The sequence below is a fragment of the Corythoichthys intestinalis genome, chromosome 2, assembly GCF_030265065.1.
Source record: "Corythoichthys intestinalis isolate RoL2023-P3 chromosome 2, ASM3026506v1, whole genome shotgun sequence".
NCBI classification, from domain to species: domain Eukaryota; kingdom Metazoa; phylum Chordata; class Actinopteri; order Syngnathiformes; family Syngnathidae; genus Corythoichthys; species Corythoichthys intestinalis.
The window spans coordinates 40920796-40981743 of NC_080396.1; the positions used below are offsets into that span (position 1 = coordinate 40920796).

At 38.2% G+C, this 60948-nt stretch overlaps 3 protein-coding genes across 5 annotated transcripts; all 3 read right to left on the reverse strand.

The window, feature by feature from the left end:
* Positions 1-22451: 22451 nt before the first annotated feature.
* On the reverse strand, positions 22452-24844 carry sst7 (somatostatin family member 7). Its single transcript, XM_057829666.1, has 2 exons — positions 23641-24844; positions 22452-22947 (listed from the first exon to the last, which is right to left on the reverse strand). Exons 1-2 carry the CDS (start codon positions 23746-23748, stop codon positions 22714-22716), a joined length of 342 nt encoding a protein of 113 aa, XP_057685649.1. The 5' UTR covers positions 23749-24844; the 3' UTR covers positions 22452-22713.
* A 4963-nt stretch (positions 24845-29807) lies between these two features.
* Positions 29808-39738, reverse strand: srm (spermidine synthase). Of its 2 annotated transcripts, XR_009062625.1 has the most exons (9): positions 39507-39738; positions 39092-39212; positions 38854-38946; positions 38235-38388; positions 38079-38162; positions 33985-34130; positions 33772-33894; positions 31552-31619; positions 29808-31438 (listed from the first exon to the last, which is right to left on the reverse strand). XR_009062625.1 is itself a non-coding variant. In XM_057830726.1 (8 exons), exons 1-8 carry the CDS (start codon positions 39635-39637, stop codon positions 31602-31604), a joined length of 870 nt encoding a protein of 289 aa, XP_057686709.1. In that variant the 5' UTR covers positions 39638-39738; the 3' UTR covers positions 29808-31601. The 2 variants fall into 2 exon arrangements, 1 of the variants encoding a protein (XP_057686709.1); XM_057830726.1 differs by having other exon boundaries at positions 29808-31619.
* Positions 39739-42845: 3107 nt separating this feature from the next.
* Positions 42846-58194, reverse strand: exosc10 (exosome component 10). Of its 2 annotated transcripts, none has more exons than XM_057830582.1 (25): positions 57977-58194; positions 56969-57105; positions 56076-56199; positions 55897-56001; positions 55660-55819; positions 55367-55475; positions 55219-55294; positions 53566-53676; positions 53334-53477; positions 53047-53237; positions 52810-52966; positions 52523-52671; positions 52357-52407; positions 52140-52251; positions 52020-52067; positions 51852-51927; positions 51054-51163; positions 50880-50972; positions 50719-50787; positions 50527-50632; positions 49022-49095; positions 45618-45795; positions 45467-45531; positions 43073-43149; positions 42846-42997 (listed from the first exon to the last, which is right to left on the reverse strand). In XM_057830582.1, exons 1-25 carry the CDS (start codon positions 58097-58099, stop codon positions 42967-42969), a joined length of 2676 nt encoding a protein of 891 aa, XP_057686565.1. In that variant the 5' UTR covers positions 58100-58194; the 3' UTR covers positions 42846-42966. The 2 variants fall into 2 exon arrangements, with proteins under 2 accessions (XP_057686565.1, XP_057686564.1); XM_057830581.1 differs by having other exon boundaries at positions 51048-51163.
* Positions 58195-60948: the final 2754 nt, after the last annotated feature.

Below are 60948 nucleotides of genomic sequence, written 5' to 3' on the forward strand. Positions count from 1 at the left end.
GCACACTGAGAGCGAAAAGGCAGAGAAATGCGAGTGGACACAGGCGTTCATTGGACCGCGCCTTTTATTGCCTTAAGCTTTGGCAGCCACTTCTAACAGTTATGGTTGCCCAACTTCCCATCATGCATTTGGGTGGAGCAAAAGACGATCTTTTTCTCAACATACGTAATTGAACACAGCGCAGAACATATTGTATACCATTTGCAGCCACTACTGACAGTCATGGTTGCCCAACTTCCCATCATGCTTTTGGGCGGAGCAGGAGAAGATCTTTTTTTAACACACCTAAATGAACTCAATGCAGAACATATAGTAGACCATTTGCAGCCACCACTGACAGTCATGGTTGCCCAACTGCCCATCATGCATTTGGGCGTAGCAGGAGACATTCTTTTTCTTAAAATACCTAATTGAACACAACGCAGAATATACTGTATAACATTTGTAGCCACCACTGACAGTCATGGTTGCCCAACTTCCCATCATGCATTTGGGCGGAACAGTTAAGTCGCTACAGTATCATTTAGTGAAAGCACAACAAAAATAATATTCCTATCCACAAAAAAAAAATGTTCACAAAAAGAAAAGTGCTCCATGCAAAGAGAACTGGCATTCCCAATCAAAAAAGCTATGCAAAATACACCACTCAGACTTTGCCTTGCCTAGATCTCATTGACATTGCCATTGACACCTTGTGGTGTATTTCATCTTAAGTAGTTAAAGACACTGTGGAAGAACGGCAGGGAGCTAGATGTGCTGTCACCGCTCGACGACGTCAACAATGGTGAGCTATTAGTTTATTTTTTTTGATTGAAAATTTTATAAACTTTATTAAAAAGAAAACATTAAGAGGAGTTTTAATATAAAATTATATAACTTGTACTCAAATTTATCTTTTAAGAACTACAAGTCTTTCTATCCGTGAATCCCTTTAACAGAAAGAATGTTAATGCCATCTTGTGGATGTATTGTTATAATAAACAAATACAGTACTTATATACAGTATGTTGAATGTTTATGTCCATATTGTGTCTTATCTTTCCATTCCAACAATAATTTACAGAAAAATATGGCATATTTTAGAGATGGTTTGAATTGCGATTAATTACGATTCATTAATTTTTAAGCTGTGATTAACTCGATTAAAAATTTTAATCGTATGACAGCCCTAATATATATATGTATACAGCATACTGTGCGTATTTATCCATCTGAACTCCCACATGATTTGAGCAATATAGACCATACCATAAGCATTTTAGTCCAATCGCTTCACTGACGCAGCAACTATGCCATGAGTAGCCTCCAGCAATTTTGGTGGCACTTACGAGGCAAGGAGGAACAATTCCTGCTCATAAAATGTAAGCAGAAGACCTGTGGAATTATATTTGTGCCACAATTCTGAACGAGAAATGATTAATTTTGAGCACAGAAAAATATATTGAGCGAGCAATTAAATATTTTGAGCAAGAAATGATAGATTTTGAGAAAAATATAATGAGCCCAAAAAAATTTAATAAATCCACTCTTGTGTTTATATGTTAGTTCCCACCTCAGGAGCAAGTAATAGCAGCATCATTAAATCAAAGGTCTTTCAAGCTCACGGTTTCAAAACGAAACATCACTAAAATGATCACATAAGAAGAAACGAAATACCATAACTAGCAATTGATTCAAGAACTGGAACTGGTACTGAAGAAATAATTAGCACAGAACATGAACTGTAATTTTATTTCCAGCCGTTGTGCCGCATTGCATGAAAGGAGGCATGCGGCAATATTGAATTTGTTGTGTCAGAACAGTGTTGACAGCAAGCGGCAGCAGAGGCTATCCGTGTCTCCCAAGGTGAGTGAGAGATTACATTGAGCAGTGATGGCCAAATGAAGCTTCTTGAAGCAATGAAGCTTTGCATACAACTGGTTCAAAGTTTCATGGGGCTTTATTTTTCCCCTTTGTAGCTCTGATAGATGGCTGTGTTGCCTTTATCTTGGCCTTTAACTGTTTCAAAGGGCAGACTGGCTTAAGGCAAGGCAAAGCAAATGTATTTATATAGCACAATGCAACACAAGGCAATTCAAAGTGCTTTTTTTTAAATGGAATTTTATTGTCATCATCATCGGTATCATTGACAATCATTGACAATTACAAAATGGGATATGATTTGCCCGAAGAAACCGAAGAAGACGACAAAGGCGAACGAGATGAAGCATATGCTTATCAGTTTCCCGTCCCCCATACAACTAAAGACGCACATTCAGGCATGGAACATACATCAAAACTGTAGAATAACACAGTCAAGAATCTGGGTTTAGTGACTAAGCGTCCAGTCAAGCAGCTCGATTAATTGTAGGGCGTACAAGGTTATGACTGTCATGTCCCTGACATTTTTGCATCTGTTTGCTGTGGAACATTTTGTTGTGGCTATGCGTGTGACATGTTATCACAGCTGGTGTGAGTAGCGAATCAAAATGCTTTTCTTATAAGTCTCTTAAAATGATACATTGCTAAGGTGTACATGGTGGCAACAATTGGCGCACACAAGGTCGCTGTAACAGTTTCATCAGACATGAATGTATGAGAAAATCAAACAACATGCTGTACATATTTTGTCCCAAGATTAATGTCTCCACCATGAAAACATGCTTGTTATTGGTTTTATACAGTATCTTTTCCATATACTCAGTAAACTAGACATTTGAATCAGGAGCTCGGTAGACACAGCAGATAATTATGTTTTTACAATTGGGGATTAGGAGTTCAATGGCGTACCGCACGCAGGCTATTTTTAGACCGTGACGTCGCATCATAAAGCGGAAGTAAAGCCGAAGTGGGACATTATAGACCCGCCCTCGCATAGACTCAACGTAAAAAGTGCTACTTTTCTCTGGTAATCTTTCAAAAATGAACATGCCGATCACGCATTGCTTTTTTGGAACTTGTAGAAACGACTCTAGACATTACGACCATGAAGGATGTTTTCTTCATACGTTCCCGGAAACCAAAAACTCAGGAGGAAAAAATGAGAAGACCGAATCAACTTGCGCGGACTTTAACACCAGCTCGGCGAATCCATTCACATTTCATATGCAGTAAACATTATGTTGGGTTGACATGGTCTTTCAGAGGACAAAGAGGTAAGCCATTTTTATATTTTTAACTTATTTTTTTAGCGTAATGTTGTGCCGTACTGCTTCTGTCTGACAATGAATGACCTCAAAAGAATTACAATGGTATCTGACTGCCACTATTACCGTTTCTGTTGTGTGTATATATATAAAAAACAACTTTAGTAAGGGGGAAGTGTAAATAAATTATAGGAATAAGATGTGTTATCAATGAAAAAATTAAAAGTGTTCGTTGGCTGTCACTGAGTAGCATTTGCGATCGCTACACAAAGCTAACTAAATTACCCCCAAGAACGATAAGAGACGTAGGACAACCAGAGGATATATAAGAAAGACAGGGCTGATGGTAAAGGATAGCTTGTTGAAACAGGAGAATGTCATTGTCAGTCGCGTCGATAAAAAAAGCTAAAGCTATGCTTAGGTCGGCTCGTTTTTTTCTTCTTTTTCAGCCTTCGACACTAAAGCCATCTCTTTAACTGAACATTTTTATATTCTTCCACATCTATGCCAGTCAATTTGGCACCAGGCACATCATTTTCGGAGAGAATTGGTAGGATTAGCTCTGTAAACATCTCCTTCGTACACGATTTCCATTCATTTCCTATTAGGGACAAAAGTTGGCTTGTCCTTGCTTAGCAACAGTAGCTAATGTCATGAATATTAATGAGTGGAAGTTACGTGTTGCTTGCGGTACGCCATTGTAATACATTCCAGGAGATTGTCAATCATAATTGCAACACCCCCTCCCCCCTTAGATGCCCGATACTTTTGTGTCATGTTATATCCGTGCAAATTAAAGTCAGAGCCTTTGTTGTCTTTAGTAGATAATCCTTAATGTGTTCAAGATTCTTGTAACTCCTGCCGTTGATAAGTTTCAGCAACCGTCCACATCCACGAGTTGTTATACTGGTCGGCTGTGTAGTATATACAGTTATCCAGCTATGGTAGTCAGTTGGTCAAGACTCGTAATAGCTCTAATCTTCATATCCTGCGTCTTGACAAGGATCCTGCAATCTGAGACCCAGGTGTTGGCTATTTTCCCAGTTCTCTTGAGTTGACGTGCTTTTCTTGCAATTTCGGCATTTCGGCGAGTTAAGTTGTCATTCAAAAAAATCTTCGACCCTTTCAGGTGGTGGCGCTGGTTAAGCAGGGCAGTCTTGGTCTTGTGGTCTGCCAGCTTCATGAGCACCGTCGCCGGTCCTCTCCCCCCAGATGGGAGCAGAAGGCAGCGACGGATGTCCAGTGGTTCCATGTTTATTCCATACTCTTTCAGCTTAGCAATTGCCAGTTGCACCACTGTGTCCCCTGGGCCAGGCGTCAGTTGTAATCCAGAAATGATGAGCTCATTTGCGCGTCGGCACTGGTCGAGCTCGTTAGCCAAAATTTCCAGCTTCTTGATGCGAACATCTCTCTCCTCGACCGCCTGCTTGAGTTTCTCGTTTTCAGCGCGAATTAAATGGAGCTCTCTGACGATTTCTTGATTCTGGTGTTGAATCAAGCCAGTCAAGGAGACCTCCAACTTCTGTATGGAGGATTTTATTTCATCCAATTCTCCAGGTTTCAAATTCTTTGGAGCCATACTGGGAGTCGAGCTTGCTGGCCCTGAGCGCTTATCGGTTAAGATAAGAGAGTGCTTCAGAGTGCGTCTGTACGCGGCGAAGGCTGAGCAGCTTTACATCACATGAAGATCCACAAGCAGATGATGATTCAAAATGAGTCATAAAAATCACATTAACTCAAAACAAAGTTAATACAAAGAAAATTGAAACAGAAAATAATAAATTAATAATTATTTATTTTTAATTTATTTTAATAAGTAAATTAATAATAAAATAAATTATGCATACAATGAATAACAAGCAAATAGCTTGGAATTTGAACTATATAGACAGTTATTGATATGCTGTGATAAACAAAAGCGTTTTTAACCCTGATTTAAAGGAGCTAACAGTTTGAGCCCACTTCAGACCTTTAGGTAACTTGTTCCAGAGGTGAGGAGCATAATAACTAAATGCTGCCTCACTCTGTTGGTTCTTATTCTTGGAACATACAGGAGACCAGTTCCAGATGACCTTAGGGGTCTAGATGCTAAATAGGGATCCAACAAATAAACCATGTATTTTGGTCCAAGGCAATTAAGTGTTTTGTAGATGAGCAGTAGTATTTTATAGTCTATCCTTTGACTTACTGAAAGCCAGTGTAACGATTTTAAAAACGGGTGTAATGTGGTCCTGTTTCCTTGTATTTGTAAGGACTCTGGCAGCAGCATTCTGCACTAGCTGCAGCTTCCTGACTGATTTTTTATCAAGACCTGTAAATATACCGTTGCAATAGTCCAATCTACTGAAAATGAATGCATATATATGTTTTTCCATGTCTTGTTTAGTCAGAAGCCCCTTAATTTTGGCTATATTTTTCAGGTGGGAATAAGCAGATTTAGAGCTGGACTTAAGATGGCTGTCAAATTTTAGGTCCGAGTCAATAAGATTTCTGACTTGATTTGTAGCTGGAGGTGACATAGTTCCAAGGAGTGTATCTTTGGCCTTTCCTTTTTTGGCCCAAAAAAAATCACTTCTGTCTTCTCCACATTTTTCGGGAGAAAATTCTGGCACATCCATTCATTGATTTGATGAATGCATTTACTCAGGGAGACTAAGGGACTGTAATCATGCAGGGAAACAGTAGTGTAGAGTTGTATGTCATCTGTATAAGTGTGATACAAGATGTCATACTGTTCCATGATCTGAGTTTGGGGAAGCATATACCGTAATTTTCGGATAACAACCCGCTACTTTTTTCTCTCATTCTGAATCCTGCGGCGTATGCAATGATGCGGCCAATTTATCCATTTTTCTAACGACTGCCAGGAGCGCTCGAGCACAAAATGTAAGAGTAAGACACGTGGAATATATGTGTCAAGGAAGACGCTAGTTTGCACTCTTACCCGTATTTTAACTTTGTGCACGAATAAAAGTAGCAGACCCTCAACTTTGCGCATGAGTAAAATTAGCAGACCCGCATCATGGAAGAAATGGATATGACGTGCCGAGTTGAATTGAAGGCTTGGATGACCAGCGGCGAAAGATCGTTTATCAAAACTGGCCGCATGCAAAGAACAACTTTTGTACAAGTCTGACAGGGTGGAGCAGTGTCCAAAAAATCCATCATCTCCAACGGGTTTCGAAAAGCCGGTCTGCTGCGTGACGAAGAGGACGATACACGCTCAGGAGTGAGCTTGAGGAGTCAACTAAGTGCCTTGTTGCTGTCGCTGTTTGGAAAGAAAAGTTAAGGTATTGTAACGTTGACAAAGAGTCACCCGCTTAGTTAGGTTGCAATTTTTTATTTTGGAAACTCTTTGAACAACACACGACTGCTGTCTGCAGCAGCCGACGCACACACAGACACACCTGCAACAACAACAGGAAGGCATGTCTCTCGCTCTTCCGCACCTCCCTTACCCCCGTAAGTCACGCGCTATATTATAATCCGATTCGTTAAAGTATGTTATTAAAACTTAGAAAACTGTGTATTTCTTTATAAATATCTCATGTTACTATGTGGGCACACGCGGCTTCTAGACAGGAGAGGCTTATGTGGAAAATGGTTTCTCCTTTAAAAATGTACTGGGTGAGGCTTGTAATCAGGGGCGTCCAATAGTCCGGAAATTACAGATGTTCAATAAAAGTGGTCCAAGAATGGACCCTTGAGGGACCCCACATGTGAATTTGGTTCGTTCTGACTGATGGTTTCCGATTGACACAAAGAAATCCTAATCATGTAAATAAGATGTGAACCACTTAAGAACAGTGTCAGTGAGCCCTACCCATTGTTCCAATCTGGTGAGTAGTATTTTGTGATCAAACGTGTCGAATGTGGCACTGAGATTCAATAGTAGCACAACAGATGATTTGCCTGCATCAGTATTCCGACGAATATCGTTTAGGACTTTGGTAAGCACGGTCTCGGTGGTGTGTTGATGCCGAAATCCAGATTGAAATGAGTTGAAAAGATTGTTTTGCATCATAAAAAAATGGATCTGTTCAAAAACAACCCTCTCTATAATTTTCCCTAGGAATGTCAGATTTGATACTGGCCTATAATTACTAACGGTTGAGGCATCCAGATGAGTTTTTTTTAGAAGAGGTTTTATTACTGCAGTTTTTAAAGTCTGGGTGAACTCTCCTGTTTCAAATGAAGTATTTATAAGGGGATTCCGGGGATTTCCCCGGTGGGCCAGTGTTGGGAGAAATAAGTAGGGTTGTAATTTTTACAACAAGTTGGGTTTGGTGTCACCACACATGCTCAAACTGCGACCATACATATTTTACACATACACAGGAAAAATAAGTACTGGGTGAAAAATATGTAGTTATTTGGTGACTGCGGTCAAGCCAGCGAACGTTCGTGCTCCCGTGGTCAAATGAGCGGACCCTAAAATTAGCGCACCCGTGTAATTCAAGCATTAGGGTAAATGCATTCAAACCGAGTGGCAAGGCAGTTGACTTCCGTGTGCTCGCATTGTTCCCAACTCTTAAAAACACTCTCAACATTCTGAAACATGTAACTCCAACATTGTCATCAGTTAATATAAGAAATAAAGTCGCCTGATCTTAAAACCGCTCCATTGACATGTGCGTTTTGTGTGCTGTCACATCAGTACAATATTATGTGATTCCCATTAGCAACGTGTTGTTTTAGTAGATGGTAGGTTACAGTTCTCATTTTTGTGGCACTGTAAATCCACAAAACTTAATAGGTTCTGGCCAAGGTTGGTCAATATTAGTACTGGACCTCTCTGACTACTCTCATACTCAAAACTATGCATTTTTTGCTGTACCAATATTATAATAGAAAAATACATTAAAAGTCCTTCATGTATACTTCGATCAGGTTACAGTTACATGGAGTCCGTTGGAATCTAACCCTCATGTAGTGATTGATTAGTGTATCAAACCTATGTCAGGAATTTTGTTGTCTCGCTCTTTCTTTTTTTTATTTTTATTTTTTTTTTATTTTTAACAAAGTAGAAAACAGCAAGTTGTGCATGTACAGAAGCATTGTGCATTCAGAGATTTAGAGAAAGTCAATTTAAGTTCACGTGCAACAGTTATAGTTTAGTAATAGTTCACAGGTACATTCTAAAATTGAATAGACTGTACCTCTTAATTATTATTATTATTATTATTTTTTGTTTTAATCTACTAATGAACTATTTAACTATAACAAAGGACAGTAATTGTTTCGAAAACCTCACTGAGCTGACTGTGTGATGCACACCATGTTTCAGGACCATCTTCGGTGTTATTGATCAAAATTGATCCTCGGATGAATTAATGTACGACTGTGTTGGATTCCATTCCTGACGTCAGACCCATTATGCTTTCAATTTAGTCCACCATGGGTACCTTTTGCCACACATAACAAATACTGTCATTTCCCCGCTAATTCAAATCCAGCCCCAGGTTGAGCAATTCAGGTGGGCCTCCTTGAGATTCCAAAGCTACACACCGTGACATTGGTGCGAGAAAGCAATGATGAAAAGTGGCACACAGGTGCTGCGCTTGTTGCTGATTCCTTCATTATGTTGCTCTACACCAATTCTGCCTCAAAGTGCTTACAGTTTGAGATGATGCAAGACTTTTAATGCCTAATACCACAAACAACTGGTACTGGAAAAACCTGTGAAAGATTGACATATAAAGCAGTTTTCACTGCTATAAAATCATATACTATAACAATGCTGATGGACTACGACTCAATAACTCTGGTGGGGGTTTGGGTAATGGTTTATTTCGGGTATAATTGATAGGACATTTTCTGGTCTGGTAAGCTGGAGAAAAATGGTAACATGAAACATGGATTTCCAATATGAGCAATAGTGTTGATGGCAGTGAGGAACTCGCATGCCATTAATGCACATCAGGCATCACTGCCACAGCAATGACATTTAGGATCTCAGCGGCCACACTTGTGTTTAATACGAGTGTAATGCTTGTACATTCTTAAATGTGTGTCTGTCTAGAAACCTGACCATTTGACATGATGCTGTGTGCTATGTGTTGTTACAGCAACTGCAATTAGGTGTACTGCCATGCCATAAGAGTGCAATCGTCCCTTGTGAAAACAGTCTTGAGCAGACCATTGTGGGACACTCATCTATCTGCTACTGTGGCAACAAATCTATTATAGGAGCAAAGACAGCACAAGACAAGTACTGTTCTGGTAACTAACCATAGAAAGGTGTGATTAGATGGACAAATTATTGTACAAATTGCACCGGACTTAGCACGTTCTTCAAAAGCAGATTATATGGCATCTCTTTGCACTCTGATTTAATGACTCGGTTAACATGAGTATCTCCCAGTCATGGCAACAGTGCTAAATGCAAAACACGCATTGCTCATATAATGTATAAAGTGGAACTACTCTTATGCTCTAAAATAAAAATTTGACAGCAACACAATGAAATGTTTGTGGGGAAATTACAAAAACCGAAACAGAGAACAGACATTTCAAGTGAAAGTTATCATAAAAGCGATAAAATGTATTGTTAACAGCTTCAAATGCATGTGAGGTAGATAGAAAAAGGTAAAAATGAAAATTAAAAATGAAACCCCCCGTAATAAAAATAGATCTACAAACACAACAAGTCTCTACTATCAATGTTTGGTGTTAGAGTTTTATAAGCAGCTATTCCTGTGATATAAAATGTTTTTGTCAACCCACCTGGTAAAATCCCATCCAAGGTTATAAAAAATAATCTAAAGGAAAAATAAAATTATATATACAGTATATACATATATATATATATATACATATATATATATATATATATATATATATATATATATATATACACAGTGGGGCAAATAAGTATTTAGTCAACCACCAATTGTGCAAGTTCTCCTACTTGAAAAGATTAGAGAGGCCTGTAATTGTCAACATAGGAGAACCTCAACCATGAGAGACAGAATGTGGGAAAAAAACAGAAAATCACATTGTTTGATTTTTAAAGAATTTATTTCCAAATTAGAGTGGAAAATAAGTATTTGGTCACCTACAAACAAGCAAGCTTTCTGGCTGTCAAAGAGGTCCAACTTCTTACGAGGTCTAACGAGGCTCCACTCGTTACCTGTATTAATGGCACCTGTTTTAACTCATTATCGGTATAAAAGACACTTGTCCACAATCAATCACTCACACTCCAAACTCCACTTTGGCCAAGACCAAAGAGCTGTCGAAGGACAAAATTGTAGACCTGCACCAGGCTGGGAAGACGGAATCTGCAATTGGTAAAACGCTTGGTGTAAAGAAATGAATTGTGGGAGCAATTATTAGAAAATGGAAGACATACAAGACCACAGATAATCTCTCTCAATCTGGGGCTCCATGCAAGATCACACCCCGTGGCCTCAAAATGATAACAAGAACGGTGGGCAAAAACCCCAGAACCACACTGGGGGACCTAGTGAATGACATACAGAGAGCTGGGACCACAGTAACAAAGGCTACTCTCAGTAACACAATGCGCCACCAGGGACTCAAATCCTGCACTGCCAGACGTGTCCCTCTGCTGAAGAAAGTACACATCCAGGCCCGTCTGCGGTTCGCTAGAGAGCATTCGGATGATCCAGAAGAGGACTGGGAGAATGTGTTATGATCAGATGAAACCAAAATAGACCTTTTTGGTAGAAACACAGGTTCTCGTGTTTGGAGGAGAAAGAATACTGAATTGCATGTGAAGAACACCATACCCACTGTGAAGCATGGGGGTGGAAACATCATGCTTTGGGGCTGTTTTTCTGCAAAGGGACCAGGATGACTGATCTGTGTAAAGGAAAGAATGAATGGGGCCATGTGTCAAGAGATTTTGAGGGAAAATCTCCTTCCATCAGCATGGGCATTGAAGATGAGACATGGCTGGGTCTTTCAGCATGACAATGATCCCAAACACACAGCCATGGCAACAAAGGAGTGGCGTCGTAAGAAGCATTTCAAGGTCCTGGAGTGGCCTAGCCATTCTCCAGATCTCAACCCCATAGAAAATCTGTGGAGCGAGTTCAAAGTCCGTGTTGCCCAACGGCAGCCCCAAAAATCACTGCTCTGAAGGAGATCTGCATGGAGGAATGGGCCAAAAATACCAGCAACAGTGTGTGAAAAGCTTGTGAAGAGTTACAGAAAACGTTTGGCCTCCGTTATTGCCAACAAAGGGTACATAACAAAGTATTGAGATGAACTTTTGGTATTGACCAAATACTTGTTTTCCACCATGATTTGCAAATAAATTATTTAAAAATCAAACAATGTGATTTTCTGTTTTTTTTCCCACATTCTGTCTCTCATGGTTGAGGTTTACCCATGTTGACAATTACAGGCCTGTCTAATATTTTCAAGTGGGAGAACTTGCACAATTAATGGTTGACTATATACTTATTTGCCCCACTGTAAATATATAATATATATATACACAATAGAAATACAATAGAAATGGAAAATATGCACATAGATCATTATTTGTTTTTTATTGTGTTTTTTACTCTTAATATGCTGTGAAGACACAGGTTCCCCTGACCACACAGGCCCGGAAAAAATATTAAATAGTGCCTAAACATTAGCATGTTACTACATTGCATGAAAAACTCAAATGTTTTTGGGAGCAATATAATGTAAAACTGAATGCACTATGAAAAGAGCAAGAAAATAAGTAATTCACCCCAAAATATTTTGTCTGCAAATGTATTGCACTTTTTAAATGTCATTATTGATAACAATCTTCACAACCTGTATTTAGCCCTCATGCTTAAGGCTGCAGACTTGCATAGTGGCATCCAAATTTTGAACAGGGTCATTATACACGTCCAACGTTTAAGATCCCAACTCCTCATGTGGAAGGCAGTTCATTTTCTGGGACCCGAGCTTTCTTTAGCAGTAAAAGCTAGGACAAAGGACCCTCTAATGACATGCTTAGGTTAGACAGGGCATCGTGCACTTGAATAAGCCATCAACCGTTATTTGGCTGTGCCGAGAAAAACAAGCTCTCCATCTCTACCGACAAGGCCAAACAAGAACAGAACCGTCAAGGAAAAACACTTTAGATAGACCTACTTCAGCATGTGTATCAGATAATGTAGAAAGCTATTCTTGATTATAGTATATGACTAAAATGGTGTCTGCCAAATGGAGGTAGTGAGAGATCAGTGACCAGAAGATACTTATGACTGCCTTGTTGTAAAACAAAAATACACACTCTTGGCGTGCACGGGTGATGGCTCTTTCTCAAACCAAAACAGAAAAACATACCATTTATGTATTGTACTGCCAAATGACTCTGCTGTGCACACAAGCCATTTAAATTGTTGCAACTCTACGTTCATACTACAGGTCTTAATGCAGGAATCCGATTTTTTCGTGTTTTTCTGACTCGAGTGAGGCATTAACTTGACAGTCTGAACGTGACAAGTCGCATAAAAATGGACCATTTCAAATCTGATCCGGGTCACTTTCGTATGTGGTTCAAATCCGATCTGGGCCACATTTTTCAGAACGTGACTGGCGGTCTGAACTGTCAAGACTCCCAAATCGGAATTCATGCAGCAATTATGTCAGCAAAGCGCAAGAGGCACGGAGGACGGCAGCGATGTAGTGTAGGCATTAGCGCCTAGCTTGAACTCTGCCTTTAAGCACGAATCGGGCTTGACCACAGTCATAAAAAAATAAAATAAGGAAAAGGATAAGCCTTACAATTTTCGATTTTCATTCTGTGCGCCGAATGAGCAATATTTCATTATTGCACACATGGCGGAGTCGGGGCAAACTGATGCACCCATGTAATTTCACGCACACATGTCAAGGCTCCTGTGTGCGTGTATGCGTTCTGTCAGTCCATATAAACTTTGAATATCAGACTAAAGGGGGATTATTAATGTCTGTTATGTGTCCTCGTTTTGGAAATCAAAATATGATCACCCTAGAATGACATACAGCTAGCATGTGCAATTTGTTTGTCTTCTGCGCATGCGGGTCTCTTTGCTGATCGCATCTTGGACTGCGAATTAGTGCGCATGCGTGATATTTGAACGGTCTCATAGGACAAAGGCAGTCTGAACGGGCACGCCAAAAAAACATATGGCAAAAAATCGTATTTGTGCTTTAAGACCTGTAGTATGAACCTAGCTTAAGTGACCTGGTTGACATAGTTTGATGACATCGCTCCCACCTAGTGTGGTGGCCTGTTGCCAAGTTGATAAAATCCATGCAACCTTAATATAATTTCCATCTCAATTTTGCAAACAATAATTTTTATGCATTGTACACATTAAATATACTTCATCATTAGTGATATAGTCGTTCACACCCTACAGGTAGTATAAAGCTGCAGGTATGCACTAGTGAAAAAATGTTAAGGAAACTTATTTTCTTTTAATTAGTAAGGAGTGCTTGACACAGACATACAATGGAGGTCGGTGTGTCATTAAATATAGTTAGGCAGTAATATGCTGTGATAAGAGCACAGGAAAAACCCACCGTGCAACAAAAAAACAAGCAGCATGATGGCAAAAAAACAACAATACAGTAATCAGTGGTTAAGATTTTATGTATTTATTTTATTTTAAGCATTTATTGAGTATTTAAGTATTTATTGAGTACATTCAATAGGGTTGGGCATCGAGCATCGATGGCATCCGGGATTAACACTCCGATTTTCCCGGAACACCACGAAGAAGAAGCCACATGAAGTGTGTGTTTGTGCATAACAACTTAATTTTAATTGTAAACTCCGTGCAGCGGCACTCAAAAGTTTGCCTCAACTTCATAAAGAAAAATGACCAGTCAGCTCAGTGCAACATTTGCAACACAGTTATATCATGCAAAGATAGTTGCACGACCAATCTGATTAAATACCTCCGGTTTCATGGAATCCAAGTCCCGAGAAGTGCATAGCTGAGTGCCGCGTATTTGCCACGCAGCGCTGGTCCTCTAACCAGTCAGAACCAGGTAAGTAAAAAATATAAAATGCATCTGTCTTCTGCTGCTCCCGTGACCTGACCCAAGATTAAGTGGTATATGATGGATCGATGGAATAGTACGAGAATAAGTCATATTATTACGTCAGGCTGATGTAGCTATATGAGCAGCTACATACTTTACCTCCGTTAAAATCAACAGTATTAAAAGCATCTTTTGTTTTAGAATCGGTTTTCCAAATTAAGAGGTCCTTATTATTTTGCATCATCTACATCAAATTATAATCAATAGAAGAATTTATCCTAATGCTTCGTCGTAGCTTCCAGCAAAGCAACATGTATATAAAGTGTGAAGCGGCTCCCAGCTACCTTACCCCTACGTAATATTTGCGACTTTTCCTCGTAGCAATAGTACAACTAATGTCTTAGTCCTTTTTTGAAATTTATTAATTTGGCCCTAATATTCCGTCGTATCCACGTGCATCATTAACTTTTTTTCACGTACTTCACTACATTTATACGTGACATTTATTTATCTGCTCTGCTGTGAGCACCAGCCACCAGCTGTTTTGTCTTAGGACCCTGCTGCATGGTGGTGGAAGGAAACAAAGACTGCATTTGCTGTCAGATCTTGCTTTCTCATATTTATGCCTTCAAGCTTCATCTACACCTAGTGAACGTGTGTTATCCACTGCAGGAGACACTATCTGTCCAGAACGCTCATATTTAGTGCCTGAGAAGGCAGATATGATCATTTTCTTCAACAAAAACTGTTTCTGATTTTATACTGTACCCGCTGCTAATCTGGACTGTGTTTTACAAGTTGTTTTGTTTGTTTGTTGCTTTGTGTGTTTGATATTCTGCACCATATTAGCCAATTAGTGGGAGCTCAATAACATGTAAAAATGCCTGCAGCATAAGACACTCTAAAACATAGGAAAAAGAATATGGTAAATGGTAAATGGTGTTATACTTATATAGCGCTTTACCATGTGTAAATGTTTTCTCCCTGAGCTTTTGAAAAACAAATATCTTTGTGAGCGTACACTCCTGTGGAAAGAAACTTCATCATATTCAAATTCAAAGACTGATATTTATATACAAGTTAAACATAGCCCTGTTAGAAATTAATTGCAAATTTAATTAAAAGTCCATATAATTTAAAAAATAAGCAAGAAGTTAAATAATTAAATAATCAATATAAACTATGCATTTTTTTAACCCTGCTCTTATAGAATCGGAATCGTTTGGAACTGAAATCGAAACACGGAATCGGAACCTTTCAAATTCAAACAATGCCCAACCCAAACATTTAAAATGTCTTTATTCCTCCTGTTATAAGAAACAAAAACTGCTTCATAGTAATTCATCCCCCACTGCCACCACCACACATAAACACAAAGACGATAAGAGTTTGAAGGACAATTTTCTAAAATGGCAATGTCTTTTCTTCCTCCTTCAGATCAAAAGGAAGGCAAATAAAATGCTTGGCTTGCAGGCATGTGCTTTGATGTTGGTCCTCTGCATGCATATTTGTGGATTATTGTTGAATAAACTCTGAAGTGACCAGCACCTGAAATTGTGTCATGTTTTTTTATTTATTTTTTTGTATTACTTGTTTTTTTCGTTTTGTTTTTAACATTGCATGACCAGGATGAGTACTGATAGTGGTACAACTTGAATACCAACATTTAGCAAACGTTTTGGGACCAATGATCCCCTAAATGTATTATTTTTTTTTTCAAGGACCAATCTCCCATAATCCTAATATCAGTTACGCATAACTCACTAAGTTGACTGTATGTACTACAAAATATTATGGTAAAGAAAATTCTGTGTTGCACGATGCCACAACAAGGATATAATTTTATCCCCATATCCTTTGCTTACAATCCGATTGCTCTTGCTGGGATGTCATGCCATTAAAGGTGCATATTTGCTGACTTGTTTATCCTGTCATCCCTTTTTCACACTGTCTTGTTGGCAAATTGGCACTTTGAAGGAGTAGTCCAACAGCTAATGCGTTTGCCTTCTTGCCGGTCTAGAGCATGCTTATCTTAGCATCTGCTTCGCACATTCAGATAACTAAATACATGGCAAAGCTCGAACTAGCCTCTGCAAGTGCAGCAATAACGATCAACAGAAAGGCAATTCGTTGATTCCACATCACCATCATGCAGGAAATAAGCAGTGTAAAAGATGGCTAAAATGGGAAGCAACTTGTTTCTCTCAATCCAAGCAGTCCAGACAAATATCTACCGTAATTTTCGGACTATAAGCCGCTACTTTTCTCCCTCATTTTGAATCTTGCGGTTTAAAGTCCTGTGCGGCTTATTTGTTGATTTATTTACGTTCATAAGTAACACTTTATTTGACAGCGGTGTCATATTATTGTCTTATGACCGTCATAATTATGACATGACACTTTCATGGGCATTAAATGAATGCTTATGAAAGATGTCATTAAGTGTCATCAGGCAAATTTTGTCACTAACTCCATTTATGTCCAGCTCGGATGGTTTTGGTTCTTTCTTTGAATATTGTCTCAGATGTCTTTGTATATATCATATTTATGGGAAAAATACTTTTATTTTTTACTTGTAAATTTTAAAAGATGTACTTTTGAACTTTTACTTGAGTAAATCTTTTTTTTTTTTCTTTTTTTTTTTTACATACGTGTACTTTTACTTTTTTTTTTTTTTTTTTACCCTGTATCTGTATTTTACTTAACTTACTTTACTTAGTAAAAAAAAAAGGGAGCACTTCATCCACCACTGGTCTTATGACAGTTTAAATAATGGTAGTGATGTGCTATTGCTTCACGTTTTTAGTCTCCCTGTACTTTGTTTTTTTTTTGGCATGTAAACTCTGCAACATCTCTGAGGATATACAGTGAGGAAAATAAGTATTTGAACAACCTGCGATTTTGCAAGTTCTCTCACTTAGAAATGATGGGCGGGTTTGAAATTTTATGTTAGATATTTATCAATTGTGAGAGACAAGGAAAAATAATCCAGAAGTCACAGTGTATGATTTTTTAAAAACAATTTATTTGTATTATACTGATGCAAATAAGTATTTGAACACCTGTCTATTAGCTAGAATTGTCAGCCTCAAAGACCTGTTAGTCACCTGTAAAAAAGTCCAATGAAAAGGTGGAGTAGAGGTGGACTTTTTGACCTGTTTGAGGTGGTTAGCTGCATAAAAACACCTGTCCACTCCATACAATCAGGAAGAATCCAAATTCCTAACATGGTCAAGAACAAACAGATGTCCAAAGACACCAGAGACAGAATTGTAGACCTCTTCAAGGCTGGACAGGGTTACGGGGAAATTGCCAAGCAGCTTGGTGATTTAAGATCCACCGTTGGAGCAATTATTAGAAAATGGAAGAAGCTAAACATGATCTACCTTGTAGGGTCTCAATGATCCTAAGAATGGTGAGGAATCAGCCAAGAACTACACAGGAAGAGCTGGTCAATGACCTGAAAGGAGCTGGGACCACAATTTCAAAGGTTACTGTTGGTAATAGAGTAAGACTTCATGGTTTAAAATCACGCATGGCACGGACGGTTCCCCTGCTTAAACCAGCTAATGTCAAGGCCCATTTAAGTTTTCCAATGACCATTTGGATGATCCAGAGGATTCATAGAAGAAAGTTATGTGGTCATATGAGATCAAATTTGAACTTTTTAGTCTAAAGTCCACTCATAGTGTTTGGAGGAAGAGGAATGATGAGGACCTTCCTAAGAACACCATCCCTACTGTGAAGTGTGGGGGTGGTAGAATAACGCTTGGGGGTGTTTTTCTGCACATGGGAGTAGACGACTGCACTGTATTAAGGAGAGGATGACCAGGGCCATGTATTGTGAGATTTTGGGGAATAACCTCCTTCCCTCAGTCAGAGCATTGAAAATGGGTCGTGACTGGGTCTTCTAACATGACAGTGACCCAAAGCAGACAGCCAGAATAACCAAAGAGTGGCTACATAAAAAGCATATCAAGGTTCTGAAGGGGCCTAGCCACTCTCCAGACCTAAACCCAATAGAAAATCTTTGGGGGAAGCTCAAGATCTGTATTTCTCAATGACAGCCCAGGAACCTGATCGATCTAGAGATGATCTGGGTGGAGCAATGGAGCAAAATCCCTGCTGCAAACTTGGTGAAAAGTTCCAGGAAGCTTTTGACCTCTGTAATTTTAATCAAAGGCTACTGTACTAAATATAAACATTGATTTTCTCAAGGTGTTCAAATACTTATTTGCAGCAGTATAATACAAATAAAATGTTTTAAAAAGTCGTGCACTGTGATTTCTGGATTTTTTTTGTTAGATTGTCTCTCACAGTGGACTAGCACCTACCATGAAAATTTCAAACCCGCCCATCATTTCTAAGTGGGAGAACTTGCAAAATCGCAGGGTGTTCAAATACTTATTTTCCTCACTGTACATTGTAGACTCAATTTCTGAAGGAACTAGTTTGGTAATGTCGTTGCCACTTTCATCAAGGACTTCGACCAGCACCTGTCAACAATCATTTCATTTTGATATGGTTTGATGTGAGCCATTGTGAAAGAATATTAACAGCTAAATGATTGAATTAAATCGGTTTGAGCAGTTACTCATCATTTAAGACTGTCTCTTTATATTTTGCAAGATGTATCATTAAAGCCTTTTACTTGCAAACTCACACTACACTAAGAAAAGAATTAGATCACCGCAACCTTTAATGTTCTCGTCATGATTCAGTCTGTGCTGTGAACAATGTTAACTTAACCTTTGAACCGGTGAAACGAACATATTTCTGAGTCATTATCTCTTATTCATCCTGTTCCACTGCTCTGGGAAACAAGAAAGTGATCCAATAGTGTGGTTAAAAAACACCATCCTTGGCTTTCTTTTTTGGTAGCATATTAAACAATGTACAATATCTATCCAGTGGTTAGGCACAATGGCAAACGTTTGTTTGTATGTATATGGATGGATATTCATGTCGTCTGTTCTTCATTAAAATAAAAAATCTGTTATTTTTTTTATCCTGTTGAAATTATAATATACCGTAATTTTTGGACTATAAGCCGCTACTTTTCCCCCCTCATTTTGAATCCTGCGGCTTATAGTCCAGTGCGACTTATTTGTTGATTTTTTTGGGTGTTAATAGGTAACACTTTATTAGACAGCGGCGTCATTAGACTTTCATAAAACCGTCATAATTATGGCATGACACTATCATGGGCATTACTGAATGCTTATGTCACAAAATGTCATCCGGCAAATTATGTCACTAACTCCATTTATGTACAGCTTAGATCTTTTACATCCATTCAAAATTAAAATAATTTGCCGGAAGATACTTAATGACACAAGCATTCAATAATGCCGATGATAGTTACAGGTCATAATTATGATTGTCTAATGACAGTCTTATGATGCCTTTGTCAAATAAAGTGTTAGCAAATACCATAACTAGCAATTAATGAAACAACTGGAACAGTAACTGAATAAATAATTAGCACAGAACATGAATTTAGATTGTTATTTACATCTGTAGCGCTGCAATGCATGCTAGGAGGCATGCTGGACAACAATAGGTGTTGACAGCAGGTGGCATCAGAGGTTGACAGTCTCCCCTAAGGGAGCAGTGATAGCCAAATGAAAGCTTCTTGAAGCAATGAAACTTTGCAGCTAATTTCTTCAAAGCTTCATGGTGGTTGATTTGGTTTTATGACAGTCGTATGATGATGCTGTCAAATACATTGTTACTGGTTAATATAGTTTGCTGTAAATATCCCACAATCAGTGTTGGGAATCTTACTTTAAAAAAATAATTTCAGTTACAAATGACTTCTCCCAAAAAGTAATTGCGTTAGTAACTCATTTACCTGAATGTAAGAGTAATAAATTACTTGACAAAGTAACTGATAATTTTCTTTTTTTTTCTTTCTTTCCTTTAAAAAAAAAAAAAAAAAAAAAAAAAAAAAAAAACCCAGGTCACACAATCTGAAGTTTAAAGGGTTTTTGGGACAATTGGCCCTAGCCCAATTCTTTACTCTAAACTTAACTAGACACAGGGGTATTGCAGATATTGCGATAACTAGATAATAACCTTTGCTATGTGTGGAAGTCATTTAATGTTGTGAATCAACCGTTAAAGTTGTTAAAATTGCTCCCGTATTGCATTAGTTCCCTTCCATCTATTTTCGACATGTGTAAGTTTAACTGTTTCATCATTTAAAGATAGATTTAAGTTAATTTTTTCCGATTTAGGAGCATTTTGGATAAAAAGTGACTTAGGTTCGCTAGGAAGGTTCTCTACAACAGAGCCTTCATGAAAAGTCTACTGCTTTAAGATGGCGGCTGTTTACTAACGCATCTAGTTCTTTATTATATATGTTGCTAATGCCGCCGTGTCTGTCATTTGCCTCTGGTTCTGTATATATGTGATATCTACCGAAGCATCATGTGGGCGTAGTTTGTAGGCTATCGGCTAGTCAGGTATTATTGGAGCCACCTAGCATAGTCGCATCGCGTCGCAACGGCGTAACGCTCCCTTGCCTCCTCCCCATTCCTGCTCTGCTCTGTCATCTCCGTGAGTCCGTCTTTTTCCAGACTTTTCTCGCGTCAGTCAACCAACATCGCAACGCGTAGTAACGTACGCCTTTCCCGCCTCAGTAACAGTAAAGGCGTTGCCATGATGAGAAAAGTAATTAATTAGATTACCCCGTTACTGAAAAAAATAACGCTGTTATGTAATGCCGTTATTTATAACGTCGTTATTCCCATCACTGCCCATAATACAGTGAGGACAGCTGCGGGTTATAGTCCAGTGCGGGTTATCTATGAACAAATGCCGTTTTTGTGCCAAATTTGTTGGGTAGCAGCTTATAGTCATGTGCGCCTTATAGTGCGAAAATTACGGTAACTAACCTTAAAAAAACAGCAGCTAAACAAAGGTATGGAGAGGACTATCAGCACGCATTATAAGGATGCCATAGTGTTCCGCTTTTGGCTGTAAAAGAGGACAATATTAGGAAAAACGAAGGGCATCGAGCAAGACAGCAGATGCTACACAGCGACCCATTTCGCCCGACCATAGGCTTTGTCTGTAAGCAAAATGGAAAAATAACAGAAACAACTCAACACCAGCAGAGAGATACTGTAGCAACTTTAGGCAGTGTGCGCCTATTTTAGTTTTGCTTTTTATACCTATATTATATCTATCAGCATTTGTCTGCTGTGCGCTAACAGTGCCTGCTAACTTTGTGCACAAACCTTTGAATATTTGTCTTTGATATGATAAATGATTTGTCACCACACTGATTCTTCTTCTAGTGAAGATGCTAAATTTAATGGTTGTCTCTGTTCAGCTCAAACTGTTAGACTTTGCTTGCAGTCGGTCTGGCACCCAGTACATAATTTAGGAAAAGACTTATCACTCGAACATTTTAATTTGCCTAAATTGATTAATATATCAAAATTCTAAACCTTCTCTGGCATTCTGAAGTCCTGACTTACAATTTGTAGGTTAACTCTGGTACAAAAGAACCAGTGGATCTGACTTCACGTTCTTTCCAAAATGTCAGTGTCTTGGAGTATGTCATTTTCTGTTCTTTAACATTATTTTCTCCGTTATCAGAGATTTTGGAAATTTGTGATTTGCATATTTAAATCTTTGATCTACCATCTTTCACATCAAGGTCATTTATACCAAAATTTTACAATTACATTTAGTGTCCAAATGCACATTATAAATGTGATCACGTTTAGTGACGATTACACATTCTCTCTGGCTTTTGTGTGTTGTTTTTGTTAATGTAGCGCTTGAAAATAAATGTAAAAACAATATATTGTGTTTGTGAGATTTTTGTTTAACTTCTGCAAATAGTTCTCTAAATTACAATATTTGCATTTGCGATAACAGTCGAACAAAATGTTTAATTCTAATGAAACAAAAATTGCTGACGTTTGGCAGAAACCTTGCATCTCCAAAACCAGCAACTTTGTTCCGGCATTAACATTGCACCTAGAACGAGAGCAAGCCATTTCCAACACTTTACATGTATCCATATCATTTAAAGGATGGACTGGTCAATCGTATAAATCTGTGACAAACTATGAAATTTTGGAACCTAAACCAAGCGGCACAGTAGCTATAAATAGCAAGAGAGAGACTGATACATTTGCAGTAGTCTTTTAGTGCTGTATACACATTTTGCTTTAGTTTTAATTTTAAATTCCCTTGCATTACTTGTTTATTCTCACATTGTTGGTAAATCTAACATGTCAAAATTGTAAGCAATAATAAAAGCTTTGTCCCATGAATTTTTGCCATGCAACACTCATCTTTTCATAGCAGGTGGAAAGAATGTATTTATTTCACCATATCCATATATCCAACCATGATTTATTCTTTACCCTGAAAAGAAAGATGTCACTTCTAAAGATACATTGTAAATGTAATGAATAGACACACAAATACAGTACATGTATTGAAAAGTGACAAGGTGTGTCCTGTTAAGTCCATCAATGGCGACATGTTTGACAGGTGGCGTTGATTTGCACAGCTGAGGTCCACTACAGTTCATGAAGAGCTGGCAGGGGTAAGCTTGATTTGTGTTTTTATTCTGTTAGCATGATGTGAACGTTTTCCAGAAGAAGTTTTTACAAGGAGCCTTGCGATCGCGCTGGGGTAGTGATAGTCTGTTGTAGACAGCCCTCTCCTCCAGGTGCGACTGCAGCGGCTCTGCCAGTTCCTCAGGTGATGTCTCCTCTGGGATAATGTTGGTGTCCAATGCTGCTTCTAGCAAGCTGGACACCAGTTTCATTATCAGCTCTTTGCTGTGTTTGCTTAGGTCTTGTCCCTATGGAAAGAGACACATGACATCTAATTCCATTTGCAATACAGACTATTTGAATTGAGATTTCAAAGTGGAATTAGTGACTTACAACTCTCTCTCTTCATTGGACACCTCATTAAGTACCCCTGCTAAAATATATACCATTAATTTTTAATTGTAAAAAATGCATCTGAAATTTTATGTATAGTTACTACATAACACTACATAAGTTATTGTATATTTTACAGTTCTGCTAGTACAATCTTGACATTTAACAATATTTAGTATATTTTTTTTTGCTTTGTTTTGTTCCAGACCTTTTAAATAATATGAGCAGCACTGAGTACAGTGCAGTATGATGAGACTAGATTGTTTAGTTATGTTGATTGTTCAATTTTTTTGTTTGTTTGTTTGTGTACTTTTTCTAATAAATAAAATGTTGTGATTCTCAGTTAATATATTTCACTATATTAGGTTTGTGGCTTCTAACTATGCGAAGCATTTTGGAAACGCACTGCGAATGTGCTTACGCCTGACCAGACCACAATTTAAGTATTTTAAAATGCAAAAAAAAATCTCCGACAGCGTCAATCAAAAGTGACAATTTAAAAAAAAAATCTTTTTCAAGAATTTTCAGGGGTATTTAATGATAAATGCAGAGTAGCGTTGTTAGCTCACCCAAAACTATTAATAAAAGAAGACATGCATCATCCTCACCCTGTTCAGTCCCTGAATGGGGCTCCTGTCTTCCACAGGAAGCACGGCGGCTGCCCTGACACTGAGCAGAACCCCCATGAAGGCTGCTAACACAACCAGGATCTGCATGGTGGAACTTTGGAGAGAGGCGCTGGGAACAGGCAGAGATCTGGAGAAAGAGATGGGAGTAGTGGGAGTGGAAGTAGTATTGGTAGTCGTGGAAGTAGTAGTAGCAGTAGGAGAGCTCAGCTGGTGGTCACAAATATTTTGAAGCTGAAGAGATGCTGCTTTCCTTTCAGTCGCTGACTCTTTTTATATAGCTGTCTGACGTGGAAGGTGGAGGGAGTGTGACGGAGGGGGTACGTGTGCATGAGTTTGAGAGTGGGTGTGAGTGTCTGAAAGGTGATGAGGATGGGTCTGAGCAGAACAAATGGAAATAGAGAACAGTTAACCGGTATGCCAAGTAACGAGGTGGGCACATTATTGTGGTCCATCTGTAGTAATAGACACGTCACCATACCACCTACGCCCCCGAAACTTGGATGATGAGGACTTCCAAAGGCAATTCAAAGGTTACATTTCCCCTGAAGCATCACTTAAACGTTTGAAGTAACCACACCTGGGTTGCTGTCAATGATGTTGCACTTGTTTCTCCTAGCTTTTGATGAGTTGTGTGACACCTTCAAATGACAATCGAACGGTCTGACACTAGACGTGACTTCAAAACCACATAACAAAGTTTGGCCTGAGTAAACGTTGAGAGAACAAGGTAGACAATCTTCTTTAGCGAGGAGATTGAGCTGAGGTTTAACCTAACACGCCACTCTAACAATACCATTTTTATATACTTTCATGAACAATTGTGCTCTGATAGGTGCTGCCTGTGCCTTGAAAATATGTTCCAACGGCACCTTTGAACCTTTACTGTCATAGTCAGCCCCTGTCATCTTGCAGCTTTAGTTAGATAGGTAGCAATGGAATCAAATTCAGTTTATTTTATACGAGTACTGATGTGATTAAGCACAAACAGATTAAAAGCGAGCAAAACGATCAAAACATCGATCAACATCGTTATTTGTTAGATATGCACTTTTGTTAAAAAGAATGATTTTCATTCAAACGTCTACAGTGTCTCAGCAACAAAACTGTCAGAAACTAAAACTAGTATTTTCTATTGCTTTAGAATAAATGTAACTGATTGCATTTAAACTGTACATTCAGTGGTATGAAAAAGTATCTGAACCTTTTGGAATGGGGGAACGGAATTTTGGGACACTCCACAAAAGTTTTGGCAAGATATTTTGTGGACTGATGAAACCAAAGTTGAATTGTTTGGGAGTAACACACAACGTCATGTGGGGAGTTAAAATGGAACAGCTCATCAACACCTGACATCCCCACCGTAAAGCATGGTGGAGGGAGCATCATGATTTGGGGCTATTTTGCTGCCTCAGGGCCTGGACAACCATTAGTCATTAATGGAAGAATGAATTCAAAAGTTGATTAGGATGTTTTGCAGGAAAACCTGAGGTCGTCTGTCAGGCAGTTGAAGCTAAAAAGAGGATGGATGCTGCAACAAGACAATTATCCAAAACACAGAAATAAACCAACTTCAGAATGGTTTCAGAAGAACAAAACGCACGTTCTATAGTGGCCAAGTCAAAGTCCAGACTTGAATCCCACTGAGATGCTGTTGCATGATATAAAGACGACGATTCATGTCAGACATCCCAGAAATCTGACTGAACCACAGCAATTTTGGAAAGAAGAATGCGCCAAGATTAGTCAGACTGATTTGCAGCTACAGGAAGCGTCTGGTTGAAGTTATTGCTGCTAAAGGGCTTATTATACTTATTTTTCCCCATTCTGTCATTGTTTTCATACTATACATTAAAATATGAAAACCTATCAATGTTTGGGTGGTTTTAGTGAAAGCAGACCGTTTTTTTTCATTTGTGTGATTTTGACAAAGATCAAACTCATTTGATGGTGATTTTATGCAGAAATGTGAGCAATTCCAAAAGGTCTGGATACTTTTTCATACCACTGTATGTAGTAAATAAATAGGTCCTTGAACAGAATTTTAGCAGACCTTGTAAATATTATATATTTGCCCGAAGACTCCATGTTGTACCGTCAAAAAATCAGTGATTTACACGTATTTCTTAAAGGAGTGAATAACAGTTAGTCCCTCACACATTTCCTTCAACTATCAGGCTAAGAGGAAAAAAGTACATTGTATTGAACCGAACACTGCCACCAATGTCAACAGTCCCCCCGCCACCATGTACTATAATTTCCTAGAGATAACACATGATAGCAGCAAAGTGGCTACTTTTGTCAAAATATAGCTCCTCAACTATACTTCAAAATAAGTCCACCAACCCCCGTTCCCCGCCAAAAATATGTGTCCAAAAATTGATCTGTGAGGAGTCAAATAAATATTATAAACAAGCACACACAAAAAATCCGTTACATGACTGCTTAAGAAATTTTTGATAAAACTAAGAAAATTTAGACACATTGATTCCTTACCACTGTTGCCACAGCACATTCGTGTGTCAAGACACAGTGATCCCTTACTACTGTTGCCACAGCACATTTGTCTGTCAAGAGAGAATGTTGGGCTGGCACGCCAAAACTAAGAGCCATAATTTTCGATTTTTATTATGTTGTTGTAGTAAACAGGCCAGTAGAAAACTGTCAGAAAAACAGGACATGCCTACTAATATATTGTGGTTTGTTGTATAATATTCTTTTACTTAATAGGGAATTTCATGTTACTAATGATTTAATGTGCATAGTCCATAACAGCCCAGTCAACATTTTGAGTTCCACAGCTACTACAATATGACATACTGGCCAGATGAAATGGGGGGGCACCATGGGTATCGGGTTCGCATGTTCTCCACGTGCTTGCGTGGATTTTCTGTATAATCCAATTTGCACCTTCGTTTCACAGATCAATCTTGAGTAATTCAAAATCAGTGATTTGCAAACGTGTAGTCCACAACCCACGAGGGTAACAGAGGGATCGCTATTGGTATGCAAAGGATTTGCCAAATTAAATGTTCCAATAGTTTAAACTTTTTTTATACAGTTGTAAGGAAAAGTATCCGAACCTTTCGGAATTCCTCACATTTCTGCATAAAATCACCATCAATCAGCAAGTGCCTCTTTGCGAACATTAAACGAGCAACATTGTTTTTTTTTTAGACAGCAGTGGAGTCCTCCGATGAACACCATTCTTGGCCATAGTTTTACATATAGTTGATGTGTGCAGTGAGATATTGGACTGTGCCAGTGATTCCTGTAAGTCTTCAGCAGATACTGTGGGGTTATTTTTAACCTGTCTGAGTATTCTGCGCTGAACTCTTGGCATCATCTTTGTTAGACGGCCACTCCTTGGGAAAGGAGCTACAGTGCCAAACTCTGCATTTGTAGACTACTTCTCTGACTGTCGACTGATGAACATCCAGACTTTTAGAGATGGTTTTGCATCCTTTCCCAGCTTTATACAAATCAAAAATCCCTGATCGTAGATCTTCAGGCAGCTCTTTTGACTGAGTCATGATGCACGTCAGACAATGCTTCTCACCATGACAATTCTTACCAGGTGTGTGTTTTATAGTGGGCAGGGCATCTTTAAACCACTCATCAGTGATTGGGCACACACCTGACTTAAACTGTTTGGTAAAAATTGGTTTCAATTGCTCTTTAAGTCTCCTAAGGCAGAGGGTTCACTTACTTATTTTTTCCCCCCTTTTGTCATTGTTTCTATGCTATCCTCATTAAAAAAATGAAAACCCTTCAATGTTTGGGGGGTTTTAATTAAAGCAGACACTGTATTTTCATCTGTCTTATTTTGACAAAGATCACATTTTGATGGCGATTTTATGCAGAAATGTGCGAAATTCCAAAAGGTTGATATTTTCATACCACTGTACCATCTCAAATTACATTTGTAACTACCGCCAATCTTTTTTCAAACCTTTCACAAAAATCATAATTGTAAACGTTGTACAGTTTAAATTCTACTAGCATTTTGCACATATTTTTTGTATCTTGCTTTTAAATGTGAATCAAATACTCATTATGTTTTCTGCAAGAACAAAATAGATCCTCAGGACCATGAACTGGAACTGTACCAAATGACTGTTTTTGCTAAATTTGAGTTTGATCCTTAGTTCTTTCAATGTGGAAAGGTTTGTATAAAAGACATGCATTTTATGCCAATTCACTTTGTTTTATAATGCAAATTAAAAAAAAAATGTATTCACTACACTTAAACAGTTAATGACAGCTAAAGTAACACCAGCATTATATTTGTATATCCCAAGTTGACAAGTTTTAGTTCACGTCTCAAGAACTCATGTGGCGACCATCTTGAAAATGTATCCACCATATGTTTGTGTTCAATCCTACAACATATTAGGTAAAGGTAAGACTTTGAGGGTCATTGACATTGGGGAAAACGACCACCATGTTATATTGAAACTAGCTAGAATGCTTGAGTTGTTCAGAATTGGTGATTCTACAAGAAAATTTACAGTTCTATCTAAACTCTGGATATATCTGCTCAAATATAAAGAATATTTCTTCAAATCTTGGCTTTAGTTCTGTACTATGTATATTTGAGTCAGGAAAAGCATGAAAATTATTAGGTATGTGTTGGGAATTATTCGGATTTATCCTTTTAAATATCTGACACAAAAAAATCCTAATATGTTTAAATCTTTGGGACAGTGGCTCACTGCAAATAGTCTTCATCTTCATAAAGTATAAGACTGCTAACTTGACTGTGGGAATGTTTGTGGCTGCACTGTAAAAGTTATGACTTACTTTACAGGATGCTTGCACAGTAAATTGTTTTTTCCCCCTATTATATAATCTTTGTCAACTACTACCAAAAAGTAAAAAAGATGGGGGAAAGTGACATATAACTGGTAAGAATGAGTCTTACCTTACTTCATGGTAGCAGATCTTAAATGTGCTGCTGTGACGTGTGCAGACAAGGCCACTGGCAGAGAGATCACACCTTCCTTCCATCCTACTAAGTCATCTCGGTCGGTGTGAACAAATTGATTGGCTGTGCGTTCAGATCTGTTTTTGACCTGTTTTGCTCACACTCTATATGATATTTGGATGGCCCCGAGCCAATTCAGAGATTAAACAAGCTGAAAAGCTACAAATATGGAATCAAGCTTTGTACATAAAAGTGTCTGGACCATGAAAAAGAAGTCGCTGAGAAGGTACAGCTCATAAATTCACACGATATCAATCTACGTGATAATTACACTTATTATAAGTACTGTTACATCACAGTTCAACAACCACACATACAGCATATGAAATGGTGGCACAAAAGCTGGCAAAGTTCCATGCAAAAAATAAGATTTTTTTTTCTTTTTCTTTTTCAAGATGTGTTCATTTCAGGAGGAAGGTGTATATTTTGGATGTTGTTGTAAATAGCAACATATTTTTGAGAAAAAAGTCAAAACATCACAAGAATATATAAAAGAATTTGTCCGTCTTGTGTAGCTAAGGATTTTTTTAATTAAAAAAACAAAAAACTGTTCCTTATTTTGGAGAAAATGACCATAAATGTTTAATTTTGTAACCCTATCCAATTACTGCATGTTACAATAATATATGTGAAAGATATACTAATTTTAATAGTATTTTACAAGGGGAAAATGGCATGTTTGGAAAAAAATATTTGTGCCAGGCTCCCTCTACGAGCTAAATTGGAACCTATAGGTAACAACAGGACCATATGTCAGCAATAATGTAATCATTCAGCCCTATGACAAAAAAAAAAATAATAATAATAATAAAGATCCGGCTGTGAGGATCGATGCTTATACATAGAATACGCCGGACAAATTTCATTCGGATCCATAGCTGAAAAACAGAGGAGCAGCAATTTCAGTTAGCGTCCTCCTCAAAACAAAGAACAAGACGATCAAATTAGGCGAGAACTTGAGACCTCCCTCCTTGCTGTCTAAAAATGAATGTGAATAAAATTTCTCCCTCCCTCCCAAAGCCTAGTGACGGTAAGCATTACAGAAAATGAATGGATGGATGTGTTGCAAAAAAATAAAATGTTAAATCAATTGAAAGATAAAATGAGAAAATTTAATTTTTAGAATAGAAAAGGGGGGCTGTGTTTTTTTTTTTGGGGGGGGGGGGGGGGGGGGGCAAAATGGCAATTTTTAAGGGTCGTATTAAAAATTGTTAAAGCAGCCCTGATGTTGCTTTATTGAATAGGACACACATTTTCTATCCACTTGTCTCAATCTTTCTTTTCAAACTTTTTCTATAAACGAAACCAACTAAAAAATAGAATATAAGGTCCTCTAACAAACTGTCAAGTGACTAAGACCATCCGTTATTACAATTTAAGAGTTAAAGCGTACACTCATTAACTAATGCAAAATTGGGCGATAAGTTGATATCTAAATAAACCAAACAAAAAATACTGGTGTGGCTAGACATACATGCATTTCCACAATAGAATAATCACATCAGGTTTACTCGTGGCACGGACATAAATCTATGATCACCCGGTGTGCCTCAATGTTATGCTCACCCAACATCAAATTAACGGCTGCCATCTGGCGTCTAGAACGTGGAAGTTCAACACAGACTGCAGCCACGCGATCATTTCCTCCCTTTATTTGTTTGTTTTTGTTTAGTCAAAACGCTTCTGAGAACTGCAACCACTGCCTAGCTGATTTAACTGTGATTTCGTCTCAGACTAAGAAGAAAGGCACACCCTTCAAATCAAACATACCAACTTACAGCCAATGTATGTTAAAAACATTATAATAAGTATTTATGCACTAAAAATAATATTGTCCCATAGTATATATTGTTGATTCTGGCTTGTTTAACATTTAGTTGGATTTATCGTAAATGCCAACTGGTCCAAACCACACATCTGTTAATGTTCCATCTAGTGGAAAAGCATTTCATAGTTCCACCTGTCACTATGTCGCTGGAAAACAGACCAAGAGTTGTACATAAGAATAATGATAGAGCATTTAATTGAAATTGAATAGTTGCCCATGCATGATGATAGCTCAATGTTTGGGAATAATTTCTATGAAAGGACTTGTCAGACCTTTGCACTGTAAATACTAGATCGAGCTGCAAAGCCAGAATTACTCAATAGTGTCCATTTCAAATTCATAATTACCTGTGTGTTAACAGATTTAATACAGTACAAAAGTTTTATTTAAAAAAAAAAAAAAAAAAAAAAAAAAAAGACTTACAGCAATTGGTTTCAGATGTTGGCCAAAACACTGCTCTGAAATATAGTGGAGCTCCACATTAAGGCTTAATAGTACAAGCTTCCTCCCATTAGTCAAAGTCCTAGTAATTGCATAATTATTTAGCATTTTATCAACTGTTGTAGCTTGTCTTTTACATGTGAAGCTTATCATCCATACCAAAGCACAGCATCAAGCAGTTGTTGGATTTTTAAGTGAGAATTTTCTACCTGGCTGTTGATGCATACTTATCCAAATTCAACAAAGAGATCATAGAGGTACATTGGCTTCTAAAAACATGAGGATGCGTTTGTTTTCTCAATGTATGCAGACGGCATGCACTGACATTCCTATAGACAGAACATAAAAGTGCAGCAATAATAGCATGTAATACATTGCGCAAGAACTGCGCACGGATGCAATTTGAAGATTACGTCCTTCAGCATGAGGTCAGGGTTGGATGGCGTCATCATCAGTGCTCATGAGACGAGTTCAGAATGAACATAAACGGACAACATCAGGAAATAAACCGATGTTGTGTAGGACTGGAAGGACAAAGAAACAGCAATTGCACCTACCCCACGAATAAACTTTGATATGTTAAGGAGGCTATTGTATTGAGGTGATCTAAATGGATCTGAGGAGGAGCTGTATGTACTTGTTCAGAGGAGCTGGTAGAGGATGAAAACGCTGTTCTGCTGTGGCCAATCAAGCTTCTTTGAGTACCTGCCAATAAACGTGGAAAAGTAGGAAAGATGATGGATTAGACACGTTTCAATTTTTGTTGAGCAAAGGAACGTGTTTTACAGTTAATACATATCCAACAGTACAACACCGGACAAAAGGTGCCACTAAAAAGTAACGTAGTCAAAACTTGACTCCAGAGTAATGCCCAACAGTATGCAACAGTCTTTCTTATGCGACCGCCTGTTACAAGAATTAGGTTTCATGTGAGACAAAAATAAAGCAGATAGTTAAGATTTTCCAGTCTTAGATTTCAACCAAAATACCTTCATTAGGGTCTCCATTTCAAGTCTGCACCCTTAAGTTAAAACTGTGGCGAAAGTGTATGAAAATGAGTGAATAATAAACAATGTCCGCCACTCAATTCTGGTGTGATGGATGCTGCAATGTTTGTTTGCTACTGCTTCTCACGCCAACCCATTGCTCTAAATGCTTATCTACTTGTAATCTCAGAGCTATTCAAAAGTTTTATGTTAACTCACCTTTTGCTGTGGGATGTCTAGCTACTGCTGATAACGGTTAGCACTGTTTGGCTATTGGGTACCACGGAGTGAGCCGAGGACTCTTCTCCATGATGAAATGTCACTCAGACATGCCTCCTTCACACATATTTTCCCAATTAATCCTGTAATTGATTGCATTTCCACTATCAAGAAGAAAGGATTGGTGCACAAGGGTAGTGGATAAAACATGGCTAAGCTTTGCTAGGAACTTCATTCCCCCTCTGTGGTCAAATCGCTGTATTACTACTGTAGCTGGCTCTTGCCACTACCACATTGTAAAGTTTTTTTTTTTTGTTTTTTTTAAACAATTGAGTTTTAAAAATGCATTTTTAATCAAACATTTTAAGGGCTAGAAAGCAACGAAGTGATCCTGCAGTATGGATATTGCCAAAAGAAACTAAAATACATATTACCATCACGAAAGACTGAAATGCTTGCAAGTATGTCATGTTGATGCTATCTTTCATTCACCGTTGCACGTTGCTATCCTTAGGTCAGCTTACGACATTGTCCTCCTACCAGCAATGTCTACTTTAGCTTCAGATGATTCGCCACTATGTTGTGTGTTCTAAAACATATTTTTGTTTCTTTCTGGAATATCATTGTACTTCTGGGTTATTTTGTTGATTTATAATCCTTTAAAATGTTGAAGGAATTCATTTTTTTTTTAAAGCCAATCTTTTTCAACTGATTCCAATCCTCTGAAAAATGGTGTGATCAGACTGATTTCTGATCAAGTGATCAGATCGGGGAAATCTTTATTTTGAGCATTCTCGAAGGTTGGGATTAACACAAATTCCCTGCCCTCTCAAAAATAGTTGTCAACAGGTGACTTTGTTGGGGACAGTTTCTAAAATGTTTGCTTCAACCCCGCTAGTTCAATGAGAATCAAAGTTAAAAAATATATATATAAAAAAAATATATATATATATATAGAGATATATATACTGTATGTGAGTGACCTGTTGGGGCATTGGTTCTATATAGATAACCGCAGAAATTTTGGTGGCCAGTTGATAATGGTCGCTAAAGTTATCATCCTATAATGATGGAAAAAGGAGGGGGGAAAAGGACTGTCCAGTAGTATCAACTATCCACCAAAGGCGGGTCCTAAAAGCCTGTGCAATGGTCATGACTTATTAAGCTGTTTTGAGAGTTTAGGATAAAACATGCATGTCTTGGAGAATAACATAACATTATGCATTCCGCAGGGTCATTAGCACTTGCATTCATACGGCATTATTTAGGAAGATTTAATAATGAACAATAAATTAATTTGCCATCAAAGGCTTGTTTTGTTGTTCTATGGTTTGAAAAGTCACAAAAGCAAAAGATATCGCTAAAACAATGTTGATTTCATTGTCGAATAATGTTCAACACAGTTCTCGTCAACAACCTTTTTTCTGACTAGAAAGGGAACTTGTGGAGTCTTTAGTTAAAGTGCTATTCATGTCCCTGTCAAAGCTGTTAAGGACAAAAGGGTGGCACAGACACAACAAAGTAAGCTCTGTTTAGGCTAATGTGAAGTCATGACAAGTGGCTTCTTTGGCATTTTATGAGGACTAAATATTAACAAACTTTTAACTTCCCAGTTACAATCATATAAACTCCCTACCATTGAGAATACTAACCTTTCTCGCAAACTCAGGAAGCACGAATGCTGCTTTGTGAATCTCCGTGTTATAATATTTCAGGTTCATGCTTTCCAGTTCTCCTTTTGACAGTTCTTTCACCGGCTTTTGGAAATGTGTTTCCTGAAAGGGGAGCGATAATTTGACATTAATTATAAAATCAATCACAGAGAAACGACAAGCTAGTTTTCTAACTTGGGGAAAAACACTTACGGGGTTCTTGCTGCAGAGCATGAATCCAATTTGGCCACTGGGATAAGTTGGGATTGTGCCGTAGGCATAGTCCACTACTGGGAATAAGCTTTTGCAGAAGGTTTGCATTTCTTTTATCAGATCCAAATGCAGCCATTGACACTCTCCTGTGCACATTACAAGAACTGTTTTGAACTCATGTATGTGCTATACTAATCAGACTTAAGAACAAGGCTGAAACATTAAAAGTTAATTCCTACTCTGCCTCTCCAGTTATTGAAACAAAAACTTTAATTTGGGAACATGAGATGCCTGGAACATACAGCTGTTGAAATGGCCTTGTTTATTCAGCTTATTTCGTCTCCTTGACCCTATTGCCCTACATATTAAATATTGTGGCACACCGCCACAACAAAATAAAAGCTGCCATGCCGTGCAAAGGAGATGTTTTTTTTTTTTTTTTTTAAATTAAAAAAAAATAAAATAAAATAAAAATTAAAGGCTGTTTCAAAGTAACGGCAGCCTAATGTGAAGGGTTCAGCGACAACATATAGACCCCACTCACATGACGTCACAACCACGCCTCCGCGCCATGTTGTCCGTCTACTCGTCATGTTAATGCATTATCGCTTCGTAAATTCCTCCTATTATGCGTGTTTTTCTGCTCGTTAACATTAATAATCATAATGGTGAAGGCGTGTGTGGCGGTTGGTTGCAGAGACAGAGAATATAGACGGAGAGACTTCAAGTTCTACCGTATTCCGAGAGACCCGGAGAGGAGAGCGAGATGGACTGCTGCAATTCGACGAGAAAACTGGGCTCCAAACGATTACCACAGATTATGTAGTAGTTATTTTATATCTGGTAAGATGCATTTAATATATATTTAGCGGGTTTTGGGCTGACAACCACAATTAAGATCATTGCGAGGCTAATCGCCGACAACATACAGTTTCAAATTCAAGATGCTTATTTCTTCCATCATCATTACATTTTGAATAATATTTAGCTGGTACCAAGTGAAAGAAGCTGGCCTCGTTTACGGATAATCAGTTAAACAGGTGTGTCCAAACCTTTTGCAAAGGGGCCAGATTTGGTGTGGTAAAAATGCGGGGGGCTACCTTGGCTGATTCACATAGAACAATATATTTAAACAAATTTTAGCAAGCCCTTCTGTGTGTCACATTTACTTTTTTTTTTTTTTTTTTTTCATTAATTCATAATTTCAACAATCTCGCTTTTGTGGCGTTCTCTTTCAACACTCGGGCTCTTGCGAAATACTGCTGCTGTGAAATTAAACTAGCTTCAAGTTGCTATAATTTCTCGCTGTGTATCTTCGCTGTAATGTTGTCATACATGTCAGCGTGTCTTGTTCGGTAATATTATCGCGTCACATCGAACTCTTTAAAAACAGCGACTGTCTCTTTGCAAATGAGGCAGACACAGTTGTTGCGTGTTTTATTGAAGAAATAGTCCAATATCCACCTATCCTTGAAGCGTCGGCCATCGCAGTCAACTTTTTTTTTTTTTTTATTGATTGTCGCCATTTTAGAAAATTGGAAGTAAAGGGTCACACGTGGTAATGTTGCTTAGAGTGCTGCCCTTAAAGTTTTTCAAACTTTCGTGAGAATAGGCTGATTTTGTGTGGACAAGATAGTTGTGGATATCAGGGTAGCAGATGTCAGGCAGAGAGGGCGAAGACAGCGGGTCGAAAAATATCGATTTCAGCATCAAATATGAATCTGGCGAATGGATAGACTGAAGCTTTTCCACATAACGCCTTTTATGCAACGCATCCAATGAGTTTACAGCGTCTGAAAGCACCGGGGCTTCCATGAATTGCTCTATAAACTGAACGACTAATTGAAACCATTGAGAATAGGGCTAAACAGAGACGGACAATATGGCGGGCGGATACAGCGACACGTCATTCTGTGACGTTGGTGAGTAGGGTCTATTCATTGTGTATTGTAATGTCCGTAACTATATGGGGCCACCTTAAAAGGTGATGATCGGACAGGGAGCTGTGACGTAGAGGGAAGCGAGGAGGAGATAGTGGTCGCATGTCGCGGAAGCCCGCCGTTATTTTGTTATTCCTTTTCTTTATTATTGTTGCCACAATAAAGTGGCTAAGCCAATACAGACTCCTGTCCTTCTTCCCCCCATCCGGGCCATTACTGTATTTTGGATCGGAATTTTCGGCGAAAGTGAGCGGTGGACGGCAGTCTTGTACGGAAAGGCAGGTTTGAATGAATTTGCGACGAGCGGCGGGTCAGAGTGCCGCCGCGCTAATGTGTCAACAACGCAGTCAATAGCAGAAAATGCAGGGCTGTTACAGCGGACGGATGTATGCAATCACGGCTGACAAACCCTTGATAAATGCGTTTTTTCCCCCAAGTTTCACGAGCTCTGGGACACTCGAAAAATGTCTCTCATACCTCTCCTTGCTAAGCTAAATGGTACCTCGATGTGCATTTGTGTGGAAAAGTAGTTCACGAACAACAACAAAAAAACAAAAACAACTATTTACCTTCTCACCGAAACTAGTAAAACTCTTTACACGGCAATTAGAATTTCCCCCTACACCTTGAAATGGCTCCATTACAAGGACGTAGGTTTGGTCTCAATATTGGTGGGGACGCTATAACAGTATAACCTGCATGTACACTTTTTGGTGGGAACAGGACATTAATGAAACCAAACTGATTAGGTGAACGGGGATCAGGGCTTAATTTCTCACCAATATGAACCTAATTAATTGCTAGACTACATAAATAATCAATGCAAAAATAAATCTGTATTGACTTGTACTAACTTTCACACTGCAAATTTATAACGTTTCAATCTGATGATTTTTCTTAAATATATTTGAATATTTTTTTCCATCTGGTTTTGAGTGTTAAAGACTAGTTAACAGATTAACGGGTCAGATTATTCAATTTACTTTAGGTAAATATTACCATTTGTTCTTATTAAGACCATACATCTAAAGGTTGGTCATTTTTCACCAAAATCAAGGGGGAAAATGATTTCAAATAACGTTTTGAACAATATCACTTCTTGAAAGAAGAACGTTTCTGACAAAAAAAAAAAAAAACTTTTTTAAGATTAAATATACTCACTTTTTGCTTAAAATAAGAGTGTCAAGATTATTTTCATATAGCCTTTTTTTTTATTTCAAGAAATCTGAGTAAAATTTACTTGAAGCACTGGCAGATAATTTCACTTATTTCTAGTAGATTTACACTGAAAACAAGGGAATTTAACTAGTCATCAGCCAATCAAACGTGCGTTTGAGGGGGAAAAAATTGTGTCATTGTAAGTCTGAACATAATGAAAGTAATTCACTTAATAATGGTAGGGTCAATTCTATCCTTACAAAATATGTGAAGACAATCTAAATGACCTCTATAACTGAACTCATTATATAATGTAAATAAGGTTGCTTAAAAGTTGGTGGGGACAATTTGAGCATTCTGAAAAGTTCCTAGTGTTATGTTCCTAACGTCCCTATAAAAACCTACGGCATTGGTCTATTAACAGAATGACTAGTATTGTTGTGTTAATGTAGTACATTAAGGACTACGAGATATAAGTAGTACTATTGCTACGAGAAAAAAAACGTCGTATTATTACGTAGGGTAATGTAGCTGTAATCAGTTACGCATTTTACGTACATGTACCGTAGCTGAAAGCCTGGCTAATGAAATATTTCAAATAGATCTTTGTTATGGTTCTTCTCGGGTAACAAAATGTGGGAAAAAAAATTGTTATGATACTGTATGACGCAATTTTGCCGTGGCACGACATGGTGAGGCGGTCCGACTCCGATGCAGCCCACCACCGCAGCTTCAAAAAATCCTAGGGGAAACCCTATTGGTTTCAATTTTCATTTAAGAACTGGGGTGTCCCTATGTACACATGGTAGACAGACATTCCTTTCAGTTTACCCCTATACAGTATGTGTTTGTCATAACTGTTCACATTGGCAGGTTACACCTAGTATGATAGCTTGTTACTCTGTCCTAATGGCATAACACTTACATTGGGTATTCGCAACGGGCATACCGCTTCAGAAAATGAATCACGTATGATAAAACTCGAATAAAAAGTACCCTGGGAGCAGAGAATCCCGCCGTTTGTCAATGCCGTCTTCATCAGTTGATAGTAACTTTCCTTGAATAAACTCTCAGCAGGGCCTGCACGACATTGACACAAACCTATAAATAAAAATAAGAGAAACAGACTTTGCAAGATGACACTAAACTTACCAACAGGGTCCGATGAATCAGTAATAATGACGTCAAAGGCATCTTGGTTTTGCTTCATGAACTCAAAGCCATCTCCTACATGTAGAGTGAGTTTGGGACTGAAGAAACCTTTGGCCATGCCTGGGAGGAATTTCTTTGAGACGTCAATGACATCCTATACAGGAGACAACATGCCAATGCAGTGAGCATGCGCTTTTTTGCTAAAGAGGTCGGGGTTTTCAGTTTTGGGTGGAAATATGAGGTTCACACTAAAGTCTGCTTCAATCTTTACAGGAAACCTTCCCTAAACGTTTAAATGTTCAGGTCCGATTATCAAACGTTGCAAAACATTTTGCACAATGTGCTGTTCTTTAACAAAAAGCTGACCAACAGAATGTACAGCAGGTATTTGATCCACGAATCAATCCATAAATTTCCAAAGACTTCCATATGCCTTTCTTTTACTCTTCGAGTCTCTGCCACCTGCCGATGACACTCTGCGACGGTAAGGTAAGTCAGCCTGTAGAGGTTATAGTGTTTTTGCAGTGAATTCTAAAGTTTCACTCAGAAGCCGAATATCCCCAACTCTTTGGAGCAGAGTATTTTATGATGCACAAATTTGATGTAAGTTTGCCTTTACCTCGTCGATCTCGCAGAGAACAACTGACTCCACCTGAGGATTCTTCACCACTTCTCTCAGCACACCACCATCACCACCACCAATAATGAGAACCTGTTGAAAGAGTGACATTCTTAAACAGAGCTTCAAATTAGAGAGAATGTGACATTATTAATCTTCTTATAACTATGCATTTGATTATTATTTGAAGAATAATAAAAAACTGTAGTTATCATCTCTGTTTAAATGTATAAGCTACCTTCTTGGGACAAGGGTGGCTGTACAGGGGAAGATTTGCAATCATCTCCTGGTAAGCGAACTCGTCCCTCTCCGTGCACTGGATCACTCCATCCAAAACCAACACGTTACCGTACGTTTTACTGAAATAAATTACAGTTGAGTGTTGTTAGAATTACATTCTTTAGTTTATACTTTTAAAGGAGTAACTCACAGTACATATGCTCAGACAAAAACTATCTCATTGGATCATTTTGGAGCATGCAAATCCTCAAGTTACATAACAGTCTACCCCGAAGTTATTTACAGGCATTAGTAGTAGTTATATTAGGTGTTTTCTATTTTGTCTCAAAACTACTTCAACAGCTATGCTGATGATAGCCAACACACGCAGGACTAGCAGCGTTAGCACGGGGCAGGAGCATTTAAGAACACACCTCTTGAACACCAACACGTCTTGAAACTTGGATTTCTTGTGGTAGAGGATCTCGTCAACTTCGAGACTAGTTGCTTGGCCAGGCCATAATGTGCACGTCTCTTTAAACCAACCGTCCCTGATATTGTCCATGCCGGTAACCGCAAGCTCAGGTAAACGTGTTTATAACCCAGCCAACGTGACACACGACAACGTTTTGACACTTTGCTATTCTTGACAACCATACTTGCTGCTTCGCATAGGAGCAAATCGCTGCCACCCGACGTCATTACGCACAGGTACGCGAGCCAATGGGGTGTCGGGAAACATAACATAGTTTGTTGGACTTGCCACCAAGAGGGCGCCTCCCTGAACACAGATAATAACAGTAAGTAGATTCTTGTTCAGAATCATTTAGAATGCATGCATATACATCGACTGTTAAAAAAAAAAAAAAAAAAAAAAAAAAAAAAAAAAAAGGCAGCCAAAAAGAACTGAACTAGGTATGCCAGCACGTTGAACCGCATGTGGTCAAACACATTGCCGTAGTTACCAGGGGACTCGGGAAAAACCTTAGTAAGTATGTAAATATTTAAAGAAAAAAAAATTAACTATTTATAGGTTGTGACCTACGGTAGATACACTTCGAGAAATGTGATTAATAAATAAGCAAGTTGGGACTTAATTCCAACGTCCATTCATTGCCTTACAAGGGACTTGTTGCCCCTACCAACATGGCAATTACAAAAGCATGTCAGTTAGCCGGGTTACTACAGTGTGCACATCTGTTCTATGGCTCTGAAGCCTACTAGGACTGTGAGGTGGGGAGTAGCTTAGTCAGGGCAGTACTAAACAGGGAAAACGAAGTAGTCTGTAAAAAGCTTGTATCTGAAACTACTCAAAAATAACCCAAGTAAACATGAAATGCATTTTTAAAAATCACTTTAAAAAATTTACTAAGACCTTGTCAAGGCTGTTCGATTTTTGTTTTTTGATTTGACATTCATGAATTTTAAGTTTACTTACTAGTGTGTTTCGGATAATTGCCGTATTGCACTTCAACTTGAAGACTACCTGATAACTAAAAATTACTAAAGTTGACCGGTAATTCATTTTTAACCCCGGATATTGTCCAATTCCAAAAATCCGATACCAATATCAAACCAATGCCGATATATGCGGTCGTGGATTTAACATATTACGCCACTGGATGCCTAAATGATAAATGTAACAACCTCAAGGTTTTCCAAAAAAACAGTTTGTGAAAAATGAGACGAACTTCAACTGAATTACCGAAAATGTGCCTAAATTGCACCAATATTGAAATCAAAAAGTGCAAGCATCAGTTTTCACTTCTACATTCACTTTGAAGGCAACATGCATAATGGCCCAAAACCATTAATGAAAAAACAATGTTGATATCTGATATCCTTTTGAAATTGTTTTATCGGCTATCCTATAATATCGGACAACTCTAAAAATTTGCTATAATCATTTTTTGATAAAGAGTTAAATTCATGGTTACAATCAATACCCTCCGCCCCTCCAAAATATTCAACTTTTGTCATGTTATTGCATGGATTACTCTCCCACAACTGTTGTGTATCATGCATCGTTTTTTCTTTTTAAGCGTTATCCTTGGTTCTTTTGTGAACTGCTGGATGAGCTGTTGTTGTGCTGAGGTTCATTTCTATAGGGCGGAAAACACAGACAAGACTGGAAAAGCAGTTTCTGCTCTTGCACCCCTCTGTAAAAGAAACTGCTGTATTTTAAGCCAAAACAACTGTTGAGTTTGATAGAACAATATGTCTATATGCTGCAATAGCAGATTCATGGCACATTAAGCCCCCGAACTATTTTTAATTTGTCCGTTTTACTCCAAAAACCCCCGTTTACAGACGTCGCGCAACCGCTTTTGTTTCAACCCAGCCATAAAACGAAGGTAATTAATCATATTATTCAAAATGTCTGTCGTTTTTAGATTAGAATCATTAATTGATGTCTCATATTTCGTTTAAAAAAGAAAAAAAGAATTTAAAAAAATATTCACTCACATATTTTAAACCTTTAAACAAATTATGTCACAATGAAAAAAATGGCATCTGTAAAAAAGTCACTAATAGCGACCTCATAAATATCGCTTAATTGTATTTTTTTGTTACTGTCGCATTTTCTCCGATATATTAGATGATTAATAATCGATCCAAAGAAAGAAAAATGGGGGGAAAAAAACGGTTTAAAAGGGTAAATATATGAAAAAGAAAATCTCGACCACTCCTTGATGTCTGCAATTTCTGCATCGCGACCCTTGTTATATTACCATGTTTCACCCCTAAAATCCCCCCAAAATCTGGCTGTGGCCATTCACAGCTATGTCTTGACTCTCAGTGATACATGCTACATGGAGTTTTTGGATCGAAACAAGGCAAGTACGCGATAATATCTCGATAAAGTCATGGCGTCTGTAATTTTGCTCTTGCGTGTTCTTACCTCCAGATAGGGTTTAGCTGTTTAAAAAACATTAAAAAAAAAAAAAAAATGCCCTCCTGTTCCAAATTTTTCTTCCCCCAGAAAATTGAGATTTTAAGCTTTCCAATGATGTATCACACATGCATATCGGACAATTTTGAAAGTTGGCCAAATTGGGGGTCTCAGAGCGGAACTTCAAGTCACCTGAGTGTTTTCCGCCATAGGTAAAAGTGTCACCACTGCTTCAAAATTTCTACATTAGTGGATCTCGCAAAATGATTAGTACCTAGGAAATGGCTATGCAACCCTTTCAGACCAGTACGTCAGTTCATTTATTTCTTGTCTATTCACAAATTTCCCTGGATCGTAGCGCTTTTTTTTTTTTTTTTTTTTTTTAATGTTTTGGCCGACCTCATTTTGTCAGACAGGTTCTAAGTGATTTCCTCGTTAAATGTTTCTCTTATAATTCTTGGGTGGTCAGTGAAAAGTAACCAGCTTTCCAGAAATTTATATGAATAATAATAATAATAAAATTAATTAGCCACAGTCAATTTATGACAACACGGAAAATAATTTTGAAATCTAATTACAAGCAGCTCAGATTCGCTTGGTGGCTTGTGCCAATCTCCCTCTTGATCACTCCAGAGGTTTTCAACTGGATTCATGCTCATCCGGAGATTGAGATGGCCAAGGTCTTGATTTGGTGGTTCTTTAGCTACAGCTCGATCGACCTACAGCCATATCTCAAGAAACATTGCGCTCCCAAAAAATAAAAAAATTTGGGAACATTTTCTTATCTTCTTTCTTATCTAAGTAATTCGCATTTATAGTACATCTGTCTTCCAAAAGTTGATAGAATTATATTTTTTGGAACCAAGTGACAACCAATGAATTTTTATGAAGACGTTTTTTAATAATATACTGAAATTCTGCATATTTACAGGGTAAACATGTCTGCAGGTGAAAAAAATATGATTAAAAAAAATAAAATGTTAGGGAAAAGAAGTAGGTATTTATTTTTTGGGCCAGTTGTGGTGAAATCCTCTGGAAAGAAAATGAGTAATATTTGGTTAAATGGTCAGGGGAAACATGTTATTTATAATAACTATGAATATTCACCTGTTTGAGGTTCCAGCTAGGTATGACATACTTCTGTTTCCAGCCCCTGAAATACTCTTTTTCCCAGCTGCCGTTTTCTGCAAGAAAAATTGGGGTGGGGGGTGGGGTTTATTGAGTTCATTATTGTATACATTTGTACAGTGACGTGCGGTGAGGTTCATGGTTGGTGAGGCACTGATTCCTTTAGTGTCAGATTTCCAAATATATAAACCAAAAACGGTAGCTTATTCAATTGGCTACTGGTTCTCATCAGCATTCTTCACAAAACACGCACACACGGTACATATTATCGATGCGTAAAAGTAAGAAAATAACATGCATTTGCCCCACACCCTCAATGTGTTGGTCGTCGCAATTCTATAATTCATGCAACATAAATGAGAGTAAAGAGTGGTGTACAAAGCCACAGAATTAAATTCTGACCTTTAGTGAAATATTCAGTTGTTTTTAAAACTTTTAATTCTGATACTTTAATCAATTTATTACAGATTGCTAAACAAAAAGTGTGAAAAGAAAAACAAAGAATATTTTATTTAAGGCCAAAATTTAGTTTTTAAATATTCTATTGTATTTTTCTTAGTCTAAGCTCTTTTTTTTTTTTTTTTTTTAATAAGATTGAAATGAAAACTGTTTGTGCTCTCGCGCCTGTCCTTCACCACAAAAACCGGCATTACTTTGGAAGGGCATAGGTTTGGTATCAACATTCGTAGGGACGATATAACAGCATAACCTGCATGTAGGTACACTTTTTGCTGGGGACAGGACATTAATTAGACCAAACAGATTGGATGCAGGGGGCAAAGGGCCACATTTCTCATGTATATGAACCTAATTAATTAATAGGCAAAATGATCAATGCAAAATAAATCCTTATCTTCTGATAATAACTTTTACATGCATTGGTTAAGATGATACACTGTTCGATTCAAATCTTTGTTTTCAAAAAATACTAAAGAAACATTTTGAAAACTTCCTGAATAAATGTCTGGTTTTTATTAGCAAACATAAACATAATGAAAATAATTCACTTAATAATGGTAGGGTCAATTCTATCTTTACAACATATGGAACTATTGAAAGATCTAAATTCTCTATATAACTGAACATTATATCATGCAAAAAAGGTAAGGTTGCTTAAAAGTTGGTGGGGACAATTTTAGCATCCTGAAAAGTTGGTAGTGTTATGTCCCTACCGTCCCTATGCAAACCTACGCCCTTTTTGTAAAAGTCCTCCTTATTTTCCTTTCCTTAAAAAAAAAAAAATCTCTCCGCCTCAATGGAGAGGATTGCTGTAATTACATTGTTCTGTGTTCTATTTGACAAGCCAGAAAACACAGTGGATGTGTCCAAAAGTCTAGCTAACCTTTCATCTTTCTCAGCAAAACCATGTAATCGTTCTACATATATGCCACGTTTAGAAGAGCTTACACGCTCATCGTTACCACGAAATGTTAACTCCTGTTTAGCTAGGATGCAGGTTGCATTAATGAGGTCTTTCAAACTCTTTTCTTTACCTTAGCATTGAGGATGCTACCGTTCAGCTTCCGCTGTTCGTCAAAGCCAAATCGATCCTTGAGCTTCCAAAAGTTTTTAAAGCAATCAGGCTTTGAATGTGAGTGGTCGAGCTCTCCTGTTTGCTGAGGCTTCGTCGTAGTTTTTTAATGTCACAATATCTCGTGTTAGTCCAGACAATGGCACAAGTTGAGAAGAAAAGGCAGGGAAAGCAGCAAAGGCGATTTTTCGAAGGACAGTCACATAGCCAGTCTTTTCGGGTGTACCAGTCCGTTTGAAAAGCGCGAGTTATCTTCTGTCCCGTAGTTTGAAGCAAACCTTCTAGCTCCGGTGTTGTGTTAACCGCGTCCACATTTAACAGAAAGTCCAGTTTCACGTACGCCTCCTTGCAGTGCGGCAGAGTACTATCTGCCGCAGCATGTGCCTTTTCACTGCGGTTTTATGTCCCATCAGCAAAACTAAATATGTCGCTAACAAACATTAAACTTTAAGGGATAAAGACATTAGCCAGAATGTGGAAAATCAGGTCAAATAAACGTATCTGGAAACATTATAACGGCGACATGCAGATGTACGGCAACCAGCACGCTCCAATTCCATGTATCAACCCAGTTTGTTATGGATTGCGCAATCAGAGGTGAGGCTTTACTCGTTGCTGCCGCACCTCTCGTTTCATTTCTTTATTTGAACAGGAAATAGGCAAATTCAGCGATTTTGACTATAAAAAATGTTTGAAATGCGTCATAAAGAGCAATGGACAAATATTCATATAAATTTGATGCTATAATTATTTTTTTGTCATGATGACAGGTGAGGCTCTGCCTCACCTGCCTCCCCTGACCGCACGTCACTGCATTTGTATTAAACATTTGAAAACACTACCTTTTTCTTGGGGTCATGGGATTGCTTGTTTGGATCAAACTGAGAGTTGTCCTTCGATTTAGTCTCTGGGGAAAAAAGTAAAAACATTTCTATGTATTCTGAATACTACAACTCACTTGTAAAATATTATTTTAAAAGGTAGAAAACATACCAGAAAATACTTTGAGGTCTGACTGACTGTAGTCAAAAGGCGTGAAGCTCTCTTCAGGAGGAGTTTCAGTTTTAGGGTTATTGTCTGCATATTTTAGTTTCTTACTCGGCTTGGGAGCTGACTCTCCAACTTCACTTGGGACCCTCTCACGTTTCTTTCCATCCACCTTTGCAGATTTCTGATGAAATGGGTGAACTGAAATTAAAATCACTACAGTACGGATGAGATAAAATGTAGTTGTAAAACCAAAAGCCCTGTGTACAGTGTGCACAACAAACAATTCCCCTAACTAATGGCCAAAATGCATTAAATGTTTTTTCTGAATGGAATGTTTCCCACTACATCAATTTCAATGAATGTTCTTTTTGCATGTAGCACATTCACACCAGTGTTCATCTAGAAACTCACAGAGTTCAAATGTGTGTGAGCAAAATATTGATGGCGCAGTGCTGACACACTGAGTCACACCGTTCAGTTCACTGCCAGCTAAAGGGTACATCTAAGGCCTTTCTAAAAGCATTCAAAAGTAAACCAAAAAGCTAATATGTTTGGTGACCATTAGCACAACAGCTAGTGAGTCCACTTTAAGGCAGAAAAATCAGGTTCTTGAGAGAAGCTTCCCCAATTTTATTGATTCAAGGTACCCATTTTGCATTATAATTATACATACAGTGCCTTGCAAAAGTATTCGGCCCCCTTGAATCTTGCAACCTTTCGCCACATTTCAGGCTTCAAACATAAAGATATGAAATTTAATTTTTTTGTCAAGAATCAACAACAAGTGGGACACAATCGTGAAGTGGAACAACATTTATTGGATAATTTAAACTTTTTTAACAAAAAACTGAAAAGTGGGGCGTGGAATATTATTCGGCCCCTTTACTTTCAGTGCAGCAAACTCAATCCAGAAGTTCAGTGAGGATCTCTGAATGATCCAATGTTGATAGTCTCAGGGTTCTGTTTAAAGTGCAGAGAGCATTATGAAAACCAAGGAACACACCAGGAAGGTCCGAGATACTGTTGTGGAGAAGTTTAAAGCCGGATTTGGATACAAGAAGATTTCCCAAGCTTTAAACATCTCAAGGAGCACTGTGCAAGCCATCATATTGAAATGGATGGAGCATCAGACCACTGCAAATCTACCAAGACCCGGCCGTCCTTCCAAACTTTCTTCTCAAACAAGGAGAAAACTGATCAGAGATGCAGCCAAGAGGCCCATGATCACTCTGGATGAACTGCAGAGATCTACAGCTGAGGTGGGAGAGTCTGTCCATAGGACAACAATCAGTCGTACACTGCACAAATCTGGCCTTTATGGAAGAGTGGCAAGAAGAAAGCCATTTCTCAAAGTTATCCATAAAAAGTCTCGTTTAAAGTTTGCCACAAGCCACCTGGGAGACACACCAAACATGTGGAAGAAGGTGCTCTGGTCAGATGAAACCAAAATTGAACTTTTTGGCCACAATGCAAAACGATATGTTTGGCGTAAAAGCAACACAGCTCATCACCCTGAACACACCATCCCCACTGTCAAACATGGTGGTGGCAGCATCATGGTTTGGGCCTGCTTTTCTTCAGCAGGGACAGGGAAGATGGTTAAAATTGACGGAAAGATGGATGCAGCCAAATACAGGAACATTCTGGAAGAAAACCTGTTGGTATCTGCACAAGACCTGAGACTGGGACGGAGATTTATCTTCCAACAGGACAATGATCCAAAACATAAAGCCAAATCTACAATGGAATGGTTCAAAAATAAACGTATCCAGGTGTTAGAATGGCCAAGTCAAAGTCCAGACCTGAATCCAATCGAGAATCTGTGGAAAGAGCTGAAGACTGCTGTTCACAAACACTCTCCATCCAACCTCACTGAGCTCGAGCTGTTTTGCAAGGAAGAATGGGCAAGAATGTCAGTCTCTCGATGTGCAAAACTGATAGAAACATACCCCAAGCGACTTGCAGCTGTAATTGGAGCAAAAGGTGGCGCTACAAAGTATTAACGCAAGGGGGCCGAATAATATTGCACGCCCCACTTTTCAGTTTTTTATTTGTTAAAAAAGTTTAAATTATCCAATAAATTTTGTTCCACTTCACGATTGTGTCCCACTTGTTGTTGATTCTTGACAAAAAATTAAAATTTTATATCTTTATGTTTGAAGCCTGAAATGTGGCGAAAGGTTGCAAGGTTCAAGGGGGGCGAATACTTTTGCAAGGCACTGTATATGAAACCATCAGTTGAACTCAAAGCTCATATAATAATTCTCTCATATGAATGGAATCGGGTGGATACAAGGGTGTCCATTTGATGGAAGAGCATTTCATTGCTATCCCCCTGAATATAGGCCTTTTCACACTAGCGTCCGCCCAGTGTGAAGAGTGGTCCACGGCAAGCGCAAAATTGGAGGCCCAAGTAACCTGATGTAGATGCTGTCAAGAAGTGAAAAGCGGCAAGCATATTTACAATAGTCCCAAGCACCAATGCGTTTATTTTTTTATTGTTGCACAAGAAAACTTTTCCGACTTTTCCTATTTCAAGGAGTAGGGAGCATTACAATAGCCGTGTAATTAATTTTACTGGTTTCGGTGAGAAGGTGAATCGTTTTTGTTGTTGTTCATGAACTACATTTCAACAAAAACGCACATTGAGGTACCATTTAGCTTAGAAAGGAGAGGTATAAAAGTCATTATTCAAGTGTCCAAGAGCTCGCAAAACTTGTAAAAGCTCATTTATCAAGGTTTCGTCAGCCATGGTTTACGTAGAAACGTCTGCCGAAACAGGCCGATAGCACAGATACAAGTACGCTTGCCCATCTGCAATTGGATGCATTGTTGACATCAGCGTGGTGGCGCTCTGAAAATAGAGCAAGGCTCTATTTAGAGCCCAGTCTCTCGGCGCAAATTCATTCAAACTTGCCGTTCTGCCCAAAACTTCGGCCCACTGCTGCCTTTCGCCGGGAAGTCCCCTCCCACATACACAATGAATGGGTTGCGGCTGAACCCTTCTCTAGCTGCCGCTAGTTTGAAACGGTCTTAGGGACTAAACACATGGGAGGCAACATCGCTCGCATTCAATACATTTTCTATGGAACGAGCGTGATGTCGCGCAAATCTTGTCGCGCTTGATCCATAGAGAACGTATTGAACGCGAGCGATACCCCCCTTCTATGTGTTTTACCCTTATATGTCACTAAAATAGATGAACAATTGATAAACAATTTTGGATAAATTAAGGAAAATTGTTAACACCCTTGTTTATCTAATATGATGCTGTATGCTACAGCACCTAAGCCTTTGAGGAGTGATGTCTCTTCAACGATCTGAGCGTTCTTAGACATATGTGGCAGTTACATGACAAGTCCAGCTTCACCTTTTGAAGAGACAAGGATCAACAAAAAAGTACTCACGGAAGCTTGCTGGCGCACAGTGGCCACGTTTTGCTGGGACTTTTTGTAGCTTTCTTTAGCCTTCTGTCGTTCCTCTGATTAAAATGCAAGATGGATTATGATGAGTCTTGAGTAGTATTAAAGGGAACGCGTGGAAAGTTTTCTCATTACATGCACAATAAATTCCCATATATTCAGTCTTTTGCATTTTTTGTGGAACTTATCCAGGTCCTTTAATCGCAGAAAAAAAAAAAAAATTACATATATATGGCGGAAAACACAGACAAGGCTTAAAAAGCAGTTTCCGCTCTTGCACCCCTCTTTAAAATAAACTGCTGTATTTTTTTAAGCCAAGCAAACTGTTGAGTTTGATAGAACAATGTCTATATGCTGCCATAGCAGATACATGGCGCAACAAGCCCCCAAACTATTTTTTAATTTGTCCCCTTCACCCTGGAAACCCGTTTACAGACATCGCGCAACCGCTTTTGTTTCAACCTAACCATAAAAGATAAGTAATCGTATTTATCATTCGAAATGTCAGTCATTTTTAGCTTAGAATCATTAAATAATGTCTAATATTTCGTTTAAAAAAATAAAATAAAATATTCACTCGCATATTTTAAACTTAGACAAATTACGTCACAATAAAAAAATTGGCGTCTGTAAAAAAAAGTCACGTATGTCTTCCTCATAACTATCGCTTAATTGTATTGTAATATTTTAGATGATTATCGATCCAAGCAAAGAACATTTTTAAAGTTTTTTTAAAAAAAAGTTTTAAAGTGTAAATATATGAAAATGAAAATCTCAATTACTCCTTGATGTCTGCGATTTCTGCATCGCGACCCTTGTTATACTGTATTACCATGTTTCACCCATAAAATCCCCCCAAAATCCAGCTGTGGCCATTCACAGCGGTGTCTTGACACTCGGTGATACATGGTACATGGAGTTTTTGGATCAAAAAGAGGTAAGTACACGATAATATCTCGTTAAAATCATGGCGTCTTTATTTATGCTCTCGTGTGCTCTCACCTCCAGTTAGGGTTTTGCTGTTTAATTTTTTTTTTTTTTTTTTAAATGCCCTCCTGTTCAATTTTTTTCTTCCCCCACAAAATTTAGATTTTAGGCTTTCCAATGATGTATCACACATGCATATCGGACAATTTTAAAATTTGGCCAAATTTGGGGTCTCAGAGCAGAACTTCAAGCCACCTGAGTGTTTTCCGCCACATATAAACTATTCACATTTTTTGGTCTCAAATCCCTGAAAATGTGACTGTTGATTAACACATTTAAAGATTATTTTCATTCTTAAAAGAAGTAAAAATCTAATATGTGCCATTTATAAATTATATTGTTGTTTGAGGATAAAAACTGGTATTCCAGTTTTCCATCAATGACTTATCCATTGTGGCACTTGTACTTTATGCTATTGATACGTTTTGTACACTTTTTCCCCCACTTCGTGTGAACAGCCCCCTAAAAAATTGGATTGAACCCTGTATATTCCACAATATTACCTGCTGCCCTTTTTGCTTGTTGCTTCGCTTCTTCCTTGGCTTTTTTTGTTGACTCCAGCTCCCTCTGCTGCTGTTCCATACTCTGCAGTTTCCATCTTTTACTGATCTGGAAAAAAAATAGTAATGTTAAATTTGCTTTTAGTCCCCATTTGTTTAAAAATATTAGTACACGTAGGCAAGTCTTTGCTGTACCTCAAATATCTTCGAAGAAGGGTCAAACTTTGCATTCTCATTTACATGCACACCACTGGATGGCAGGTACTAAAATCACAGAATAACACAGCTAAATATTATTCATCAAGATGGAAAATATACAAATCATTCAGCTAGGCTAGTGTCTGGTCACCAATTACCATCCTAAACGGGTTTTCAAAGGACTCTTTTATTCGTCTGGCTTTCATTTGAGCCACCGTGGGGGACTCTTGGATTTCTTTTTCTTCTGACTCCTTGAATAAAGTTAAAGGAAAAATATTTGTCATTGCAACTAAAACTGCAGGGGAAAAAAACTAAGTAAAGCTTACCGTTACCTCAAACACAGTAATTTTGGCAGATGCCACAAGATGACTTATTTTTTTAATATCATTGTCAGATTTTTGGTTATCATCAGAGAAGAGCACTCCTTCTTTAACAGGCAGATCTGAAGTAGGAAAAAATTGATTAATAGATTAATCCAGTGAGTCATATTACGTTTTTTGTTTGTAAACAACATATAATTTAATGTGTGAAAGCTAGCACTTGAAATACAAATAAAAACATTTTTGTTTCTGAGAAATGTTTTTGATTACTTCATTTAATGAAGATTTTTCAAATTTTGAAGGGCAATATTTTTGGGATGTTAGGAAGCATCCAATTATACGGGCCTGGAAAAGCACACCAAGATAGCTCAATTCTGAGCCTGAGCATGTTATTCGAGTTACTTTTGCATCACTGACATCACCCTATACAAAAAGGTGACCACCTGCTCGTTCATCAATCAAATTTGCATTTTGGGTTAATATTAATAATAAGCATTCAGAGTTTTTGCACCTGTTCTAAAAATAGCTTGTTATTATGTTCTCTAGCCTGCAGGTATAACCATTTGCACATTGTATTTTAGTTCAATATGTGTTTGATCACCCAATTTAAAACTATAAATACATTTTAAAAAAGATTGTGTTAGAAGTACATTTTTAGAGTTACAAGAAGCATTTGGCACTGATAAACAGTATTTATTGGCAAGGAATCAATCGGGATCGGTTTGGGAGCAAAAAATTTCATTGGGACATCCCCACAGCAATGTTTTTCTTTTTAATTGTATTTTACTGTAAATATACAGAGAAGCTCACCATCACAAGAAAAATTTGTTTCAGTGCCGTCAGGGACCCTGGACATGTCATGAGGACCAAACAATGTAACCTCTGGCTGAAAATGAGCAACAAAATCACAATCATTCCATAAGTTCAGAGTCTACTACTACAGGCAAATGGCTCCATTTTCAAAGAGAGGTTTCTCACCTTCTTAATGGGAATGAGCCCTTTGTTTTTTTGCATTGTGATTTCAGCCTATGTAGAGAAACCCAAAGCGGTGATAATTAACATAACCAGGGCAATAGTTCAACGGGTATTGTGAGTTACCTTAAGGAGAGGCATTTCTCGAGCCTCCTGCACTAACAAATGAAGCTCATTGACCTGCTGCCTCACCAACGGGGGAACAGGGTTACAACAGGCAATGATGCCCTGAGGCTCTCTGGGTAAAAAATAATGAAGCAAAGCTGAGTTATGAATAAAACACAAATGTCAGGCCCAGAGAACAAATGGATCATTGTTCAAGCGGGAGACTGAGTCAGCTTACTTTGGCAGCTCCTCAGATATCTTGATCATCATGTGAGTGGGCAGGACATATCTAAAAAAACAAAACACAAAAACTGTATTGAGAACAATACACTGAGATTTTTGCTGACCACGTGGGTTGTGAAAACCTGTCTCAAACAGTTGAGATCCATCTCCAAACACCATACCCGGTGCTTTCATCTTCCTGCCGCGCAAGCTTGTCCCTCCAGGCAAACAGTAGTCTGAAGGCAGTGAGCTGCTGAGTGTTGAAAGACTTTTTCTGCTTCCTCTGCACCTCCAGATAGGATTCCTCTGTGAATATTGGCTTTGCGTATTTCTGCGTGGGAGAAGGAACCCAGTGAGGATTGTGAACATTGGAAATGTGACATATTAGAGACAAGACAAGGAATAAAGTAGACAAGGTCTAAGAGACATTTGAATTTATTTGGAGCAGCAAATTAAAAGTTGTACAAACCTTCAGGGAAATGTCTTTGCTCCTGGTCCAGACACTCTGGAGTAGACCAGGCTGACCGTGGTTGAAGTCCAGGAGCTGCACCTTCATACAGTCAAATATGTAAAGAAGATAGTGGGTGTCACTGCGGGCATAGAGTTCCATCTCATCTGGCAGGGGCCTGCGGAGACAATGTTGTATTTAATGTTAATGAACGTACAACTTTCATGAAATAAAATTAAATTAAAAATGGTATCATACCGGATCCTCCAATCAGCAAGCTGATAGCGCTTATCTGAATCCACATTGCAGTAGTGCTTGAGCAAGTGGTCAAGGGAATGTCTGGCCATGTTTAAAGCTCGACTGGCCTGATGCGTGTCAAACAAATTGACCACATACAAGCCAAAGTCCCTCTGGAGCCACTCGATGTCCGAGTCGGCTCCATGAAAAACCTAACGGCCATACAGAAAACAAGACTAGTTTGTTCATCTATTTTCTACACCGCTTATCCTGTTCAGGGTCACAAAATAGGTAATCAATTAAATTACTTTGACTATAGAGGGGTTGGTGAAAGCCTCATTCAGGATGTACATCTCACTGCGCAGTTCCAAAGTGTCAATGATGAAGTCCTCCTCCCTGGTAGAGATCTGCATCAGACAAGTGACTCCCAGGAAACTCCTGTATGAATGGTGCTGTCATAGAGTACAAGTTATGTCAGTTGGTAAACAAGTAGCTGTGCCAGAGTTTGATGAATGACGTAACATCAAAATGTGTATGCACCTCGAGGTCCACTGCAAATTCAGACACCTCATTTAGCTTCTCATTCAGTGCAACCAGATCCTCCAGAGTGTCAATGAAAAGGCAGCTTGTCGCTTCTAATGGTTTATACATCTATAAATGTAGTTGAGATCAAACAAGCAGTAAGATTTTACATTTATAAAACAAAAAAGAAATGACAAAAATTATATTTCCCCACAAGCACAATTGTAAACAAATGTTAACTGACCGTCATTCTTTATTTTATTATTTAGAAGTTTAAAGGGCCTCTAAAATCCAGCAAACACTGGCACTCATTTCCTAGTACTGTACTTAGAAACTTTATTGGAGGCTAAATAAAGTAGTAGTTTTTGCTTTATTTTTATTTATTTCTTTTTATTCTGTGATTAAATGCGATCTTTTGTCTTGGTTTTTACGTTGTGTTGATTTAAATGTGATTTTTATGGTCTTCATGTGATGTAAAGCACTTTGAATTGCCTTGTGTTGAATTGTGCTATATAAATAAATTTGCCTTGCCTTGCCTAAATGCAAGACAAGTTTTGAGACCACCTGTCAAATCTAACATATCTCATTGAATAAACATTTCCATGAGGAGTGGCCTACATTGCTTATAAAAATATGAAGAATTTTGGGTGGATAATATTTATAATTCACAAGTCCTAGGATCTTATAGTGATTGCAGACTAATTACAAATTAGTTTCACCCAGAAAATTTGTATACTGGCATTTCCTCTGGAATTTTGAGGACTGTTAAACTGACATTTTCAGAAGCCTCATTTTGTCAGTATATTTTAACCTAAACCGGGGGTCGGCAACCCGTGTTTTGAAAGCCGCGTGCAGCTCTTTAGCGCTGCCCTAGTGGCTCCCTGGAGCATTTAAAAAATGATCGAAAATGGAAATAAGATGGGGGAGGGAAATATATTTTTTGTTTGAACATGGTTTCTGTAGGAGAACAAACGCTCTTCTGAAAACGATACACAAGAAAGCCCGCAAACAGTTTGGTGAAGACATGTCAACAAAGCACATGGATTACTGGAACCATGTCCTATGGTCTGATGAGACAGGCGGACTTTCTTGTGTACCGTCGTCAGAAGAGGCTCCTGGGGTGATAGCCATGCACACCAATTTGATGTGGAGTGCGGCGTATGGTCTGAGCACTAACAGGCTGAAACCCCACCTCTTCAATCGCTGTAGCAATGCTGACAGCACGCCTGTAACGAGTCACATAATATTTATATTTTGGAGGGAAAATGACAAGCAGCAATTTGGACATTTAGGGATGTACGCAGTTTCTACGGGGTGTACTCACTTTTGTTGCCAGGGGTTTAGATATTAATGGCTATATTTTGAGGGTAAAATAAATTAACTATTATATAAGCTGCACACAGACTACTTTTCATTGTGTCAGTCTCATTTTGTCAGTGTGGTCCCATGAAAAGATATACTTAAATATCTGCAGAGGGGGTGTACTCACTTTTGTGATACACTGTACATTTTTTAATCAATTACAAAAAGAAATGTTTAAAATGTCTTCCCTGTTGTGTTGAACAAAAAGGAGAACTTGTTAGTCCCTTTGGTGCTTCACCAAGTGTGCTTTTTATAAGAAAAAAATGTTCATGCACAATGGCATACATGTAGCCTACAATTTCAAAGTACCTTGGGCTCAGTCTTGGACAGAATGCCATCTGGTATTGAAAGATGATCCAATTCAAACTGGTAAGGGTGTGCAAACCTATTGAAAAGATGATGAAGATACTTAGTCATAGCAAAAGGCAAAAACATTCCATGATAGTAAAGCCCTCACATGTCTTCTATATGTTCTTGTGTCCTCTGCTGGTGAATCAAGTCGGCCAGCGCAGCTGGGACATCAAGATCTTCTGGTCTCCCTTTACGGAGTTGTTTGGTAGTGAAATCTGTCCTCAAACAGTAAAAGGAGCAAGCAAGATGGTCAGAAATACCAATAGTCTAAAAAAAAATACAGATACAATACCACCACCTTAAGCAGATAGAACCTGTAATTAGAGTATGGCCAACAAGAAACACGTTTTCCCTGGTTTCTATAATAGGATATATAGTAATTGTTTGTCTGTGTCTTACATGAAGGAAGTGGTTTCTGTGCATTGGGCTTGATGAAAATCTTGGGAATAAATGGTGTGTTACTGTTGTCAACTTTTTCCTTGAATTTCATCTGAGGTCTCTGAATATTCTTTGCTTGGAGCAGTCTGAATGTCTGAGAGCGACTGTCAGAGCCTGAACCCTGGTAAATACAAGCATCGTTTGAGTTCAGGTGAGAGACAGTCTTGTATCTGGATGACGAGAGGTAACACAACCAACCTTACGATTCCAGCTGGAAACGACAATCTTTGGAGGCTGAAAGCCTGTGGGCATGACAGGCTGCTGGCTCCTGTTCAGACCATCAGCCTCATCCAGAAGAATTCCCTGGAAATTATGGGCCATTTCTTAAATTGGTTTAAATTACATAATATGTGTTGCAGACAACTTCTAGCACATACCACTTTTTCCAGGATAACATCATTGGAGTCCACAACCAGATCAAATCTCTCCTCCAACCCAGTGAGCTTATTGCAGTCTCTCATCCGAGATCGGCAGCGGTGATGTTGCATGACTTGACTCATGCTACACAGAAAAAACAAGTCAGGATATACCAGATACTCTCTGAAGTACTTAACTGGGTTTGACAGAAAAAATATGGAATACCGTACAGGCAAGAAGCAATCAGTTCATCAAAAGATACGAACAGACTTCAAATGGATTGAAGTGAAAACAATATATAAAATAATTTTATAGTTATAATCACCCATGACCTAATGATCCACTAACATCGACACTTTTTCAACCAAGTATATATCCTGACTCAACCCGTGTAGACATGTATTTTACCTGCTAACGTGTATACTGAGAGAGTTGAACCCCTAAAACAAATACTATGTAAATGAGACAAAGGGTAAAGCATGGAAGAGCACACAAAAATGAAGAATGCACATTTTTGGTGACGTCAATGTGGGCCGGGGCGACTCGTTATTGCAATCAAATGTACAAATAAATATCTTAACCACTGAACTCTACTCATCTAAGTCTATCTGTACCTTTTCTCACTTATTTGATGTTTTGTCATGAATGAAAAATTATCTTCTTACCAATGCATCAGATGCCAATAAAGTACTGTAAATGCCTGGAAAAATACTTTAAAATACTGAAGCTTCTCATGCTTACGGTAAATAAAGGAATTGGTCTCAACATTCACTTTGGAGGAGAGATTACATCAAAATAGCACACTTCCTTATTAATCCTATTTTTCCCCCACTACTTTACATAAGATATCCATGCTTGGACAAGTGGACATTTATTTCCTTAAAGAAAGCATGATCATACTTGATAAACTCACCAGAGCAAGAGCTTATCCCCTTGAACTTCGCAGAATTCCTGGAAACCAGGGAAGCTGCGATAGAAATCAAATTCGTCCCCGCTTTGAGGTAAACCAGCAGATGCTTTAGTGGCCAACAACACTGAACCCAAGCCATGCTGCACAGAAGAGACATTTCTTAGATTTACTGTGGATAATCTCACTTGAAATAAAGTGTATTACTAGGGCAGAGGGAAATGTAGCAACAACTAATTAACTAATGTTAAGCGAGAATCAGGTATAGCAGAATTTAAAAAATATCATATATACACACATAGACAGTATATACGCAGAATGATTGAACCATTGCAAGTCTGTTGTACATAGTGTTTGTATATTCCAAGTTTTAGTGGGGAAAACGACAAGGACTACGAAAAGTCCAATTGCTCAAAAATTCGCCTCAACAGAAAATAATGTCAGGTTTTTTTCCATCCTCAATTAAAGCAAATTTATGACATTTTAAAAATCAAAACAAACATTTTTTAAAAATATGGTTTTACTTGAAGAAAACATGTTAGTCCATTATCTGAGTTTCTGCACCGTCATGAAATAATGTCGTTTTTTTTTTGTTTCTTTAAGGGATGGAAATTAATTTTTCTTGTCAATTCAACAATTAATCGATAAAATAATCGACTGATTAATCAGTCATTAAACTGCCAGATAGTCGCATGTGCCACAAAAAGTATGTTAAGTTACAACCTTCTTTAGTTTTTCGTCGCATTGTTTTCTTTGCGTATAGCCTATGTGTATTAGTCATAGAAATAAACATTCAAAAAATTTCTGACTGCTTTGCAGGTTAAAGCCCTGGGAGCAAACGCCCAAATATAGACAGTGTAGTGAATTACCTGCGCCTGTCAGTGCAAACAACTAAGGGTATAACTATAATACAGGTGTAAGTAGGTATTTGTTGAAATTTCGAATAAGCTAACGCGTAAGCACGTTGCTAATAATGACTTGAAACTCGTTCCGTTAAACAAACAAAAATCTTACTTTAACGAAAGCATCCACGTCTTTGTAACCGGGGAAGAAATCTTTGTCATCACCGTCTTGGACGTTGGGGTTAGTGCCTTGTGAGCTACTAGTAGCGGTATTGTTCTGGTTTACAGAGTCCATCTCAGAGTTTAATGTCTTCCCTAATCATGTGCGAGTCAAACACATACGACTTCCTCGTGTTCGTTCTTCTACGACTTCTTCTCTCTACATTTCCGGCAGAGTCGATGCAGTGCTTCTAACGATGTGGCGTGCAACGGCAATAAATCGCAACCGATGCACAATCGTCTGAAGTGATCATAGATCAAAATAACTCACACCTTTCCCATTAGTTACATTTTAAACATTTTATTTTGAAATATTGTCTTTGTTTAGCACGTGTTGAGCAGCATTTTTATTTGTTACAAAGACGACTCACCCTCGACTGCACCAAGACAATCTGTCCGCAGGGTGGCAGTGTTTACATATATTATTTGTTACTGTTAACTCATGGTAGCGACGTACACTGGGCGCGCCTTTCTGTTTCTGGGTTGAAATCTCCTGCATGTAGTAAGCATGCTTATCACATGTTACTCCATAGATGCAAATGCAGTTTTAGTGATTTAGGACCAGTATGTTCTTCTCTGTTGACATAAACTGTATTGTGAAGGATTGGCTTACATTCAGTTATTCATTTTCCAAAAGTCCTATCGCTTATCCTCACGAGGGTGCTGGAGCCTATTTCATGTTTTATACGTGCTCAAACTCCCAGCAAATATGGATGACATAAAAGATCATATAACAGCTGCAATCAATACGTACCACGACACGCGGAGGCGGGTGAGGGAGGAATTCTCATATCAGCTTGATGTTGTCCGTGCCACACTGAGTACTTGTAAATTGTAGTTTGTAGTAGTAGCAGGGGTGAAAGTGGGCGGGAACGGTCAGGAACGCAGTTCTGGTATAAGATTCAGGGCCGGAATGCAGTTCCGGTATAAGATTCACTTCCTCCAAGTGAGTTTTAAGTATAAATATATATATATTTTGTGTACGTTCATTTTGATACTTATTAGTTTTTGTTAAGCAGCAACATTCCCCCGCAGTATCAGTACTAGTACTAAACATGCCAGCACCTTACTAAATATTGAGCTGTAATAATGTAATGCCCGTGACTATGTGCAGCCACGTTAAAAGACACTCTGGACATGTGGACTATGAACCAGGGGTGAAAGTGGGCCAGAACGGTCAGGAATGCAGTTCCGGTATAAGATTCCGAGCCAGAACGCAGTTCCGGTATAAAATTCAGGGCCGCAATGCTGTTTCGGTGTAAGATTCAGGGCCGGAATGCTGTTCCAGTATACGGTGCTTTGATTCCGAAAATATGACGGCAATTGCCAAAACGCTAAGTAAAAAAAAATAATAAAACGCTTCCACACATGCATTTCATCTCCAAGAAGAAAACAATCTACCAACATCAGCTTTACATACACAAATGTTAACAACAAGCATAATGAAGTGCTTGTGTAGCGTAATCCATTTCCACCATTATTTATTATTTATTTAATTCCAATTCCACGGACGGTATGGAGGTTTCCCCAGCTACTGCAGTTATCTGAGTCTGACGATGACGAGTCACGTCAATGTGCGAAAGCACGCAGTAAAGTAAAACGCCTGGACTCATTTATCTGTTCAGTTGGCTGACATACTGACATGTTATCACCAGAGATAGTTAGCTCTGATTGGTTCTAATGTGCATGTTTTCTGAAACAGCAAAAATAAATAAATAAATAATTAAAATAAATGGCAATGCAACAGAAAATGGATCCAGTATTTAAGAGCAAGGAAAGAGTTAAAGTGGCTTATTTATCATATTTAGTTTTATTTGCTCTGATGGTGAGGTTCAGAACATCTTAGCTGTCAATTTGCACTTTGGACTTATCGTTTTTCATTTATGTTAGGCTACTTATTCATTTCCTTATGATTTAAAAAAGTCAATGTTTGCGCGAGCTTCAAAATATATTCCATTTCACTCCGCATAATATGTCATTTGTACTTATTTTTCTGAATCTATGTTACTTTTATCTTTATTATTGAAAAACACAACAAAAAGTAAATGTTTACATTGTCTTCCGTTTTAATATACATCCTATGTTCTTAAGTAGTTAAAATTGACATTTGGCTCTTAGTATGTGAGGAAATGAGGGAAAATAAAAATTAGGAGATGCAGGTTGGGGTTATAGCTTTTTTTGTTAACTTTTATTTTGCAAAACATTGAAAAAATACAATTTTGAATGAAAATCAGTTTGCGTATGTGTTATAGACATAACTGAACAAAACAGTTTTCTTTGCATTTCAGTAGTTTTGACCCCCCCCCCCCCCCCCCCCCCCCAAAAAAAATAAAATAATAATAAATAAAATTTCTGGCTCCGTGGCGACCTTCACGTCGGGGAGTTCCGGCAAGAAATTCTAACCACTTTCACCCCTGAGTAGTAGTAGTAATAGTTTGAGCACTTATAAAACTTGAAATTATGTTCAACACATGTGTCCAAGTTATGTAATGTTTTTCATTTTTGACATGTTCTGTTATGATTTTAGCACATTAATTTTGAATCACCCTGTATATCGCAATAAATCGCAAACCCCCAAGAAATCGCAATTTAAGTTTTTTCCAATATCATTCAGCCCTACCTCCAATCATTGCAGGCAGTGTTGTGCATGAACGCGTTCAATGAATGATCTTTCATGAGCACTTTCATATTTTGGACAAACGTGAATTGAACACGTCATTCATATTACTGTCTGATGTATGTTACTGTGAACGCTCTAGTTCCAGGGGTTGTGAATGGCGTTCATAACCTCGTGCATTAGTTCAGAATTGAAGCCTTTCTGACGAAACTGCAGATAAAGCCGCATGCAAAAAACACACTATAAAAAAAAACCTTTATAGACAAGTTTCCGAGGTACAGTACTTCCGCTTTACTTCCTTATGTCTG

Bases quoted from the DNA above. Each gene is read 5' to 3' on its own strand.
- sst7 (XM_057829666.1), bottom strand. From the start codon at position 23,748: ATGCAGATCCTGGTTGTGTTAGCAGCCTTCATGGGGGTTCTGCTCAGT. The intron at 22,948-23,640 runs GTGAGGATGATG...CTCTTTCCATAG, and splicing joins CCATTCAGGGACTGAACAGG to GGACAAGACCTAAGCAAACA.
- srm (XM_057830726.1), bottom strand. From the start codon at position 39,637: ATGGACAATATCAGGGACGGTTGGTTTAAAGAGACGTGCACATTATGG. The intron at 39,213-39,506 runs GTGTGTTCTTAA...AATTTATTTCAG, and splicing joins GACGTGTTGGTGTTCAAGAG to TAAAACGTACGGTAACGTGT. The intron at 38,947-39,091 runs GTAGCTTATACA...CTCTTTCAACAG, and splicing joins GCCACCCTTGTCCCAAGAAG to GTTCTCATTATTGGTGGTGG.
- exosc10 (XM_057830581.1), bottom strand. From the start codon at position 58,099: ATGGACTCTGTAAACCAGAACAATACCGCTACTAGTAGCTCACAAGGC. The intron at 52,967-53,046 runs GTATGATACCAT...TTGTCTCCGCAG, and splicing joins CTTGCTGATTGGAGGATCCG to GCCCCTGCCAGATGAGATGG. The intron at 52,672-52,809 runs GTTTGTACAACT...TCTCCCACGCAG, and splicing joins GCAAAGACATTTCCCTGAAG to AAATACGCAAAGCCAATATT.